We start from the raw sequence: 70,070 nt of genomic DNA, 5'->3' as shown, positions 1-70,070 counted from the left end.
GGCTGTGGGTTTCTAAGTAGATTAACAATAATATGCAGTATAGTATAAAGCTATGGGTCTGCATCAGAAGATACTGAAGAATCACATTAGGAAAAGATAGAAGAGTGCACGGAAATACACACCATCAACAACACACACCTTTTAGTAAGTAAGACTTGTCCAAATTTCCCTCAAGTGTGTGTGTGTATGCTTGAATGCCTGACTGTTATTGCTTTGCATTGCATCATATATCAAAGTCTAGATGTGTAATCTGATGTTGAATCTACAGTCTCTCACCATCTAGGCTTTGTTTGACAGAGACTGTGTTTGGAGTTTGACTGAAACTTTGTTTGAGTGAAACTTTGTCTACACACACACACACCCCCCCATGGGACACACAATGGTACGGCCGCATGACCCTGGCACCATCTGCTCATAATAGAGCCATGGCGCTCCCTACCACCGAGAAGGGAGATTAAAACAATGTCCGCACCCCTAATGGCCCCCTATTCACTACATAGTACACTACTTTGAACAGAGCCTCATGGGGCAATACAGGGAAGAGGGCATCATTTGGGATGCAGCCACTGTGCTGGAGAACTGAACAGATAGAAACACAGCTACATGTCAGCGTGAGAAGTAATTAACCCTTTCATTGCAAAACACATCTTCTCCCAGTTGCAATTAGATGAATGGGTTTTGTCAGCTCACGCAGTGATACTGCTGATGTGGGACATGGCCTTGCGGGACACAAAATGGCAGCCATGTATCACCCAGGTGGGCCATTGCGATGTTGAGCTTAATTCAGACTTAATCTCTGACTGGGTTAAAGTTAATTTTACAACAAACTTAGGATCAGCTCTCTGGACAAGCTTCTTTTTTTGGGTTCTGACTGAAGAACTAAGCTCATGAGGCATTTATAAGTTATATTCTTCAAGAATCAATGGGTACATATTAAAAATGTATAAATCCAAAGATGGATATCGCAACTGCAGATTGCCCTTTTAAGAGAATCAGCCATATAGTTAACATTTCTGAGTCTGTAAAGTGAAGAAATAGCCTAAGCACTGTAAAACATAGGAGAGTTCAGCACCATGGACAGTGGATGTAACTGTGAGTGTATAAAGGCCAGTCTACTACAGTGTAAAACATAGGAGAGTTCAGCACCATGGACAGTGGATGTAACTGTGAGTTTATAAAATGTCAGTCCACTACAGTGTAAAACATAGGAGAGTTCAGCACCATGGACAGTGGATGTAACTGTGAGTGTATAAAGGCCAGTCTACTGCAGTGTAAAACATAGGAGAGTTCAGCACCATGGACAGTGGATGTAACTGTGAGTTTATAAAAGGTCAGTCCACTACGACGTAAAACACACACACACAGATGGTCTCCAGATATAGACCTTTGACCTCTAGGTCTACTCAACCTCTCTGTCGCAACTGTTGTTTACCCACAATGCAAAGGGACAAGGACCCCTGAGGAATGTAACACTTTTCAAAAAGATTAACCATATCCCTCATCTCTCATCCTCCCTTGAGGCGTGTGTGTGTGTGCATGTTTACATGTGTTTGTGTGTGTGTGTGTGTGTGTACACACATTGTGCCAGACTGTTTCGGTTGTACTGTCTCCTATCAGTATACTGTATCTATACTGTACTGTTTCCTAGCAGTATACTGTATCTATACTCTACTGTTTCCTAGCAGTATACTGTATCTATACTGTACTGTCTCCTAGCAGTATACTGTATCTATACTGTACTGTTTCCTAGCAGTATACTGTATCTATACTGTACTGTCTCCTAGCAGTATACTGTATCTATACTCTACTGTTTCCTAGCAGTATACTGTATCTATACTGTACTGTTTCCTAGCAGTATACTGTATCTATACTCTACTGTTTCCTAGCAGTATATTGTATCTATAGTGTACTGTTTCCTAGCAGTATACTGTATCTATACCCTACAGTTTCCTAGCAGTATACTGTATCTATACTGTACAGTTTCCTAGCAGTATACTGTATCTATACTGTACTGTTTCCTAGCAGTATACTGTATCTATACCCTACAGTTTCCTAGCAGTATACTGTATCTATACCCTACAGTTTCCTAGCAGTATACTGTATCTATACTGTACAGTTTCCTAGCAGTATACTGTATCTATACCCTACAGTTTCCTAGCAGTATACTGTATCTATACCCTACAGCTTCCTAGCAGTATACTGTATCTATACTCTACTGTTTCCTAGCAGTATACTGTATCTATACCCTACAGTTTCCTAGCAGTATACTGTATCTATACCCTACAGCTTCCTAGCAGTATACTGTATCTATACTCTACTGTTTCCTAGCAGTATACTGTATCTATACTGTACTGTCTCCTAGCAGTATACTGTATCTATACTCTACTGTTTCCTAGCAGTATACTGTATCTATACCCTACAGCTTCCTAGCAGTATACTGTATCTATACTGTACAGTTTCCTAGCAGTATACTGTATCTATACTGCACTGTTTCCTAGCAGTATACTGTATCTATACTGTACTGTTTCCTAGCAGTATACTGTATCTATACTCTACTGTTTCCTAGCAGTATACTGTATCTATACTGTACTGTTTCCTAGCAGTATACTGTATCTATACTGTACAGTTTCCTAGCAGTATACTGTATCTATACTGTACTGTTTCCTAGCAGTATACTGTATCTATACTGTACTGTTTCCTAGCAGTATACTGTATCTATACTGTACTGTTTCCTAGCAGTATACTGTATCTATACTGTACTGTTTCCTATCAGTATACTGTATCTATACTGCACTGTTTCCTAGCAGTATACTGTATCTATACTGTACTGTCTCCTAGCAGTATACTGTATCTATACTCTACTGTTTCCTAGCAGTATACTGTATCTATACTGTACTGTTTCCTAGCAGTATACTGTATCTATACTGTACTGTTTCCTAGCAGTATACTGTATCTATACCCTACAGTTTCCTAGCAGTATACTGTATCTATACTGTACTGTTTCCTAGCAGTATACTGTATCTATACCCTACAGTTTCCTAGCAGTATACTGTATCTATACCCTACAGTTTCCTAGCAGTATACTGTATCTATACTCTACTGTTTCCTAGCAGTATACTGTATCTATACTGTACTGTTTCCTAGCAGTATACTGTATCTATACTGTACTGTTTCCTAGCAGTATACTGTATCTATACTGTACTGTCTCCTAGCAGTATACTGTATCTATACTGTACTGTCTCCTAGCAGTATACTGTATCTATACTCTACTGTTTCCTAGCAGTATACTGTATCTATACTGTACTGTTTCCTAGCAGTATACTGTATCTATACTGTACTGTTTCCTAGCAGTATACTGTATCTATACTGTACTGTTTCCTAGCAGTATACTGTATCTATACTGTACTGTCTCCTAGCAGTATACTGTATCTATACTGTACTGTCTCCTAGCAGTATACTGTATCTATACTCTACTGTTTCCTAGCAGTATACTGTATCTATACTGTACTGTTTCCTAGCAGTATACTGTATCTATACTGTACTGTTTCCTAGCAGTATACTGTATCTATACTGTACTGTTTCCTAGCAGTATACTGTATCTATACTGTACTGTTTCCTAGCAGTATACTGTATCTATACTGTACTGTTTCCTAGCAGTATACTGTATCTATACTGTACTGTTTCCTAGCAGTATTTCTATCTGTTACTGTGTGTTACAATATATCATATCCAATCTATCTGTTACTGTATGTTACAATATATCATATACCATCTATCTGTTACTGTGTGTAATACAGTCTACTACACTATAGAAGAACGATAGATAACACACACACAGATAACGCTGAGTGGACTGAATAGAGAAGTGAACTGAGCCCAACCCCTCCATATTGTCACATGGGCCTGATATAAACTATGCAGACAATGTGTAGCACTGTCTTTATGTAACGCATGGCTTGAGTCAAGCAACACAACAGTAGGTAGACTCATTTTTAACTTAGGATCGGCAATAGCTGTACGCTGCCTATTAATTGTTGATTTGTTAGTTTGTTATTGTTTTTGTTTTGTAATCAAGGGGGACGAGTCCTTCACTCGACCCAGGATGGCGCTACACACCCACCCGTTAAATAAATCATTTTCTGTAGCTTGTATAGCCTACATAACATTTGCTTCACTTGATCTAACGGATAAACCTAACGGTTTATTGGCACTGCATTGGTGGGAGAGAATGGGACGGTTCTGTCTAACGGTTCACGGTGTCCCGTTTGAAATCAAATCAATAAGGTCTATCTGATTGCAAAGTGGACACTGCCGGGTAGGCTACACGTCAAGCTGGCTATATAGAACAACAATCCATTCACATAGAAAAGGATTTCACTCAAACCGCTGTATATTAGGCCCTGCAGTTTCTGTAGCGTTGACTATGAAGCGCATCGTATCCCTTCTGCCTACCTTCAATAGTGGCGTCGCCGACCGACAACCACAACAGCCACAACACTGCAACCGCAAACTTCATGCTCCTTCTTCGCGCGGCTCCAGTTACACGTTCCCGTTCAGGTCGTCTTCAATGTGCGTTATATCATCTTCTGCGTACACAAATCCGTCCGTAGCACTTCGCAGGTGAACAATAATCAGTCGGTCGGTAGCCTAGACTGGTGTAACTACGGGACGCGCGTTGCCCGCTTCGGAACGATGTAACGACTAAATTATGAAGGAAGGACGGGAAGAAAACGACGCTATTGTTGATCCATTTTGTCCGACAACGACTGTTTTACCGGGGCAGGACTTCTTATTTGTGAGTTTCCCCTAAGGGTTTCCATTTGTGTCCCGGTGTGGATGCTCGAGCAAGCCGACCTAGTGCACGCGCTCAAAATTCGGTGTTCGGTAGGGGGGGCTGGCCAGCGGCGGATGAGGGAGGAGAGACGGCGGAATGTGATGGAGACAGGGGGAGCGGGTGGCGTATGTGTGTTCTATAATAACGGAGGAATATGGCGGTACCGGGGTAGAATGGAGATCTTACTCCTCCGGGGTAGACTATCACGCACTAGCCTACAATCTAAAAAGAAAAGGATCCTGGAGTATCATTTAAGGGTTCTTCAAATTGAAACTGTGGGGGAACCACTATAAGTTCTTTGAAGGACCCTTTACATTTACATTTACATTTTAGTCATTTAGCAGACGCTCTTATCCAGAGCGACTTACAGGAGCAATTAGGGTTAAGTGCCTTGATTAAGGGCACATCGACAGATTTTTTCACCTAGTCGGCTCGGGGATTAGAACCAGCGACCTTTCGGTTACTGGCACAATGCTCTTACCCACTAAGCTACCTTTAAAAAGGTTCTTCAAATAACCCCTTTCAATGGATCCCCGAAGAACCTTTTGAAGAACCTTTTGGGGTTCATTTTTGAACTACCCCCCTCCCCTGTTATTATTAGTATTAATAATAATAATAATAATAATAATAATAATAATAATAATAATAATAATAATAATACACATAACAATAACAACAATAACACAATATTTTAGTTCTCAGTGTTTCATATAATTTCAGTGACAAAGCAGAATAAAAAAATCCAAATATGAGGTAAACTCCCAGCAGAGCACCAAGTCCAATGGGTATATCCTCTGGCGTGTTGATGTTAATGTGTTGATGTTCTCCGTATTCATAGCCAGAATGATTTTTGCAGTGCATGGTGATCGAACAGGTTTCCTGTTATATTCATCAGAGGTGTAGGGAGGGTGAAGTCTGTGAATCAAAAAAAGAGTAATTATACAGATGATTAGCAAAACATGCACACAGCAGTATTCATACCGTGGTTTATGTGGTGAATGTGAATGAAACAAATTGTTTTCAGAAGGGTTTTCATACACATACCTTGTCCATAATGTAGAGGCCTATGGGATATTCATTGAAGAGGTAAGGGAGGAGGATGGTAAATGTGATCTGCATAACATACCAATACCAATTGACATACCTTTGTATGCCTCCTCGTCTGTATACCTACAGACACAAAAGTGAGCAGTTCATTCATCTGCACCCAACACAGCTAGCCTTCAACATATTCTTATAGCCTACATATTCTTACCTCTTTGTTGATTGATATCCATTGAATTGTGTCCATTTTCTGTTTTAGAAAGATTTGCACAAATATGAAAAGATAGATGTAATCATCATAAAACAATATCAATGTATCATATAAGGGACAAACCCTACCTTACATTGAGGAGATCTTTACATTGTTGAGTTAAGTGCCTGCAACTGCTGTGCTTTCAAATTAAAATCAAAATGTTTCAGTTGGGCAGTTAGGTTCCTGCAAGAACCCCTACCAACTAAGGAGGTTCCTCGATGAACCCCACCTCCTATGGGGTTCTTGGACAAACCATTTTGGGGCAATTTTCAGTGCCAAGAACCCTAAGGTTCTTCGAAGAACTTTGAGGATCGTAGAAGAACCCTTGTTGAACCCCTAATTTTTTGAGTGTACAATACAGTAGCCAACAAAAGTTGTAGAATTTGGTCAATGTCATCTTTCTAACTCATTAGTAGGCTATAGCCAAATGGTTCCTACGGACTAGTTATATTAGTCTACATTATAGCCTAATATTCCCAAGGTTGTTGCCTATTGATTGCCTATTAAGTACAATTATTGTAGGGTTAAATTAGTACCTGGATATCGCCTATTGTATTCACCCTTTCCTCACTTTACAGACCCCCGTTGACCTTATCATCCACTTATTGACCCAGACTAAAATATACTATGTAGGATTCATTTTTCATAGCCTAATTGTAGCCTACACATTTTACAAAACCATCCCTTCAGGAATCACCAGTCACATTTTAATGAGAAATGACCCAGGACCACCAGTGACCTAAAGGGGCCACTGACACACACCACACACCACACCCACACACACACACACACACACACACACGGTTTTACAAGCAGTGAGAATCCCTATGGCAGTAAATCCCCAGTCAGTGTAACTTCACACGTTATCCGATGTAACGAAGGACCCGTCTCTTAAATCATTAGCGTCATTTACAGGACCTTTCAAAGCGCCATTAGACTACAGTATAGACCATTTACAGGACCTTTTAAAGCACCATTAGACTACAGTATAGACCATTTACAGGACCTTTCAAAGCACCATTAGACTACAGTATAGACCATTTACAGGACCTTTCAAAGCACCATTAGACTACAGTATAAACCATTTACAGGACCTTTCAAAGCACCATTAGACTACAGTATAGACCATTTACAGGACCTTTCAAAGCGCCATTAGACTACAGTATAGACCATTTACAGGACCTTTCAAAGCGCCATTAGACTACAGTATAGACCATTTACAGGACCTTTCAAAGCGCCATTAGACTACAGTATTGACCATTTACAGGACCTTTCAAAGCGCCATTAGACTACAGTATAGACCATTTACAGGACCTTTCAAAGCACCATTAGACTACAGTATAAACCATTTACAGGACCTTTCAAAGCGCCATTAGACTACAGTATAGACCATTTACAGGACCTTTCAAAGCACCATTAGACTACAGCATAAACCATTTACAGGACCTTTCAAAGCACCATTAGACTACAGCATAAACCATTTACAGGACATTTTAAAGCACCATTAGACTACAGTATAGACCATTTACAGGACCTTTCAAAGCACCATTAGACTACAGTATAAACCATTTACAGGACCTTTTAAAGCACCATTAGACTACAGTATAAACCATTTACAGGACCTTTCAAAGCACCATTAGACTACAGCAGAGTCATATATTAATTCGTAATATATGTCTCTGGGATACAGTATAGATCTGTGGGTTGACAGGACTAACCCTAACCTACCTGTACGGCAGGTAGCCTAGTGGTTAGAGCATTGGGCCAGCAACCGAAAACTCGCTAGCTCAATTCCCCGAGCCGACAAGGTGACAAATCTGTCACTGTGCCCTTGAGCAAGGCACTTAATCCTAATTGCTCCAGGGTCGCCATTGATAATGGCTAACCCTGACCCCATTCTCCGAGGGTGTCACAGGGGGAGTTAGGATATGCACACAAAAAAAAATGTAATCAATTTCACACAGAAATACTTGTACATGTGTGAAACAGGACAAATATAAGCACCCACATTATTATCAACTTAACATCTGCTGAATGTTACCAGTAATATGGAGTATGGTCTGTGACAGACGGGAACACAGCTGGCCAGGGCCCAGGACTCAGCAAGATGTGGTTATGAGTGCTTAGATCTCATGGAGTATACCTCCGTATAGAACCGTGTTCTCATCTCAACTGGTTTTACTGGCACTCCTAAAGTACCATTAACTGTATAGACGGTCTAGCTACTCTAAACTGTATTGGACTGTACCTCTATTTAGATTAGTGCACATGTTCTGAGAATCCACAGCACACCGGACATGATGAGCAGATAATGTCCATGTACCGTACAGCACCTCCCTGGAAAGTGGATTAAGTACAGGAGATATCTATCCAGGGTGTTTACAGACAGACAGTGGAAAATGATGTTCTCATATTCTGTTCCCTCTCTTGTTGTATTCTCTTCTGTTCATGTATTGGTTGGTGGACTTCCAGACTTGTGGAATGTTAGTATGCTGTAAATGGAATGTTAGCAGTGAATAGAAGGTTGATGGTAAATATGATTGTGTGCAGTGGGTAGAATCACTCGAATGCATGCTGGATGTCAACAGCAACAGAATGTTCGTTTTGAGTAGAATGTTCAATGCTAACATTCCACAAGTCTGGAAGTCCACCAACCAATACATGAACAGAACAGAATGCAACAAGAGAGTGAACAGAATATGAGAACATCATTTTCCACTGTCTGTCTGTAAACACCCTGGATAGATATCTCCTGTACTTAATCCACTTTCCAGGGAGGTGCTGTACGGTACATGGACATTATCTGCTCATCATGTCCGGTGTGCTGTGGATTCTCAGAACATGTGCACTAATCTAAATAGAGGTACAGTGCAATACAGTTTAGAGTAGCTAGACCGTCTATACAGTTCATGGGAAATATAACCTTTGCTATGGATAAAATGCATGCTAGCCGCACCAACAACAGAATGTTAGATTTGACTAGAATTCTCATTGTAAATAGAATGTTGTGCTGTGGATAGAATGCATGCTGGATGTCAACAACAACACAATGTTAGCTCAACTGAAGTGAAAAATATATGTCTGGTACATTAACTACAGGGAGAGAGTTAACAGCATAGTGAATCAGTAGGCTACAGTGCATAGCTAAGAGGAGGAGGGAGTTATCCCCGCTTCATTTGGGCCATGTTTAATTCATTCTGGCTATTAAAGGGAGAAGTAGAGTCGTAAACAACGCATGCTGGGCCGACAAAGGAAATCTCTCTCTCTGTGTTTCTCTCTCTCTCTCTCTCTCTCTCTCTCTCTCTCTCTCTCTCTCTCTCTCTCTGAATTCAATTTAAATTCAAGGGGCTTTGTTGGCATGGGAAACATATGTTTACATTGCCAAAGCAAGTGAAATAGATAATAAACAAAAGTGAAATAAACAATAAAACATGAACAGTAAACATTACACTCACAAAAGTTCCAAAGGAATAAAGATGTGCAAATAGTTCAACTACAAAAGGGAAAATAAATCTCTCTCTCTCTCTCTCTCTCTCTCTCTCTCTCTCTCTCTCTCTCTCTCTCTCTCGGTTTCTCTCTCTCTCTTTCTCTCTCTCTCTTTCTCTCTCTCTATCTGCTAATTAAGAGTGGACTAACAACAGCTGGGGGTAACAGCAAGGGGTACCACTCTACACACACACACACATATACACACATACACACACTAATTAAATACAAACACTTTCGTGAGGACAATTTAACGCTTTGGATCGTCTCGGCACGGACGTTTCTATTGGACCACAGTTCTCATCAGTCATGTTGAAGCTGACAGACCCTGCCCTGAGGGAACCCAGCCCCAGCCCAACACACACAAACAACTCAGTTCATGTGTTTAAAAAAAAAACAATCGTACAAAATGATGGGCTGTTGTCAATTCAATAAATTATTTTGAATTAATCTCTGGAATGTAAATGTAAATGGCATTGACGAGCCCAGCCCTGGTTTGTCTTTCAGTATTAAATACTGTCTGGGATGGGCTGGAATGGGATGGGCTAGATTTATAGATAGCTGTAATCATATAAACTGTTGCTCTCTCACTGCTGTTAAGAGCCTGGCAGAGGGTAGCTTTAGCTGAGTCAGAACTCTCTCTCTCTCTCTCACACACACACACACACACTCTCTCTCTCTCTCTCTCTCAATGGGCACCTTATTCCCTATTGCAGGGTTCCCCAACTGGTGGCACCCCAGCAGAATTTGGCCCGCGGGTGATTTTATTTGGCCCGCCAAGTTTTCTGAGCAAAAAATATAAAAAATATGTTTTATTGTTGGACATAAAATACTTTAAAAACAGCAGCAAATCAGCTCCAAGTGATATACATTTTGGAAATCTGTTTCAAAATATTCCCACGGATAATAGAGATGTGTATGCGATAGAATAAAAATGTAAGCAAGGTTTGAAATTATTATGTTTTAGTCAATTTGCAGTCTGCAAATTATTTGTAATTATGTTCTGTCCCCCTGACCATCCGCTCAAGAGAATAATTGGCCTGCGGCTGAAACTAGTCGATGATCTCTGCCCTATGGAATGCCCTACTTTTGACCATGGCAATATTATAATGATATTATTATAATGTTATTATTACCATGCTATTATTACCATGTTATTATTATAATGTTATTACTATCATGTTATTATTATCATGTTATTATTATCATGTTATTACTATCATGTTATTATAACCATGTTATTATTATAATGTTATTACTATCATGTTATTATTACCGTGTTATTATTATAATGTTATTACTATCATCTTATTATTATCATGTTATTATTATCATGTTATTACTATCATGTTATTATTACCATGTTATTATTATAATGTTATTACTATCATGTTATTATTATAATGTTATTATTATAATGTTATTACTATCATGTTATTATTATCATGTTATTATTATCATGTTATTACTATCATGTTATTAATATCATGTTATTACTACCATGTTATTACTATCATGTTATTATTATGTTATTACTATCATGTTATTATTATCATGTTATTATTATAATGTTATTACTATCATGTTATTATTACCATGTTATTATTATGTTATTACTATCATGTTATTATTATAATGTTATTACTATCATGTTATTATTATCATGTTATTATTATCATGTTATTATTATCATGTTATTACTATCATGTTATTAATATCATGTTATTACTATCATGTTATTACTATCATGTTATTATTATCATGTTATTACTATCATGTTATTCTTATGAAGTTTTTCATCCTGCTGTACAGGTTTTATTTCTCTTCCTGTTGTTGGGAAAATGACTGACTTGTGACACACACACACACACACACACACACACACACACACACACACACACAGACACAGACACAGACACAGACACAGACACAGACACAGACACAGACACAGACACATACACATACACATACACACACACACACACACACACACACACACACACACACACACACACACACACACACACACACACACACACACTCACACACACACAGACACACACACAGACACACACACACACACACACACACACACACACACAATCCCCATAGAGCTTTCACATCTGCGTGATGTCCAGACTGATGTACAGAATGACAAGCTATCATTTCCTGTGATTTTTATCTCAACAGCCATGTTCAACTTCCATCTGGAAATAGACAATGATAATGTTGTTCTCTGACCCTCACTTCCAACCGGGGGTTCATCCTAAATGGCAACCAATTTCCTATTTAGTGCAATACAGTAGTGCTCTCGTCAAAAGTAGTGCACTATATAGGGAATAGGGTGGCATTTGGAATGCAGCCCTGGTGTTTCAGGAGGCCACATCTGAGTGCTGTTATCAGAAATGTATGTTGTTGTTTTATTGATTTATTGATATTTTATTTAGTTTGTTCGAATGACCAGATACTAGACTGGTATATTCTACCCAATGACCTGATAATAGAGTCTATATATTCTAACCAATGACCTGATAATAGACTGGTATATTCTACCCAATGACCTGATAATAGAGTCTATATATTCTAACCAATGACCTGATAATAGACTGGTATATTCTACCCAATGACCTGATAATAGAGTCTATATATTCTAACCAATGACCTGATAATAGAGTCTATATATTCTAACCAATGACCTGATAATATAGTCTATATATTCTAACCAATGACCTGATAATAGAGTATATATATTCTAACCAATGACCTGATAAAAGAGTCTATATATTCTAACCAATGACCTGATAATAGACTGTTATATTCTAACCAATGACCTGATAATAGACTGGTATATTCTAACCAATGACCTGATAATAGACTGGTATATTCTAACCAATGACCTGATAATAGAGTCTATATATTTTAACCAATGACCTGATAATAGACTGGTATATTCTATCCAATGACCTGATAATAGACTGGTATATTCTAACCAATGACCTGATAATAGAGTCTATATATTCTAGCCAATGACCTGATAATAGAGTCTATATATTCTAACCAATGACCTGATAATAGACTGGTATATTCTAACCAATGACCTGATAATAGAGTCTATATATTCTAACCAATGACCTGATAATATAGTCTATATATTCTAACCAATGAACTGATAATAGAGTATATATATTCTAACCAATGACCTGATAAAAGAGTCTATATATTCTAACCAATGACCTGATAATAGACTGTTATATTCTAACCAATGACCTGATAATAGACTGGTATATTCTAACCAATGACCTGATAATAGACTGGTATATTCTAACCAATGACCTGATAATAGAGTCTATATATTCTAACCAATGACCTGATAATAGACTGGTATATTCTATCCAATGACCTGATAATAGACTGGTATATTCTAACCAATGACCTGATAATAGAGTCTATATATTCTAGCCAATGACCTGATAATAGAGTCTATATATTCTAACCAATGACCTGATAATAGACTGGTATATTCTAACCAATGACCTGATAATAGAGTCTATATATTCTAACCAATGACCTGATAATATAGTCTATATATTCTAACCAATGACCTGATAATAGACTGGTATATTCTAACCAATGACCTGATAATAGAGTCTATATATTCTAACCAATGACCTGATAAAAGAGTCTATATATTCTAACCAATGACCTGATAATAGACTGTTATATTCTAACCAATGACCTGATAATAGACTGGTGTATTCTAACCAATGACCTGATAATAGACTGGTATATTCTAACCAATGACCTGATAATAGAGTCTATATATTCTAACCAATGACCTGATAATAGACTGGTATATTCTAACCAATGACCTGATAATAGACTGGTATATTCTAACCAATGACGTGATAATAGACTGGTATATTCTAACCAATGACCTGATAATAGACTGGTATATTCTAACCAATGACCTGATAATAGAGTCTATATATTCTAACCAATGACCTGATAATAGACTGGTATATTCTATCCAATGACCTGATAATAGACTGGTATATTCTAACCAATGACCTGATAATAGAGTCTATATATTCTAGCCAATGACCTGATAATAGAGTCTATATATTCTAACCAATGACCTGATAATAGACTGGTATATTCTAACCAATGACCTGATAATAGAGTCTATATATTTTAACCAATGACCTGATAATATAGTCTATATATTCTAACCAATGACCTGATAATAGAGTATATATATTCTAACCAATGACCTGATAAAAGAGTCTATATATTCTAACCAATGACCTGATAATAGACTGTTATATTCTAACCAATGACCTGATAATAGACTGGTATATTCTAACCAATGACCTGATAATAGACTGGTATATTCTAACCAATGACCTGATAATAGAGTCTATATATTCTAACCAATGACCTGATAATAGACTGGTATATTCTATCCAATGACCTGATAATAGACTGGTATATTCTAACCAATGACCTGATAATAGAGTCTATATATTCTAGCCAATGACCTGATAATAGAGTCTATATATTCTAACCAATGACCTGATAATAGACTGGTATATTCTAACCAATGACCTGATAATAGAGTCTATATATTCTAACCAATGACCTGATAATATAGTCTATATATTCTAACCAATGACCTGATAATAGACTGGTATATTCTTACCAATGACCTGATAATAGAGTCTATATATTCTAACCAATGACCTGATAAAAGAGTCTATATATTCTAACCAATGACCTGATAATAGACTGTTATATTCTAACCAATGACCTGATAATAGACTGGTGTATTCTAACCAATGACCTGATAATAGACTGGTATATTCTAACCAATGACCTGATAATAGAGTCTATATATTCTAACCAATGACCTGATAATAGACTGGTATATTCTAACCAATGACCTGATAATAGACTGGTATATTCTAACCAATGACCTGATAATAGACTGGTATATTCTAACCAATGACCTGATAATAGACTGGTATATTCTAACCAATGACCTGATAATAGAGTCTATATATTCTAACCAATGACCTGATAATAGACTGGTATATTCTAACCAATGACCTGATAATAGACTGGTATATTCTAACCAATGACCTGATAATAGAGTCTATATATTCTAGCCAATGACCTGATAATAGAGTCTATATATTCTAACCAATGACCTGATAATAGACTGGTATATTCTAACCAATGACCTGATAATAGAGTCTATATATTCTAACCAATGACCTGATAATATAGTCTATATATTCTAACCAATGACCTGATAATAGACTGGTATATTCTAACCAATGACCTGATAATAGAGTCTATATATTCTAACCAATGACCTGATAAAATAGTCTATATATTCTAACCAATGACCTGATAATAGACTGTTATATTCTAACCAATGACCTGATAATAGACTGGTATATTCTAACCAATGACCTGATAATAGACTGGTATATTCTAACCAATGACCTGATAATAGAGTCTATATATTCTAACCAATGACCTGATAATAGACTGGTATATTCTAACCAATGACCTGATAATAGACTAGTATATTCTAACCAATGACCTGATAATAGACTGGTATATTCTAACCAATGACCTGATAATAGAGTATATATATTCTAACCAATGACCTGATAATAGAGTCTATATATTCTAGCCAATGACCTGATAATATAGTTTATATATTCTAACCAATGACCTGATAATAGACTGGTATATTCTAACCAATGACCTGATAATAGAGTCTATATATTCTAACCAATGACCTGATAAAAGAGTCTATATATTCTAACCAATGACCTGATAATAGACTGTTATATTCTAACCAATGACCTGATAATAGACTGGTATATTCTAACCAATGACCTGATAATAGAGTCTATATATTCTAACCAATGACCTGATAAAAGAGTCTATATATTCTAACCAATGACCTGATAATAGACTGTTATATTCTAACCAATGACCTGATAATAGACTGGTGTATTCTAACCAATGACCTGATAATAGACTGGTATATTCTAACCAATGACCTGATAATAGAGTCTATATATTCTAACCAATGACCTGATAATAGACTGGTATATTCTAACCAATGACCTGATAATAGACTGGTATATTCTAACCAATGACCTGATAATAGACTGGTATATTCTAACCAATGACCTGATAATAGACTGGTATATTCTAACCAATGACCTGATAATAGAGTCTATATATTCTAACCAATGACCTGATAATAGACTGGTATATTCTAACCAATGACCTGATAATAGACTGGTATATTCTAACCAATGACCTGATAATAGAGTCTATATATTCTAGCCAATGACCTGATAATAGAGTCTATATATTCTAACCAATGACCTGATAATATAGTCTATATATTCTAACCAATGACCTGATAATAGACTGGTATATTCTAACCAATGACCTGATAATAGAGTCTATATATTCTAACCAATGACCTGATAAAAGAGTCTATATATTCTAACCAATGACCTGATAATAAACTGTTATATTCTAACCAATGACCTGATAATAGACTGGTATATTCTAACCAATGACCTGATAATAGACTGGTATATTCTAACCAATGACCTGATAATAGAGTCTATATATTCTAACCAATGACCTGATAATAGACTGGTATATTCTAACCAATGACCTGATAATAGACTAGTATATTCTAACCAATGACCTGATAATAGACTGGTATATTCTAACCAATGACCTGATAATAGAGTATATATATTCTAACCAATGACCTGATAATAGAGTCTATATATTCTAACCAATCACCTGATAATAGACTGGTATATTCTAACCAATGACCTGATAATAGAGTCTATATATTCTAACCAATGACCTGATAAAAGAGTCTATATATTCTAACCAATGACCTGATAATAGACTGGTATATTCTAACCAATGACCTGATAATAGACTGGTATATTCTAACCAATGACCTGATAATAGACTGGTATATTCCAACCAATGACCTGATAATAGAGTCTATATATTCTAACCAATTACCTGATAATAGACTGGTATATTCCAACCAATGACCTGATAATAGACTGGTATATTCTAACCAATGACCTGATAATAGAGTCTATATATTCTAACCAATGACCTGATAAAAGAGTCTATGTATTCTAACCAATGACCTGATAATAGACTGGTATATTCTAACCAATGACCTGATAATAGACTGGTATATTCTAACCAATGACCTGATAATAGAGTCTATATATTCTAACCAATGACCTGATAATAGAGTCTATATATTCTAACCAATGACCTGATAATAGAGTCTATATATTCTAACCAATGACCTGATAATAGACTGGTATATTCTAACCAATGACCTGATAATAGAGTCTATATATTCTAACCAATGACCTGATAATAGACTGGTATATTCTAACCAATGACCTGATAATAGACTGGTATATTCTAACCAATGACCTGATAATAGAGTCTATATATTCTAACCAATGACTTGATACTAGAGTCTATATATTCTAACCAATAACCTGATAATAGACTGGTATATTCTAACCAATGACCTGATATAGACTGGTATATTCTAACCAATGACCTGATAATAGTCTATATATTCTAACCAATGACCTGATACTAGACTGGTATATTCTAACCAATGACCTGATAATAGAGTCTATATATTCTAACCAATGACCTGATAATAGACTGGTATATTCTAACCAATGACCTGATAATAGACTGGTATATTCTAACCAATGACCTGATAATAGTCTATATATTCTAACCAATGACCTGATACTAGACTGGTATATTCTAACCAATGACCTGATAATATAGTCTATATATTCTAACCAATGTCCTGATAATAGAGTCTATATATTCTAACCAATGACCTGATAATAGACTGGTATATTCTAACCAATGACCTGATAATAGACTGGTATATTCTAACCAATGACCTGATAATAGACTGGTATATTCTAACCAATGACCTGATAATAGAGTCTATATATTCTAACCAATGACCTGATAAAAGAGTCTATGTATTCTAACCAATGACCTGATAATAGACTGGTATATTCTAACCAATGACCTGATAATAGACTGGTATATTCTAACCAATGACCTGATAATAGAGTCTATATATTCTAACCAATGACCTGATAATAGAGTCTATATATTCTAACCAATGACCTGATAATAGAGTCTATATATTCTAACCAATGACCTGATAATAGACTGGTATATTCTAACCAATGACCTGATAATAGAGTCTATATATTCTAACCAATGACCTGATAATAGACTGGTATATTCTAACCAATGACCTGATAATAGACTGGTATATTCTAACCAATGACCTGATAATAGAGTCTATATATTCTAACCAATGACTTGATACTAGAGTCTATATATTCTAACCAATAACCTGATAATAGACTGGTATATTCTAACCAATGACCTGATATAGACTGGTATATTCTAACCAATGACCTGATAATAGTCTATATATTCTAACCAATGACCTGATACTAGACTGGTATATTCTAACCAATGACCTGATAATAGAGTCTATATATTCTAACCAATGACCTGATAATAGACTGGTATATTCTAACCAATGACCTGATAATAGACTGGTATATTCTAACCAATGACCTGATAATAGTCTATATATTCTAACCAATGACCTGATACTAGACTGGTATATTCTAACCAATGACCTGATAATATAGTCTATATATTCTAACCAATGTCCTGATAATAGAGTCTATATATTCTAACCAATGACCTGATAATAGACTGGTATATTCTAACCAATGACCTGATAATAGACTGGTATATTCTAACCAATGACCTGATAATAGACTGGTATATTCTAACCAATGACCTGATAATAGACTGGCATATTCTAACCAATGACCTGATAATAGAGTCTATATATTCTAACCAATGACCTGATAATAGAGTCTATATATTCTAACCAATGACCTGATAATAGACTGGTATATTCTAACCAATGACCTGACAATAGACTGGTATATTCTAACCAATGACCTGATAATAGAGTCTATATATTCTAACCAATGACCTGATAATAGACTGGTATATTCTAACCAATGACCTGATAATAGACTGGTATATTCTAACCAATGACCTGATAATAGACTGGTATATTCTAACCAATGACCTGATAATAGACTGGTATGTGCTAACCAATGACCTGATAATAGACTGGTATATTCTAACCAATGACTTGATAATATAGTCTATATATTCTAACCAATGACCTGATAATAGAGTCTATATATTCTAACCAATGACCTGATAATAGACTGGCATAGGGTGACCTTCTGGATCAAACAGTGAGAGGAAAACTAAACCAACTGAATTGAAATGAAAGCAATCGCACAACGCGAAGTAACAAACATTGTGTGTGTGTGTGTGTGTGTGTGTGTGCGCGTTTCGATGCAAGCATCTGCCCTGTCACCAGGGGGTTGTATTTACTTCTGGGTGACACGCAGACACACACACACTGGTGACACACACACTCAAACACACAGTGTGTGTGTGTGTGTGCTTGTGTGTGTGTGTGAGTTTGTGAGTGTTTTGTGTGTGTGTGAGTGTGTGAGTGTGTGAGTGTGTGTGTGTGTGTGAGTGTGTGAGTGTGTTAGTGCTGTGTGTGTGTGAGTGTGTTCTTGTGTGTGTGTGTGAGTGTGTGTGTGCGTGTGTGAGTGTGGTGTGTGTGTGAGAGGGTGTGAGTGCTGTGTGTGTGTGAGTGTGTGCTTGTGTGTGTGTGAGTGTGTGAGTGCGGTGTGTGTGTGAGAATGTGTGAGTGCTGTGTGTGTGTGTTTCATGGGTTAATGCTGGAGGATTTAGAGGCTACACTAAAACACTTCATCACTCTCAGGCCATTTGATAATTAGCAAGTGTCCAAGCAACTGCAATACTGTCAACGCTCCAGATTTACACACTGTGTCAGTACACTGTGTGTGTGTGTGCTGTGTAAGGTGCACTGCATTCATTATCAGTATGAAACAGTGTAAATCACATCTTCAGTGAATACCCCTTTAAAGCGATGGTCTGCGATTTTTACAACACATTGGAACTTTTCAATGAATGATACATAGCCATTGATTCTTGAAGAATTTAATGTAACAAAACAACTGACAGGGCGGCTTTAAAGGGACTTATTAGACAAAGTTGTTATGTAATTGTTTAAGATAGATACTGCATGGTCGGTCAGTGGGTAGAGCTGATGAGAGGTACATCCTGTGCCCGTTCAGAGAAAAAGACACACGCATCATCAAACAGGTAAAGCGTCAATAACTGACTAAGATTGTATCCTACTACACCGGCTCTGACACTCATCGGATGTGGCAGGGCTTGCAAACTATCACGGATTACAAGGGAAACCCAGCCGCAAGCTGCCCAGTGATGCGAGCCTACCAGATGAGGTAAATGCCTTCTATGCTCGCTTCGAGGCAAGCAACACTGAACCATGCGTGAGAGCACCAGCTGTTCAGGACGACTGAATGATCACGCTCTCCGTAGCCAATGTGAGTAAGAGTTAACATTCACAAGGCCGTAGGGCCAGAGGGATTACCAGGACGCGTACTCAGAGCATGCGCTGACCAGCTGGAAAATGTACTCATATACCTACATGTTTCAAGAAGACCACCCTAGTCCCTTTGCCCAAGAACGTCAAGGTAACCTATCTAAATGACTATTGCCCCGTAGCACTCAAATCTGTAGCAATTAAATGCTTTGAAAGGCTGGTCATGGCTCACATCAATACCATCATCCCATACACCCTGGACCCACTCCAATTCGCATACAGCCCCAACAGATCCACAGATGACGCAATCTCTATTGTACTCCACACTGCACTTTCCCACCTGGACCAAGAGGAACACCTATGTGAGAATGCTGTTCATTGACTACAGCTCAGTGTTCAACACCAAAGTGCCTGCCCTCCAAGCTCATCACAAAGCTAAGGACCCTGGGACTGAACACCTCCCTCTACAACTGAATCCTGGACTTCCTGGCTGGGCGCCCCCAGGTGGTGAGGGTAGGCAACAACACGCACCACGTTGACCCTCAACATGGAGGCCCCTCAGGGATGCGTGCTTAGTCCCCTCCTGTACACCCTGAGTGGCCGCGCACGAATCCAACACCATCATTAAGTTTGCCGATGACACAACAACGATGAGACAGCCTACAGGGAGGAGGTCAGAGACCTGGTAGCATGGCACCAGGACAACAACCTCTTCCTCAACGTCACCAAGACAAAGGAGCTGATCGTGGACTGCTGGAAATGGAGGGCCGAGCACACCCCCATTCACATTGATGGTGCTGTGGTGGAGCGGGTCGAGAGCTTCAAGTTCCTCGGTGTCCACATCAATAAGGATTTATCATGGTCTACACACACCAACACAGTCGTGAAGAGGGCATGACAACACCTCTTACCCCTCAGGAGGCTGAACATATTTCACAAGGGCCCTCAGATCCTCAAAAAGCTATACAGCTGCACCATCGAGAGCATCTTGACTGGCTGCATCACCGCTTGGTATGGCAACTGCTTGGCATCCGACCGCAAGGCGCTACAGAGGGTAGTGCGTACGGCCCAGTACATCACTGGGGCTGAGCTCCCTGCCATCTAGGATCTCTATACCAGGCGCTGTCAGAGGAAGGCCCTAAAAATTTTCATTGACACCAGCCACCCAAGTCATAGACTGTTTTCTCTGCTACAGCATGGAGAGCAGTACCGATGCACCAATTCTGGAACCAACAGGACCCTGAACAGCTTCTATCCCCAAACTATAAGACTGCTAAACAGTCTTCATTGACTCTTTTTGCGCTCACTTTTTTGACTCATCACATACGCTGCAGCTACTGTTGACCATCTGTCACTTTATTCCTCATTTTATGTACATATCTACCTCAATTACCTCGTACCCCTGCACATCAACTCGGTACTGGTACCCCGTGTATATAGCCAAGTTATCATTACTCATTATGTATCTATTATTACTTTGATTATTACATGTTTTACTTTTCTATTATTTCAAAAAAAAAATCTCTCTGCATTGTTGGGAACGGCCCGTCAGTAAACATTTCACTGTTAGTCTACACCTGTTGTTTACCAAGCATGTGACTAATAACATCTTGATTTGATTTGACACAAACATACATACAAATGTCTGCATGTGAACTGCACACACACATACATTTACATTTTAGTCATTTAGCAGACACTCTTATCCAGAGCGACTTACAGTTAGTGAATACATATATATTATTTTTTATACTGGCCCCCCGTGGGAATCGAACCCACAACCCTGGCGTTGCAAACGCCATGCTCTATCAACTGAGCTACATCCCTGCCGGCCATTCCCTGCCCTACCCTGGACGACGCTGGGCCAATTGTGCGCCGCCCATGAGTCTCCCGGTCGCGGCCGGCTGCGACAGAGCCTGGATTCGAACCAGGATCTCTAGTGGCACAGTGCCTTAGACCACTGCGCCACTCAGGAGACACATGCATGTAGACACACACGCACACAAAGGCACACAAACACACCTCCCTGTGGAGGACAGAACAGTAGCAGGTGCTAGAGAGTCAGTGTGACTGAATGACCGGCATCTCTAACACGAACACACACAAACACACACACACACACACTAGCTAACTGGACAACAGATGGGAGTCTGGCAACAGATGAGTCTCTAGGCCCGTTTGGACAAATTCCTCCTATTCACTGGTCCAGAGTCAGATTGCATCCCTAATGGGACTGGGATTAAGAGTAGGGTGTTCTGATCCTAGATCTGTGGTTAGGTAGCACTCTCTACTTCAGTGGTAGTAGACAACAACAGAATATATAATTCAACAACAACAACTTTTCTAATCCATATAAGATTGTGTGGGTTAATTTTTTTATTAAAACCTGTGGACTGTTTAAGACTGAATTAACTAATGACATGATTTAAAAGTGTAATTAGGAATAAGAACGTTAGGGTCTTGGAGGGCTGTGGGATTCACCTGGGCTGCGTCTCAAATGGCACTCTATTCCATTCCCTATTTAGTACACTACTTTAGACCAGGGCCCACAGGGAATAGGGGGTACAGTGTATATAGGGAACAGGGTGTGATTTAGACGTGGCCCTGGGTTCTGTTTGTCCTGTCTGGCTCTCTGTAGGGCCCTGCAGCTGTGACTGCATTGGGAGGGCTGGGGGAGGCATCAACTGAAAGGCTCTACTGTACACAAGCACACATCTGCATGAGAGCGAACTAGCATTCACACCCACATGAATGCACACACACATTTACAGAGACAAACACGTGTTCACTAGCATGGTCATCAACACAGACACACACAACACACCATCTCAGACTTCTACACTGTCTCTGCCAATGGCAGTGGGGAGTTGGAGAGACGAGAGAGACGAGAGAGAGAGAGAGAGAGAGAGAAGAGAGAGAGAGAGAGAAGAAAGAGAGCGAGAGAGAGAGAGCGAGAGAGACAGAGAGAGCGAGAGCGAGAGAGACAGAGAGAGAGAGAGAGAGAGAGAGAGAGAGAAAGAGACAGTGATCCGTGATTATGACTGTGATGATCATGATTTTCTGCCCCAGTTGCCGTTGGATCCCGGGAGCAGCTGCGTGCGCTCCGACGATCCCGGCTTTCCGATGGACGTTCCGACTGGAACCGGTTGATTCCTAATGATTCGGAAGGGAAGGAATACTGGCAGGCCTGCTGACCAGCACATGCTGAGGGGCAAGAGGGACAGACAGAGAGAGAGAGAGAGAGAGAGAGAGAGAGAGAGAGAGAGAGAGAGAGAGAGAGAGAGAGAGAGAGAGAGAGAGAGAGAGAGAGAGAGAGAGAGAGAGAGAGAGAGAGAGAGAGAGAGAGAGAGAGAGGTAGACGAGGGAAGGAATGGATGGAAAGGAGGGAGGGAGAGAGAGAGAAAGGGAGGGAAAGAGAGAGAGAGGGATATGGAGAGGTGGTAGAGGGAGGGAGAAGGAGGAGAGTGGGCTGTCCCCATAACACAATGAGATTAACACAGAAACATCCTCATATTGTCAGTATCAAACACGTCTGTCAGTTTGTCGTGACCACACAGTGTCGTTTGAAACCATACTGTGTGTGTGATAGCGATCACCTAGGTAACGTAGCTGTCAATCCATAAGCATCATTCTATATGTGTACATCACGTGTAGCTCATGACAATTACCAACAGATGAAAAATAGACACTCTCTCATACTGTCAACGTGGTTGTCATTAGGTTTTCATGGCATGCAGCTGTTATATGGGGACTGTTTGAATTGACAACTAAACTACTGATATCAGCAAGGCTTCAATGAACATAATAGATCTTTATTATATATTTGTGCTTTAATCCTTCTACAACAGTACAATACAACGGTAGGGTTACAGCGGTGATGTTTGCTGCAAGGTGGGCACTATGCGAGGTCTGGAGTCTGTGACTGTTCCTGCTGTTATGTAAGTTGGTCTCTTTGAGCCTTCTCTTCCACTCTTCTTCTCTCATTGAAGCTGTCACAAAGAAACGATCTGGATTTAGATAGGGCCTGAATCACAAAGACAAGTTCCCTGCACCTCTCACATACTCACACGCACACACACTCACGTACAGAAGAACACACACACACGCTGTACACTCCGTTTAACACACCCACACAGAGAGCGAGATGGACACACACACACACACACACACACACACACGTCTCTATTTCCAACCAGGAAGGGGTGTGTAGGGGTTTGAGAGTGGAGGTGGTAGTGTTTGATGCAGCTCTACTATCCTCAGGCTGGTAGAGCCGTGAAGCTGTAGAATACTGTTGATAGGAGCTCTTAACATACTGAAGGTATACAACTATCACTCCTCCACACATGCTACACTGCAGGGCTGGAGCTACTCGTTGAGCAGGCTTTTGCTCCAGCCGTGCTCTAACACACATGATTCAGCTACACAAGGTTCTGCCAACCCTCCTCCTAGAGTGCTATTGGGTGAATCAGGCTTTTGCTTTAACACAATTGGGTTTGTGATGTAAGCACTGCAGCCATTTTGTGTCAAAACAGTCCCCAGTCACCTCTAATGCTTTGAGCCAGTACAGTAAAGCAGTTTCATTCACAATACCACTGTCACGTCTATTCCCTCTCCCCCTCTCCGGCGCTCGACGTCGCCGGTTTACTAACCACCGGTCCTGGCAACCTTCATTACGCACACCTGCGTGTCATCATTAGGCACACCTGGACTTCACCACTTCCCTGATTGCTTCCCCTTTATTTAGCCCTCTGTTGTCATCAGTCCTTAGGTGTTGTTGGTTCTTCTCTCACGTTACAGTACGCGGCCCATGTTTGTTCCTTTGTATCTGTTCAGTATTAGAACTCACCTTCTGTACCTGCGTTCTGACTCCCGGCGTAAATGTTACAAACACAAATGGCCATAAGCGAGTGGGAAACTGATAGTGTACAGATGGGGAGGAGTAAAGCAAAACCCTGCTGTGCCAACAATGGTTACTAATCATCACCGCCCACTCCTTCTCTCTCTGGCGCTCGCTCTTAATGAGGGTTCTAACGAAAGTTCAAACGAGGGGGGGATTAATGGGACAAGTGTTCCCGAGAGGTTCCAGGAAGTTAGTCATCATTAAATATTAGAGCGATTAATATTTAATCGCTGGGCGATATAATTAATGGGGTAGAGCTCAGATGGATGTCCACAGTGCTCTATCCTTTTGATCTGGAAGGGTAAATATTAAAACTGTTACGACAAAATCAATGTGTTACGAATTATGGACGGCAAACTCTCATGTTAACCTTTTATAATGGGTGGAAATACAGTGTGATGGCTTATTGTGAGTCATTGTGGGTTACTTTTATCATATGTCTGAGTCGTTCTTTTTAGATGTTATGTAACAGAGTTAAGAATGTACAGTAAGCTCACTCCACAACTAGCTTGAAATTTCGCGGATGGAGCTATGGAATTAGATGTTTTTCGGTAGCTCAAACAGTTGGTACTCTGTGTAGTCAAGGAGTTTGAGCAGAGGATGACAGGTTCGAGTCCGGTATGGGGACAGGGACAGTGGAGGAAGCGGAAATACTAGCAGCACACTGACATCCATTTCAGTTAGAGTGATCACATTTCAGTAGTAGTTTTTATACGGTACCCAAGACAGAAAGTCTGTGATATTATTTGACCAAAAGAGAAATAGCTAAATGTGTAAATGTGATGTAGCAGACTTGATAGAATTTAGCCTTAAATCAACACTTAGTATCTGAAAGAAAACCAAGGTCTTCTCTCTTCACACTTTACAAGGTCAAACCTTACCATATGGAAACATACTGAACATGCATTTTGTTGTCTTCTTATGACCTATTCACTGCACTGTGTTGGAAGAAAGTCAACTGGGCCAAGTAGTTGTAGTGGTACCGTAGTGTCTTAAAAAAACACTATCTATTATATAGAGGCTCCTCCTGGTTAGTAACGCTTGACTGGGCTGTAGTGTTAGCATTTTTAATTCTCTATCACACACACACGCATGTGGGCATACACATACTCCTTAGTGTGTGTTCATAGACATACAAGTCCATTCTTAGAACATACTCCCAGGTGGACAAGAGACGAAGGAACAGATGGGGTAGGTTTTGTACTGGGGTGCTAAAGGGGAACGCACTCTCTAACCTCACAGACAAACACACGGATCACCGTCTCTCTCTCTCTCTCTCTCTCTCTCTCTCTCTCTCTCTCTCTCTCTTTCTCTCTCAGGAAAAGTCTGAAATCCCCAGAAAGTCTTGGAGAGAATATGGGGATTTGAGATGTCAGGATACCACACAGGAAGTCTGTTTCTGATGCTTTCCTCGTGTGTGTGTGTGTGTGTGTGTGTGTGTGTGTGTGTGTGTGTGTGTGTGTGTGTGTGGCACAGCCAGACAAGTGGACTGGGAACACAGTAAAAGATTCAGTGTTGAATAATGTATGGGTCCATTTGACTGTAGCTTCACTTCTGTATCCTGTTCAGGAAGTCAAGGTCACCGCTACAGAGCAGAGACAAAGAACAACTACAGGCCTCAAGTCAAACACTGCACTTGGTAAATATTAGGGGAAGTTATTTAGAAGAATCCACATCAGCAACCAGACGTCACATGGAAGCATAACACACACACACACACACACACACACACACACACACACACACACACACACACACACACACACACACACACACCAACACACAACACACACACACAACACACACACACACACACACACCGCCCAAGAGAAATGTTCCAACGTAGGGAAGAAGAGACTAGAGAAGAGAGACCTGGGGAGTGATTTGACATTCCTCTGAAGAAGAGAAGGAGAGATTAGTTCTAATATTTACCTTATTTTATCCCTCTCTCCTCTCTAATCTGTTTTTCTCTCTCCACAGGGTGCATGTGTGTGTGTTGTGTGTGTGTGTGTGTGTGTGTGTGTGTGTTGTGTGTGTTGTGTGTGTGTGTTGTGTGTTGTGTGTGTTGGTGTGTGCGTGTGTGTCTTCCACACAACCAACAGTGTCCTTCTCCTTCCCTTCTCAGACACTTTATTCATTGCATTTTAACTCCTCCCATCTATTTAACAGATAGAATTCTGCCTCAACATTCTCTTCCCTTCAGGAGCCAACAAACGTTCCACCGCAAAGTTATTATATATCACTAGAAATCAGTGGGGGCTCCTCAGAGGAGAAAGGGGAGGACCACCCTCCTCAGTGAATTTCAACAAACAAAAAAAATAGTGCAACATTTAGATACGACTATACTAAATATAGTCTCGTCACCAAATAATTGATTAAAGCACACTGTTTTGCAATGAAGGTCTGCAGCAGCCTCAGCAGCACTCTGTAGGGTAGCACCATGGTGTAGCCGGAGGACAGCTAGCTTCCGTCCTCCTCTGGGTACATTGACTTCAATACAAAACCTAGGAGGCTCACCCCCTTCCATAGACTTACACAGTAATTATGAAAACTTCTGGAGGACGTCCTCCAACCTATCAGAGCTCTTGCAGCATGAACTAACATGTTGTCCACCCAATCAAAGGATCAGAGAATTAATCTAGTACTGAAAGCATAAGCTACAGCTAGCTAGCACTGCAGTGTATAAAATGTGGTGAGTAGTTGACTCAAAGAGAGAGAAAGACAATAGTTTAACAGTTTTGATCAAATTAATTTTTGCCAAAATTAAGGAGAAGCAAGAGAGAGAGAGAGAGAGAGAGCTATATTTCGTAGTATATGTATACTTAGCTAGCTAGTTTAGCCTACTCAAACAACTGGCTCAAACAAAGGGGGATGCTATGTTAGCTAGCTAGCTAGTTTAGCCTACTCAAACAACTGGCTCAAACAAAGGGGGATGCTATGTTAGCTAGCTGGCTATGGCTATCCAACACTGGATCTCTTCCAAGTCATGGTTTCATTAATTTATTGCCACCGGGGCCCGCAGGAGTAACTGCTAAACTGCTTTCTGACTGTACACCGTACTGCATGATTGTAGCGTTTTTACTAACGCGTTAGTTCTAGTAGCTATGTTGACTATGACGTGTCAACGATGTAGGCTGTGTGCAGCGGATAGAGGTCGTCATGATATGAAGGTTTGGCTTGGAAAAGTTTTTTCGTCTGGTCACAGACAGCTGATGTGTTGTGCACTGAAGTCCACAAGAAGAAGGGGAAAGGTGAGAGAAGGGTAAAGGTGAGAGGAGGAGAGAATGTAAGTAGATGTGAGCTGTTTGTGTGTGGCTGCTATGAAAGAAAACTGTTTTGCTATACCCGCAATAACGTCTGCTAAATATGTGTATGTGACCAATACCATCTGATTTGATTGGATTTACTTGGAAAGGTCTTTTTTCGCCTGGTCACAGACAGCTGATGTGTTGTGAACTGAAGTCCACAAGTGAAAGTAAGAGGAGGAGGGTGCGTGAAGATGATGCTACCTCCTCTCTTTCCTTCATAGTCTACTTGAGCCCCTCCCCCCTCTGAAGCATAGTCTACTGTAGCCCCCCCCCCCCTCCCTCTGAAGTGTAGTCTACTTTAGCCCCTCCCCCCTCTGAAGCATAGTCTACTGTAGCCCCCCCCCCCCCTCTGAAGTGTAGTCTACTTTGGCCCCTCCCCCCTCTGAAGCATAGTCTACTGTAGCCCCCCCCCCCCCCCCCCTGAAGTGTAGTCTACTTTAGCCCCTCCCCCCTCTGAAGCATAGTCTACTGTAGCCTACTGATGTTACAAGCGTGATTCAGAAATTGAGGAGAGAGATTTTTTATTAGAGAAGAATGGATTAACTTTTTCAATGTTAAGGATACTGTAGTTACCACATTTCAAATTGGATTTATTAACTACAAAAAGGTAAGACGTGTTTTAAATGTAATTCTGGTGCCTCTCTGCACACAAAAGCTTGTTATCTAGCTGTCTCTGGTCCAACGTTAAGCCAACTCTCTGAAGTTCAAAGACATTCAAAGTTCCGTAGGCATACTTCTGTGGGCCAAATTCAGATACTCTCTCTCTCTCTCTCTCTCTCTCTCTCTCTCTCTCTCTCTCTCTCTCTCCCTCCCTCTCTTCACAAGCCCTTAAACCAAATACTACTTCCATAACAGCTCTATGTGTGTGTGTGTGGTGTGTGTGTGTGTGTGGTGTGTGTGTGAGTGCGCAAAGTGGACCGTGACCATAGCAGTTCTGTCCACCCAGTCAAGCCTATCGTCTCCACTTGCCTTTTATTAGGCCCTTATTAACTGTGTCCATGTAGCACTAGGCTACACGCGCGCACACACACACACACACACACACACACACACACACACACACACACACACACACACACACACACAGAGCTGTAATGGAAGTGAGAGAGAGAAAGTGAAAGAGAGAGAGAGAGACTTGGTCATTTCACACACTTCCCTGTCTTCCTCAGTGTCTCTGTCCTCTGGGCTAAAACCTTAATGGCACAATGAGCTGGCCTAGAAGATTACATTACCAAGTGAGTCAAACTGACTCTGATCTTCTGGGTCTCACGGTGTGTGTGTTTGTACGTACGTGCGTGTACCCAACAGACCGTGACCAGACAGGGACATGGGGAGGACGGAGTGGTAACGATGAGCTCTGACTGTAGACCGTGACCAGACAGGGACATGGGGAGGACGGAGTGGTAACGATGAGCTCTGACTGTAGACCGTGACCAGACAGGGACATGGGGAGGACGGAGTGGTAACGATGAGCTCTGACTGTAGACCGTGACCAGACAGGGACATGGGGAGGACGGAGTGGTAACGATGAGCTCTGACTGTAGACCGTGACCATACAGGGACATGGGGAGGACGGAGTGGTAACGATGAGCTCTGACTGTAGACCGTGACCAGACAGGGACATGGGGAGGACGGAGTGGTAACGATGAGCTCTGACTGTAGACCGTGACCATACAGGGACATGGGGAGGACGGAGTGGTAACGATGAGCTCTGACTGTAGACCGTGACCAGACAGGGACATGGGGAGGACGGAGTGGTAACGATGAGCTCTGACTGTAGACCGTGACCAGACAGGGACATGGGGAGGACGGAGTGGTAACGATGAGCTCTGACTGTAGACCGTGACCAGACAGGGACATGGGGAGGACGGAGTGGTAAAGATGAGCTCTGACTGTAGACCGTGACCAGACAGGGACATGGGGAGGACGGAGTGGTAACGATGAGCTCTGACTGTAGACCGTGACCAGACAGGGACATGGGGAGGACGGAGTGGTAAAGATGAGCTCTGACTGTAGACCGTGACCAGACAGGGACATGGGGAGGACGGAGTGGTAAAGATGAGCTCTGACTGTAGACCGTGACCAGACAGGGACATGGGGAGGACGGAGTGGTAACGATGAGCTCTGACTGTAGACCGTGACCATACAGGGACATGGGGAGGACGGAGTGGTAACGATGAGCTCTGACTGTAGACCGTGACCAGACAGGGACATGGGGAGGACGGAGTGGTAACGATGAGCTCTGACTGTAGACCGTGACCAGACAGGGACATGGGGAGAACGGAGTGGTAACGATGAGCTCTGACTGTAGACCGTGACCAGACAGGGACATGGGGAGGACGGAGTGGTAACGATGAGCTCTGACTGTAGACCGTGACCAGACAGGGACATGGGGAGGACGGAGTGGTAACGATGAGCTCTGACTGTAGACCGTGACCAGACAGGGACATGGGGAGTACGGAGTGGTAACAATGAGCTCTGACTGTAGACCGTGACCAGACAGGGACATGGGGAGGACGGAGTGGTAACGATGAGCTCTGACTGTAGACCGTGACCAGACAGGGACATGGGGAGTACGGAGTGGTAACGATGAGCTCTGACTGTAGACCGTGACCAGACAGGGACATGGGGAGGACGGAGTGGTAACGATGAGCTCTGACTGTAGACCGTGACCAGACAGGGACATGGGGAGGACGGAGTGGTAACGATGAGCTCTGACTGTAGACCGTGACCAGACAGGGACATGGGGAGGACGGAGTGGCAACGATGAGCTCTGACTGTAGACCGTGACCAGACAGGGACATGGGGAGGACGGAGTGGTAAAATGAGCTCTGACTGTAGACCGTGACCAGACAGGGACATGGGGAGGACAGATTGGTAAAGATGAGCTCTGACTGTAGACCGTGACCAGACAGGGACATGGGGAGGACGGAGTGGTAACGATGAGCTCTGACTGTAGACCGTGACCAGACAGGGACATGGGGAGGACGGAGTGGTAACGATGAGCTCTGACTGTAGACCGTGACCAGACAGGGACATGGGGAGGACGGAGTGGTAACGATGAGCTCTGACTGTAGACCGTGACCAGACAGAGACATGGGGAGGACAGAGGAAAGGGATGAAATAGAGGAGGACTCCACCATTTCTCATCAGCCTTCCCCACAAGGCATGGATCGTGGTGGATGCACATCTCATATCAACCCTGTCCCTTTACCCCATGACATGTGCATAGTGGATACATAGACCTTGATCTGAAAGAAATGAGTGTAAGCAATACGTTAGTAGCCTGGTCCAATATCTTTTTGTGCTGTTTGGCCAACACAAACAGATATGGAACCAGGCTTTAAATAAATGTGTGGACCTCTGCCAAAGAGGCCATATTGGTGTCAGCGGTAGGGGTTGATTTAGAGATATTCTCAAGATTATTCATTTATTATTTGTGTGTGTAGGAGTGTGTCGGTGCCAATTACCCCTCAAGGGGCTGGTGTCATGCATGGTTGGCCACCGCTTTAGCTTGATACGTTTTGTTTACTCCTACAGGCTAAGGTTTCCATTATGTGGCCTGGGATCACTGGTGTGGGTTCTGTTTCCATTATGTGGCCTGGGATCACTGGTGTGGGTTCTGTTTCCATTATGTGGCCTGGGATCACTGGTGTGGGTTCTGTTTCCATTATGTGGCCTGGGATCACTGGTGTGGGTTCTGTTTCCATTATGTGGCCTGGGATCACTGGTGTGGGTTCTGTTTCCATTATGTGGCCTGGGATCACTGGTGTGGGTTCTGTTTCCATTATGTGGCCTGGGATCACTGGTGTGGGTTCTGTTTCCATTATGTGGCCTGGGATCACTGGTGTGGGTTCTGTTTCCATTATGTGGCCTAGGATCACTGGTGTGGGTTCTGTTTCCATTATGTGGCCTGGGATCACTGGTGTGGGTTCTGTTTTCATTATGTGGCCTTGGTAACCATCACAATGATCAAACACTGCAGGTCCTGTCTTATTTTGGGAGAAATAGTGCATTGATTCCAAATACTTTTAACTATTGTTTCATTTAATTACAATTACTACTCTATTTGTATATTAATATTTCAAAGGGGGAACAGCCACGTAGGTAGTTTAACCTCTTCTGAACATGTACATTTATTTGGTCTTTTAATTCTCATCATCTTATTGTTTTGACTCTTCTAATGTCTGTAAGGGACATTCCTCTACCTACCCAGAGACACCATACTGCTACAGTCTAGAAACAGACACCATACTGCTACAGTCTAGCTACAGACACCATACAGCTACAGTCTAGATACAGACACCATACTGCTCCAGTCTAGATACAGACACCATACTGCTCCAGTCTAGATACAGACACCATACAGCTACAGTCTAGATACAGACACCATACTGCTCCAGTCTAGATACAGACACCATACTGCTCCAGTCTAGATACAGACACCATACAGCTACAGTCTAGATACAGACACCATACAGCTACAGTCTAGATGCAGACACCATACTGCTCCAGTCTAGATACAGACACCATACTGCTCCAGTCTAGATACAGACACCATACAGCTACAGTCTAGATACAGACACCATACAGCTACAGTCTAGATACAGACACCATACTGCTACAGTCTAGATACAGACACCACACTGCTACAGTCTAGAAACAGATACCATACTGCTCCAGTCTAGATACAGACAGCATACTGCTAGTCTACAAACAGACATCCTACTGCTCCAGTCTAGATACAGACACCATACTGCTCCAGTCTACTGCTTCATCTTATTGTTTTGCCTCTTCTGATGTCTGTAAGGGACATTCCTCTACCTACCCAGAGACACCATACTGCTACAGTCTAGAAACAGACACCATACTGCTCCAGTCTAGATACAGACACCATACTGCTCCAGTCTAGAACAGACACCATACTGCTCCAGTCTAGATACAGACACCATACTGCTACAGTCTAGATACAGACACCATACTGCTACAGTCTTGCTACACTCTATAAACACACACCATACTGCTACAGTCTAGATACAGACACCATACTGCTACAGTCTAGATACAGACACCATACTGCTACAGTCTAGATACAGACACCATACTGCTCCAGTCTAGATACAGACACCATACAGCTACAGTCTAGATACAGACACCATACTGCTACAGTCTAGATACAGACACCATACAGCTACAGTCTAGAAACAGACACCATACTGCTCCAGTCTAGATACAGACACCATACTGCTACAGTCTAGAAACAGACACCATACTGCTCCAGTCTAGATACAGACACCATACTGCTACAGTCTAGATACAGACACCATACTGCTACAGTCTATAAACAGACACCATACTGCTCCAGTCTAGATACAGACACCATACTGCTCCAGTCTAGATACAGACACCATACTGCTCCAGTCTAGATACAGACACCATACTGCTACAGTCTAGAAACAGACACCATACAGCTACAGTCTAGATACAGACACCATACTGCTCCAGTCTAGAAACAGACACCATACTGCTACAGTCTAGAAACAGACACCATACAGCTACAGTCTAGATACAGACACCATACTGCTACAGTCTATAAACAGACACCATACTGCTCCAGTCTAGATACAGACACCATACTGCTACAGTCTAGATACAGACACCACACTGCTACAGTCTAGAAACAGACACCATACTGCTACAGTCTAGAAACAGACACCATACAGCTACAGTCTAGATACAGACACCATACTGCTCCAGTCTAGAAACAGACACCATACTGCTACAGTCTAGAAACAGACACCATACAGCTACAGTCTAGATACAGACACCATACAGCTACAGTCTAGAAACAGACACCATACTGCTCCAGTCTAGATACAGACACCATACAGCTCCAGTCTAGATACAGACACCATACTGCTCCAGTCTAGAAACAGACACCATACTGCTCCAGTCTAGATACAGACACCATACTGCTACAGTCTAGATACAGACACCATACTGCTCCAGTCTATAAACAGACACCATACAGCTACAGTCTAGATACAGACACCATACTGCTCCAGTCTATAAACAGACACCATACTGCTCCAGTCTAGAAACAGACACCATACTGCTCCAGTCTATAAACAGACACCATACTGCTCCAGTCTAGAAACAGACACCATACTGCTCCAGTCTATAAACAGACACCATACAGCTACAGTCTAGATACAGACACCATACTGCTCCAGTCTATAAACAGACACCATACTGCTACAGTCTAGATACAGACACCATACTGCTACAGTCTAGATACAGACACCATACTGCTACAGTCTATAAACAGTACAGATCAGTGAGATGCGTTTTATATTTTTGGAGAAATATTGCATTTATTCCAAATCCATAAAGTAGTATATCCATACTATACAGAAAGCAGGAAACATCGGTACAAAAGTGACAGTCACTTGAGTGCGAGGTGTGCATTGTTAATTAAACAAACAACAAAAAGCCTTAATGCATTGGATTAATGACAATAACCAATAAATAAAAAAAAACTGTTATTCTATAAACTGATGGTACCGTATAGTAATGTAAACATATTTGCATAATAATGATATAATTCTAATTATTATAGAATTTTCTTATAGTAATTATATATAGATGCAGAGGCCCTGGTCAAGCATTGGCTGCGGCCCAAATGGCACCTTATTCACTATATAGTGCACTATTTGTGAGCAGGGCCCATAGGGCTGCCCACAGGGCTCTGTCAAAAGCAGTGCACTATGTAGGGAATAGGGTGCCAATTGGGACGCACCAATTCTAAATCCATCATGCGTTATCTATGTATTGTATTTCAGGAGATCGTTGAATCGGGAAAGTTAATAAAACATGATGAATAAAAAACACAAATGAATAGCCATGGAATCGGCTGATAGAGATCCCTTTAGATGAATTCATATCTGAAGAGGAAGCTGCTATTTCTGTATGGAAACCGTTCAGGCTAATTTCATCCGGTATGTATTTACAGAGGCCTTGCCAATTATACCTACTAGAACATTGATAAGAACAATGTGGTTGTCGTGTTCTAAATCACATGGATGGATTATAATCGCCTCACCAGGCAAGAACGGGATCTCTGATTGGTTGGTTGTTGTTTTCTTGGACAAGAAGGCTCTGTGTCATGGCAATCTGATTGGTTGAGACACAATAGCACAATAACCGGGATTGGTTATGACAGGAACCTGATTTATGTGATTGGTAATTGGTTGTGACTCACACCCGGCGACTCTGATTAGTTCTTGGTTCTGACTCACACCCGGCGACTCCGATTGGTGACTGTTGATTGGTTGTTGGTGTCTACAGTATATACAGTATGATTGTGTAATTGATTTATTTCGAATTTTCAACACAAAGCCAACGAGTCCTTTTGGTGGTGATGGACTGACAACACTGATTGGTGATTGGTCGAGAGGTGGTGGCAGCCGGCGGCGTCTGCGAGCCCTGATTGGTTTTGGGTTATGACAGGAAGCCAATGACGGGCTGCAGGAAGAGGCCGAGGGTTCCGAGGATGCACACCGTCACAAACACCCACAGGAAGATCCTGTCTATCACCATGGCAACATACTTCCAATCATCCTCCACCTGAGAGGGAGGGAGGGAGGGAGGGAGAGAGGGAGGGAGGGAGGGAGGGAGGGAAGGAGAGAGGGAGAGAGGGAGGGAGGGAGGGAGGGAGGGAGGGAGGGAGGGAGGGAGGGAGGGAGGGAATGATACAGCGATGAAAATAAGAAAAAAGAAGTGGAGACAGAAAAGAGAGAAGTCATGTGTAAATGGAGGGGGGGAGGGATAGATGAACAGATAGGGGGAGGAGAGTAGGAGAACAGATAGGGGGAGGGGAGAAGGAGAACAGATAGGGGGAGGGATAGATGAACAGATAGGGGGAGGAGAGAAGGAGAACAGATAGGGGGAGGAGAGAAGGAGAACAGATAGGGGGAGGAGAGAAGGAGAACAGATAGGGGGAGGAGAGAAGGAGAACATATAGGGGGAGGAGAGAAGGAGAACAGATAGGGGGAGGAGAGAAGGAGAACAGATAGGGGGAGGAGAGAAGGAGAACAGATAGGGGGAGGAGAGAAGGAGAACAGATAGGGGGAGGAGAGAAGGAGAACAGATAGGGGGAGGAGAGAAGGAGAACAGATAGGGGGAGGAGAGAAGGAGAACAGATAGGGGGAGGAGAGAAGGAGAACAGATAGGGGAGGAGAGAAGGAGAAAAAACCAGTTTGATGGAAGGTGGGATGTAGTTTGGGGGGGACATGATGTTGGACCATGAAGGAAGGAGGAGGGTAAAAAGTGAGGAAGAGAAATAGAGGATGAGAAGAAAAAAAGAGAAAACAGAGTTGACTACTTGTGGAAGCGTTCCCGTACTATAACTGACTGATAGAACATTACTATGGTAATGGTATTCATCAGTGTCAGAATCAAACACACACACACCAGAGTGTCAGAAGCAGACAGGCAGCCTGACAAAGCTGATTGAGAAGAGAAGTACTTTACATATCAAAGACATCTTTCCCCCCCAAGGGGAGAGTTCAACCTCTGTGTTTACAGAAGACAACACAAAGAACAAGGGACTTATTTTTTCGCTAAAGTCTTGTAACTATTTTCTCTTGTATCGTACAGCGAGATAACTTTTTAAAATTCATTACGGATGTGAAACAGTGTTCCACCCAACAATGCTCCACTTGGTTGATATTATAAACAAGGGAGTATCAACTAACATTGGGCGAGTTTCCCGAAAAGCAGAGTAGTGAACACGGTGTTTGTTATGATGACTCAGGACGAGATAAAACTATTCCTTCAATGTACGCTAACAGAGCTTTGTATAGGCTAACGGTACACACCTTCTTGGCCTTGGTTAAAGCTAAAGCTATTTATTGTTAGCCGAAGCTAATGCTATTTGTTGTTTGCCTAAGTTAAATCTATTTCTATATTATGCGCTAACATATGCTGTACGCTAATGCTTGCCCACCCAGTCACATCATTGTCCTTGCGTGACCTTGTCATTAGCGGAAGCTGAAGATATTTGTTGTTAGCCGAAGTTAAACCTATTTCTCCATTGTACGCTAACAAAGCTAATGCTAGCAGCTAATGGTAGCCCGCCCACTCACCCCTGGCATTTTTGAAGCAAAAGCGATTTGTTTTTAGTCAAAGCTGAACCTATATCCCCATTGTGCGCTAACAAAGCTAACATATACACCAACTCTAGCCCACCCTATAACCTATTTGGCCTTGTTCTTTTGCTGTATTGTAAGTCACTCTGAATAAAAGCATTTGCTAAATGACCGACAAAATTGCACTCACCTCTTTGGCCTGATAAAGCTAAAGCTAGTTGGTGTTAACCCAAAGTTAAACCTACTGTATTTCTCCATTGAACTCCAACAAAGGTAACTTACAGGCCCACCCACTCACCTCTTTGGCCTCGTTGAAGCTAAAGCTATTTATTGTTAATTAAGCTAAAACTAATGTATTTCTAAAATTGCACGCTAACACTAGCTTGCCACTCACCTCTTTGGCCTTGTTGCGGCTCCTCATATTCTCGGCGATGTACTTGACGCTCTCGATGGCCTGTTTAATTTCCGGGGACAGGACGGAGTAGGCCACCACCGTGTTGATGCTCTGAGGACTTAGCTGGTGGCTCAGTTTCCCCGGATCCGCTGTCTCTGGGGTCTCCTTCCCATGTTGGCAGGGGCAAGGGCACTTCTTACCCCCTCTTTCTCCACATCCTCTGTCAGTCAGTTTGTTGTCTGCGAACTCCAGGCAGTTCCCGCCCTGCTGGGAATTGAAGAAAATGGAATGGAATAGAATAGAATGCAATGGAATAGAGTAGGAGAGATTAGAATAGAATATAATGGAATGGAATAGAGTAGAATAGAAAGGAATGGAATGGAATGGAATAGAGTAGAATAGAATGGAGTAGGATGGAATTGAATGGAATGGAAGAAAAATATCATAGAATGGAATAGAATGGAATAGAATAGAATAGAGTATAATATCATAGAATGGAATAGAATGGAATAGAGTAGAATAGAATGGAATAGAATGGAGTAGAATAGAATGGAATAGAGTGTAATAGAATAGAATGGAATAGAGTATAATAGAATAGAATGGAATAGAGTAGAACAGAATGGAATAGAATAGAATAGAACAGAACAGAATAGAGCATGATAGAGTATAATGGAATAGAGTATAATAGAACAGAGTATAATAGAGTATAATATAATATAATATAGTAGAGTATAATATAATATAATATAATGGAATAGAATATAATAGAATAGAATGGACTATAGTATAATATTGTATCATGGAATAGCGTATAACAGAGTATAATGGAATAGAGTATAATAGAGTATAATAGAATATAGTAGAATAGAGTAGAATATAATAGAATGGAATATAGTATAATAGAATAGAGTATAACAGAATAGAATATAACAGAATAGAATAGAATAGAGTATAATAGACTATAATAGAGTATAATAGAGTATAATAGAGTATAATAGAATAGAATGGCATGAGGATGATAAACATTCAGCTCCAAACAGTCTTTTTCAGAGTAAGGATGCAAAATTATGGTAACTTTCCCCAAATTCCCAAGGATTCCAGAAATCCCAGTTGAAGGATTCCTGGATTTCCTGTTTATTTGATCCTGATTCCAGGAAAGTCACCAGATTTTTCCAACCTTAAACCAGAGTCCAAAGTCTTACTCAGTTTTTTTAATCTCCCCCACATGTTAACCTCTACCATTATGAGAATACATGTTAACCTCTATCTACCATTATGAGAATACATTTTAACCTCAACCGTTATGGGAATACATGTTAACCTCTACCACTATGAGAATACATGTTAACCTCTACCATTATGGGAATACATGTTAACCTCTACCATTGTGAGAATACATGTTAACCTCTACCATTATGGGAATACATGTTAACCTCTAGCTGCCATTACGAGAATACATGTTAACCTCTACCATTATGGGAATAGATGTTAACCTCTACCACTATGAGAATACATGTTAACCTCTACCATTGTGAGAATACATGTTAACTTCTACCGTTGTGAGGATACATCTTAACCTCTACCACTATGAGAATACATGTAAAGCTCTACCATTATGGGAATACATGTTAACCTCTATCTACCATTATGGGAATACATGTTAACCTCTATCTACCATTATGGGAATACATTTGAACCTCTAGCTACCATTATGGGAGTGCATGTAAAGATCTACCATTATGGGAATACATGTTAACCTCTACCACTACAAGAATACATGTTAACCTCTAACACAATGAGAATACATGTTAACCTCTACCATTGTGAGAATACATGTTAACCTCTAGCTGCCATTACGAGAATACATGTTAACCTCTACCATTATGGGAATACATGTTAACCTCTACCACTATGAGAATACATGTAAAGCTCTATCACTATGATAATACATGTATAGCTGGCCTTAGATCAGGGACTACGTGGAGCAACAGAAAGGAACATTGATAATTGAATGAATTAACCTGTTCAGTCATATATTGATCAATTAATCAATCCCTCCCTCCCTCCCACCAATCAATCCAACCCACACATCAACCCACCCACCCACCAACCCAACCAACCACCCAATCGACCCACCGTCAGACTATTCTTCCTCTTCTTTCCTCCTTTCCCTCCTCCTCCTGCTCCTCCTCCTCCTCCTCCTCCTCCTCCTCCTCCTCCTGCTCCTCTCTCCTCCCCGCTGTCTGAACAGAGGGCCTTGCCGTCCTGGTCTATGGGCCGTCTCATCAGCATGATTCTGGGTAGCACCCTGATGGACACAGAACACTTAACAATAATTCAGTGCATTATAAATATAATAAATTAGTAGTATTGTATGGGTATTGGTATTGTATTGCATTGTATTGTATAGTATAGGCAGTACCCCGAGGAACAACAAATACAGAAAACAAAAGAAATAAGTACTTAAATGTATCGTAAATAGAATATACACTGAGTACAAAACAGTAAGAACACCTTCCTAATATTAAGTTGGTCTAAGAGTTGGGATAAGAGTTGGGCTAAGAGTTGGGCTAAGAGTTGGTCTAAGAGTTGGTCTAAGAGTTGGGCTAAGAGTTGAGCTTAGAGTAGGTCTAAGAGTTGGTCTAAGAGTTGGGCTAAGAGTTGGGCTAGGAGTTGGTCTAAGAGTTGGTCTAAGAGTTGGTCTAAGAGTTGGGCTAAGAGTTGGGCTAAGAGTTGAGCCTATACTCTCTCTTTACCTGAGGAAGACGGACCTGACCCAGCCTGGCATGGTGTGGGTCATTGGTGTACGGTAGTGGACGTTCAGGACGAACACGGTGATGACGATGGAGAGGGTGACGAAGATCATAGTGAAGAGGAGGTACTCCCCGATGAGGGGGATGACCAGGGACGTGGACGGGATGGTCTCAGTGATCACCAGGAGGAACACAGTGAGGGAGAGGAGGACCGAGATACAGAGGGTCACCTGTTGGGAAAGGAGAGAGAGAGAGAGAGAGAGAGAGAGAGAGAGAGAGAGAGAGAGAGAGAGAGAGAGAGAGAGAGAGAGAGAGAGAGAGAGAGAGAGAGAGAGAGAGAGAGAGAGAGAGAGAGAGAGAGAGAGAGATAGAGACAGAGACAGAGACAGAGACAGAGACAGAGACAGAGACAGAGAGAGAGAGAGAGAGAGAGAGAGAGAGAGAGAGAGAGAGAGAGAGAGAGAGAGAGAGAGAGAGAGAGAGAGAGAGAGAGACAGAGACAGAGACAGAGACAGAGACAGAGACAGAGACAGAGACAGAGAGACAGAGAGAGAGAGAGAGAGAGAGAGAGAGAGAGAGAGAGAGAGAGAGAGAGAGACAGAGACAGAGACAGAGACAGAGACAGAGACAGAGACAGAGAGAGAGAGAGAGAGAGAGAGAGAGAGAGAGAGAGAGAGAGAGAGAGAGAGAGAGAGAGACAGAGACAGAGACAGAGACAGAGACAGAGACAGAGACAGAGACAGAGACAGAGAGAGAGAGAGAGAGAGAGAGAGAGAGAGAGAGAGACAGAGAGACAGAGAGACAGATGAACGCTGTAAGAGACTCAGCATGTGTTGTTATTGTCCTAGGAGGAAGCAATTGTTTCATTCCATTGCATGTACATTACAGACACATAAGCCAACAACACCATCATCACCCAGAAAGAACGTTGGTTGGTTCAGTCCGAGCTTTCACACCAATCACATCGTAGCTAACATTGTCAAACATTTCACATGGTGGCTCATTCTGAACACACAACAAATTGACTGCAGTGCCCAATTATGGTACACACCCCTTATTTACTGGGTGCTGGGCAGATTTAAAAAAGATATATTGTAATTATAATATAATAATATATATAATAAAACTAGTATAATTATATAATATATAATATGTCTCATTTAGCAGACACTTTTATCCATAGCAATTTACAGTAGTGCATATGAAGTAGGGTCTGCACACTCAGTTTCTCCAACACATGCCTTTGTGTCGGTGGAATTGAGTTGGCGGACCCTACTTCATTACTATAGCAACATGTTATAACATTATTACAGTGCCTATAGGAAGTATTCATCCCCCTTGGACTTTTTCCACATTTTGTTGTGTTTCAACCTGGAATTCAAATGCATTTCATTGGGATTTTTTTGTCACTGACTGACAGGAAGTACTTTCTATTGTCAAAATCAAAAGAGAATTCTACAAATGTTAATGATCAATGAAAAATGGAAAAATTATATTCAAATAAGTAGAACAATTTGTAATTTTGGAAAATTACATAATTATTCTGACAATTTCTAGAACTTCTTCATTTTATAATGTTTTGCAATCAATAATTTGTATTTTGTTTAATTTCTTTGACTGCAGAATGTATAAAATATAAAATGTCCGTTTCCACAACTATATCCTGTAGATGCTGGTTTGATGCTGGTGATAATGGATAACAGATTGTAACACACCAACATGACAACGTTCACCACCACAAAGATGTTCAACACAGTCAACACAACAAGATGTGGCAAAGTCCAAGGGGTGTGGACACTTCCTGAAAGGCACCGCACCTTCTCTCCGCAGTCGGAGGGCAGGTAGAAGACCAGGACTGTTAAAAAAGAGATGAGGAGACATGGGATGATGAGGTTGATGGTGTAGAAGAGAGGCAGGCGTCTGATGTAGAAGGAGTAGGTGATGTCTGGGTAGATCTCCTCGCAACAGTTGTACTTGATGTCGTGCTTGTAGCCCGGAGCGTCAATGATCTCCCACTCGCCGCTCTCCCAGAAGTCTTTGAGGTTGACCTGAGGTAGGCGATATCGGGTTTATTGAGGGCTTGATTCTGGGTAGTTATTTCATAAACATGCATTAATCTTGGTTGGATTACACAATTTTGGACTACGGAGTCAGTAACTGAGACTCTTAGATTAAAGGTTTTACCATAGTCAAGAATTGAACCCCGCCCATAATTCCTTTCTAGCTCTATACCACAAAATGGTGTATCAGGAAAATGGACTTGATGTGCAAATATTCTTCTAACCTTTGACCCAATGAGCACCAGGTCGATCTTGGCCTTGTCGTAGGTCCAGGAGCCGAACTTCATGGAGCAGTTCTGGTAGTCGAAGGGGAAGTAGGTGATGTCCATTGGGCAGGAGGACTTAAAGATGGCGGGGGGAACCCAGGTGACTGTACCGTCAAACTTCAACAGAGCTTTGGTCTTATCTTCAACCAGGAAGTCTCCCACCGCACTGTCAGGGGTCGGGGGGGGGGGGGGGGGGGACAGGAAAGGGCAGGTATGGGGAAGGTGAGAGGGTAAGAAAGAGAGAAGTAAACAAGGGAAGAGAGGAGGATAGTATCCTGACACTATGAGAAGAGAAAGCTGTCTTTTGTGATGAGGGTATTTTCATTTTGTTGCTTTGCAATGTATATTGGAATAAAAACAAAAGAAATTAAAAGGATATGATATTAATAGAAAATTAAATCCATAGAAAATGGAAATTGTTCATATAAATGTCAGTAAAATGTATCTTCAAACACATAGTTTAGCTCTTAGCACCTACTTTAGTACCAGGTCCTGTGTGGCTCAGTAGGTACGAGTCTCTTCACACACATAGTTTAGGTCTAAGCACCTACTTTAGTACCGGGTCCTGTGTGGCTCAGTTGGTACGAGCATGGCACTCACAACACCAATTTTGTCGGTTCAATATCAACATTGATCTGATACACATACTAAAAATCTCTGCATTTCCCGAATAAAGTTTCTGCTAAGTGACATGGCAAAATCACTTGTTATAGAGCACTATGTCATGACTCACTTGTTATACAGCACTATGTCAGGTCTCCAGATCTTGTTGGATGGAACTCTGATGAACTCAATCCCATCAAACTCTACTGGGGCCCAGCTCAGTTTGTAGTCGTTCCAGATCTGAAACACAAACACAGCATGAATGAGTGTGTGTGTGTGTGTTTGTGTGTGTCTGTGTGTGTTAGCCATGTAGTTTCATGCTAGGCTAGCTTTCCCATTTGTTCCCTATGAGAGAGCTAACTTTTGTTAGCCATGCAGCTTCATGCTAGGCTAGCTTTCCCATTTGTTCCCTATGAGAGCGCTAACTTTTGTTAGCCATGCAGTTTCATGCTAGGCTAGCTTTCCTATTTGTTCCCTATGAGAGCGCTAACTTTTGTTAGCCATGCAGCTTCATGCTAGGCTAGCTTCCCCATTTGGTTCCTATGAGAGCTTTAGTTGTTAGTTTGCCTTTCTCTTTCAACTCATTTACATTTACATTTACGTCATTTACTTTACAATGTTTTTTGTTGTTGTTTTTTTTGTTTTTTTTTGGGGGGGGGTGGGGGGGGGGGTAAGGGGGGAGTAGAAGGATTACTTTATCCTATCCCAGGTATTCCTTAAAGAGGTGGGGTTTCAAGTGTCTCCGGAAGGTGGTGAGTGACTCCGCTGTCCTGGCATCATGAGGGAGCTTGTTCCACCATTGGGGTGCCAGAGCAGCGAACAGTTTTGACTGGGCTGAGCGGGAACTGTGCTTCCGCAGAGGGAGGGGGGCCAGCAGGCCAGAGGTGGATGAACGCAATGCCCTCGTTTGGGTGTAGGGACTGATCAGAGCCTGAAGGTACGGAGGTGCCGTTCCCCTCACAGCTCCGTAGGCAAGCACCATGGTCTTGTAGCAGATGCGAGCTTCAACTGGAAGCCAGTGGAGTGTGCGGAGGAGCTGGGTGACGTGAGAGAACTTGGGAAGGTTGAACACCAGACGGGCTGCGGCATTCTGGATGAGTTACTCATGATAATATTATCATAAAAGAAACAGAACTCCTTTCACATTTCTACATTTAACATTTACATCAAATGAGTCCTGTCAGTAAATAATTGTGTTACTTCATTAATAATTAATGTATACACTGAGTGTACAAAACATTAGGAACACATTCCTAATATTGAGTTGCCCTTAGAACAGCCTTAATTTGTCAGAGCATGCACTCCACAGGGATGCTGGCCCATGTTGACTCCAATGCTTCCCACAGTTGTGTCAAGTTGGCTGGATGTCCTTTGGGTGGTGGACCATTCTTGATTCACACACGAGAAACTGCTGAGCGTGAAAAAACCCCAGTAGTGTTGCAATTCTTGACACAAACCGGTGAGCCTGGCACCTACTACCATACTCCGTTTGAAGACACTTAAATCTTTTGTCTTGCCCATTCACCCTCTGAATGGCACACACACGATCCATGTCTCAATTGTATCAAAGGCTTAAAAATCTCCTCCGCTTCATCTACACTGATTGAAGTGGATTTAACAAACAACATCAATAAGGGATCATAGCTTTCACCTGGATTCACCTGTTCAGTCTATGTCATGGAAATAGCAGGTGTTCCTAATGTTTGGTACACTCAGTGTATGTCTGACAGAGAGTTCAATATTGAAATGATACCTAAAATGCAAACTTACAAAATTAGGAGTTTTGGACAGGTAGAGACACAGTTTTAAATTGTTGACATGTAAGTGTACTGAAGGACTGGGAGTGTATGTTACTCTCTGTAAGAGTTTAAACATGTTAACTCTAACATGCATGCTTGGCTGATCACATTGACATGAGAGAGAGAGAGAGAGCAAGACAGAGATAGAGAGAGAGAGAGAGAGAGAGAGAGAGAGAGAGAGAGGTACCGAGAGAGATCTTTTTATTATATTTTTTTAGCCCAGTAGCGGTATACTCAAGGTTAAAATGTGTATATCACCCTCCTGTTCTACAGAGACAGATGGAAAGAGGTAGAAAGAGGTAGAGAGGCATAAGCTGGCACTCTTCACACATCCACTTAAAAAGAGAGGGATGATTTCTCTGAAATATTCTCTAATCCCCATCACATGAGTTTCAGCTGGAGAGAGAGAGAGAAAAAGAGAGAGAACGTCTCAGCAGTTATGACTGCCAAGAAAAAGGGAGAGAGGGATAAGGAGAGAGAGAGATGGAGGGAGATAAAGAGGGAGAATGAAGGTGGAGATGGAAGACAGAGAAGACAGTGAAGATGGAGATGGAAGACAGAGAAAACAGTGAAGGTGGAGATGGAAGACAGAGAAGACAGTGAAGGTGGAGATGGAAGACAGAGAAGACAGTGAAGGTGGATATGGAAGACAGAGAAGACAGTGAAGGTGGAGATGGAAGACAGAGAAGACAGTGAAGATAGAGATGGAAGACAGAGAAGACATTGAAGGTGGAGATGGAAGACAGAGAAGACAGTGAAGGTAGAGATGGAAGACAGAGAAGAGAGGGAAAATGGAGATGGAAGACAGTGTAGGTGGAGATGGAAGACAGAGAAGACAGTGAAGGTGGAGATGGAAGACAGAGAAGACAGTGAAGGTGGATATGGAAGACAGAGAAGACAGTGAAGGTGGAGATGGAAGACAGAGAAGATAGTGAAGGTAAAGATGGAAGACAGAGAAGACAGTGAAGGTAAAGATGGATGACAGAGGAGACAGTGAAGGTAGAGATGGAAGACAGAGAAGACAGTGAAGGTAGAGATGGAAGACAGAGAAGACAGTGAAGGTGGAGATGGAAGACAGAGAAGACAGTGAAGGTAAAGATGGAAGACAGAGAAGACAGTGAAGGTAAAGATGGAAGACAGAGAAGACAGTGAAGGTGGAGATGGAAGACAGAGAAGACAGTGAAGGTGGAGATGGAAGACAGAGAAGACAGTGAAGGTGGAGATGGAAGACAGAGAAGACAGTGAAGGTGGAGATGGAAGACAGAGAAGACAGTGAAGGTGGAGATGGAAGACAGAGAAGACATTGAAGGTGGAGATGGAAGACAGAGAAGACAGTGAAGGTAAAGATGGAAGACAGAGAAGACAGTGAAGGTAAAGATGGAAGACAGAGAAGACAGTGAAGGTAGAGATGGAAGACAGAGAAGACAGTGAAGTTAGAGATGGAAGACAGAGAAGACAGTGAAGGTAGAGATGGAAGACAGAGAAGACAGTGAAGGTAGAGATGGAAGACAGAGAAGACAGTGAAGGTGGAGATGGAAGACAGAGAAGACAGTGAAGGTAAAGATGGAAGACAGAGAAGACAGTGAAGGTAAAGATGGAAGACAGAGAAGACAGTGAAGGTGGAGATGGAAGACAGAGAAGACAGTGAAGGTGGAGATGGAAGACAGAGAAGACAGTGAAGGTGGAGATGGAAGACAGAGAAGACAGTGAAGGTAAAGATGGAAGACAGAGAAGACAGTGAAGGTAAAGATGGAAGACAGAGAAGACAGTGAAGGTAGAGATGGAAGACATAGAAGACAGTGAAGGTAGAGATGGAAGACAGAGAAGACAGTGAAGGTGGAGATGGAAGACAGAGAAGACAGTGAAGGTAAAGATGGAAGACAGAGAAGACAGTGAAGGTAAAGATGGAAGACAGAGAAGACAGTGTAGGTGGAGATGGAAGACAGAGAAGACAGTGTAGGTGGAGATGGAAAGAGAGAGCATGAAACAGAGAGAGAGATAGCGAGAGAGACAGTGTCAACGATGTAGTGATGGTGTGGTGGGGAATCAGGCGCAGAAGCAGAGGTACAGTCCAACAAGACTTTACTATGCAAAATAATCCACAAACGGCAGGAGGCCAAACAGACGCGCACAGGCGTCAACACACGATCGCACGAAAACACAGTGCGCAAAACTCTCCTCAACAGAGGAGGACAACTACTAATACTGGCGTACTGGAAAAATAACACAGCTACGCAACCATCTGACAAGCGACAATTACACACAACACTATACACACAAACAGGGAACTAAATAGGGTGCATAATGATACCTAACACAAAACAGGTGTGGCTAACAGACAAAACTAATCAAACAGGAAACACAGAACATAGAACGGAAAAGGGGTTAGTTGGGTGGAGGAGTGGCGGAGAGAGTTCTGTGCCATCTCGGCCCAGGGCACATATCTCGCCCACTCCTCCGGCCGGTCCCGGCAGTATGTTCTGAGAAACCTGCCCACATCCTGGTTTACGCGATCCACCTGCCCATTACTCTCCGGGTGGTAACCCGAGGTGAGACTCACCGAGACCCCCAACCGCTCCATAAAAGCTCTCCAGACTCTGGAGGTGAATTGGGGACCCCGGTCAGCCACAATGTCCTCGGGCACCCCGTAGTGCCGGAACACATGAGTGAATAGTGCTTCGGCGGTCTGTAGGGCAGTAGGAAGACCCGGCATGGGGAGCAAACGACAGGCCTTAGAGAACCGGTCCACAACGACCAGGAGTGTAGTATTCCCTTGAGAGAGGGGAAGGTCAGTTATAAAATCCACCGAGAGGTGGGACCATGGTCGTTGTGGAACGGGCAGGGGCAGTAACTTACCCCTAGGCAGATGTCTAGGCGCCTTACACTGGGCGCACACCGAGCAGGAGGAAACATAAACCCTCACATCCCTGGCCAACGTGGGCCACCAATATTTGGCACTAAGACAGTGCACTGTCCGGCCGATACCCGGATGTCCAGAGGAGGGTGACGTGTGAGCCCAATAGATCAATCGATCCCGACACTCGAGCGGAACATACTTCCGACCCTCCGGGCATTGTGGTGGACTAGGGTCGGTGCGTAATGCCCGCTCGAGCTCAGAATCGAGCTCCCACACCACCGGTGCCACTAGACACGACTCCGGCAGTATGGGAGTGGGCTCCACGGACCTCTCCTCCCCGTCATACCGCCGAGACAGCGCATCTGCCTTACCGTTTTGTGACCCAGGGATGTAGGTGATCTTAAAAGAGAAACGGGTCAAAAACATACTCCATCTAGCCTGTCGAGGGTTCAGCCTCCTCGCTGCCCGGATGTACTCCAGGTTACGGTGGTCCGTCAAAATGAGGAAAGGGTGTTGAGCCCCCTCAAGCCAGTGCCTCCACACCTTAAGGGCCTGTACCACAGCTAACAGCTCCCTGTCCCCTACGTCATAATTTCGCTCCGCCGGGCTGAGCTTCTTGGAATAGAAGGCACAGGGGCGGAGTTTAGGTGGCGCGCCTGACCGTTGTGAAAGCACGGCGCCAATACCGGCTTCAGACGCGTCCACCTCTACCTGAAATGGTAAAGAGGGATCCGGATGCGCCAGCACCGGAGCCGAGGTGAACAGGTCCTTCAGCTTCTCAAACGCCCTGTCCGCCTCGACTGACCACTGCAGACGCACCGGGCCCCCCTTTAAGAGAGACGTGATGGGAGCTGCCACTTGCCCAAAACCCCGGATAAACCTCCGGTAGTAATTCGCAAACCCCAAAAACTGCTGCACCTCTTTCACAGTGGTTGGTGTTTGCCAATTACGCACGGCTGACACTCGGTCTACCTCCATCTTCACCCCTGACGCAGACAACTGATACCCCAAAAAGGAAATCGACTCCTGGAAAAACAGACACTTCTCTGCCTTCACATACAGGTCGTGCTCCACCAGCCTCCGCAACACCCTGCGCACCAGGGCCACATGCTCGACACGGGTAGGTGAGTACACGAGAATGTCATCTATGTACACCACGACTCCCTGTCCCTGCATGTCCCTGAAGATCTCATCCACGAATGATTGGAAAACTGACGGAGCATTCATCAACCCGTATGGCATGACTAGATACTCGTAATGGCCCGAGGTGGTACTAAAGGCTGTTTTCCATTCATCATCCTTCCTGATGCGCACCAAGTTGTACGCGCTCCTGAGATCTAATTTCGTGAAGAAACGCGCCCCATGCAACGACTCAGTCATGGTCGCAATCAGCGGGAGTGGATAACTATACTTCACCGTAATCTGATTGAGACCACGGTAATCGATGCACGGACGCAAACCCCCATCCTTCTTCTTCACGAAAAAGAAACTCGAGGACGCGGGGGAAGTGGACGGCCGTATGTATCCTTGTCTCAGTGATTCGTCTATGTAAACCTCCATAGCTTTCTTCTCCTCCTGAGACAGAGGATACACATGACTCCGTGGGAGCGCAGCTCCTGCCTGAAGGTCTATCGCACAATCCCCCTGCCTATGGGGTGGCAACCGCGTCGCCCTCGCCTTACTAAACGCGATAGCCAAATCCCCATACTCAGGTGGAATGTGCAATGCGGGCACCTGGTTTGGACTCTCCACCGAGGTAGCCCCTATGGAAACGCCCAAACATCTACCCACACACTGAGCAGACCACTCCATCAGAGCCCTCTCCTGCCACGAAATAACGGGGTTATGGGTACTTAACCAGGGCATGCCCAGCACCACCGGATACGCAGGAGAGTCAATCAGAAACAGTTGAATTATCTCCTGATGATTCCCCTGCGCACACATCCTAAGTGGCGCCGTGACCTCCCTGATTAAGCCCGTACCCAACGGACGACTATCTAGGGCGTGAACGGGAAAAGGAACATCAACAGGGAGAAGGGGAAACCCTAACTCTAAACAAAACTTCTTATCAATGAAATTCCCAGCCGCGCCTGAATCTACCAGCGCCTTATACTGGGAATGAGGTGCCACCTGCGGGAAACGCACAGGCATACAAAAATGGGCAACAGTGAGCTCTGGGTGAGTGGGGCGCCTACTCACCTGGAGGGAATCCCCAGTGCGGGACCTGTCGTCATCTCCCCGAGGAGGCCATCCCCAGCACCTAGCCGCGGTGTGTCCTCCCCGACCACAGTTGGTGCAGTGGATGGACCCCCTCACCTGCCGACTCCTCCTATCTCTAGCGCCAGCGCCCCCGAGCTCCATAGGACACGGCTCGGATGCGCTGGAGGGTGAAATGGACGGACCCCCCTCAGGACGTCCGCGGGTGGCCAATAGGTTATCTAACCTGATTGACATGTCGACCAGCTGGTCGAAAGAGAGACTGGTGTCCCTACAGGCCAGCTCCCTACGGACGTCCTCCCTTAGGCTACATCGATATATATCGACGAGGGCCCGCTCATTCCACCCCGCGTCAGCCGCTAGAGTACGGAATTCAAGCGCGAATTCCTGAGCACTCCTCCTCCCCTGCCGGAGGAAGACCAGACGCTCCCCCGCCGCTTTCCCCTCCGGGGGATGGTCGAACACCGCCCTAAAGCGACGGGAGAACTCGTCGTAGGTGATACTCGCGGCGTCGATCTTCCTCCACTCCGCGTTGGCCCATTCCAACGCCTTCCCGGACAGGCAGGATATCAGGGCAGACACGCTCTCATGCCCCGAGGGGGCCGGGTGTACGGTGGCCAGGTACAACTCCACCTGGAGGAGGAATCCCTGACACCCAGCCGCGGTTCCGTCGTAGGCCCTCGGGAGAGCGAGTCGGATACCTCGGTGTTCTGGCGCTGGAATGGGCAGGCTGGCCGATGGTGCTGGCTGGGCTGGCGGTGAGGAAGGTGGTGGAGGTGCGCCCCAGCCTCGGAGCGTGGTGATTACCTCCTGCAGGGCGGTTCCCATCTGGAGGATCTGTTCCTGTTGCTCCCGAACCTGGACCTCCAGTCTCGTCGGCGCTGCTTCGGCTCCCGCTGATTCCATGCTTAAGGTGTGTAATTCTGTCAACGATGTAGTGATGGTGTGGTGGGGAATCAGGCGCAGAAGCAGAGGTACAGTCCAACAAGACTTTACTATGCAAAATAATCCACAAACGGCAGGAGGCCAAACAGACGCGCACAGGCGTCAACACACGATCGCACGAAAACACAGTGCGCAAAACTCTCCTCAACAGAGGAGGACAACTACTAATACTGGCGTACTGGAAAAATAACACAGCTACGCAACCATCTGACAAGCGACAATTACACACAACACTATACACACAAACAGGGAACTAAATAGGGTGCATAATGATACCTAACACAAAACAGGTGTGGCTAACAGACAAAACTAATCAAACAGGAAACACAGAACATAGAACGGTGGCAGCTAGAATTCCGGAGACGACGAACGCCGAAGCCTGCCCGAACAAGGGAGAGAGGCCGCCTCGGCCGAAACCGTGACAGACAGAGAGAGAGAGCAAGAGAGAGAGAGAGAGATTTTACACTTTTAAATAATTACAGAGGAATTTGCGTCAACAGCAACTTGGGGAAAATTCTCTGCAGTATCATAAACAGCAGACTACATAATTTCCTTGATGACTACAACGTCCTAAGCAGAAGCCTGATTGGATTTTTTTTATTATTATCGTACAACAGACCACATTTACACCCTCCACACTCTAATGGACAAACAAGTTAACCAAAACAAAGGCAAAATCTACTCGTGTTCTGTAGACTTCAATAAAGCATTTAATTCAATTTGTCACAAAATATCTTTTTTACAAAGTAATAGAAAGTGGTATTGGAGGGAAAACATTATGTTATTAAATCAATGTACACTAAAAACAAATGTGCAGTTAAAATCGGCAACAAGCAAACAGACTTCTTCTCTCAGGGATGTGGAGTGAAACAGGGCTGCCCAATAAGTCCAACACTATTTAACATCTACATTAATGAATTGGCAAAAACATTAGAAGAATCAACAGCACCTGGTCCCACCCTACACAACACTGAAATCAAGTGTCTGCTGTACGCAGATGACCTGGTGCTACTGTCTCCCACTAAGGAGGGGTTACAGCAGCATCTAGATCATCAGCACAGGTTCTGTCAGACCTGGGCTCTGAACGTTAATCTAAAAAAAACGAATATAATGATATTCCAAAAAAGGTCAGGAAATCAGGATGACAAATATAAATTCTATTTGGACACAGTTCTATTAGAACACACCAAAAATTACACATATCTAGGACTAAATATCAGCAACACAGGTAGCTTTCACATGGCTGTGAATGAGCTAAGAGACAAAGCAAGAAGAGCATTCTATGCCATTAAAAGGAATATTAAAATCAAAATTCCAATTAGAATCTGGCTCAACATTTTCAACCAATTGCTCTATGTGGCAGCGAAGTATGGGGTCCGCTCTCTAATACTGAATTTACCAAATGGACAAACTGTCACGGTTTCGGCCGAGGCTGCCTCTCTCCCTTGTTCGGGCAGGTTTCGCCGTTCGTCGTCTCCGGAATTCTAGCTGCCACCGCTATATGTTTCATGTTCGTTTGCTTTTGTCTGTTTGTTTCCACACCTGTTTCTGTTTTGGCGTAATTAGTGTCCTATAAGTTTCTCGTTGTGTTTGTCTAGGGTTGTGTGTAATTATTTCCGTCAGTATTGTGTTTTGCTCGGTTGAGCTTATTCTCCACTGTGCTGGAGCATTTTCGCACCTGTGTGTGCACAGTTACATTTTGTCGCACCTGTTTGTGCGCAATTGCCTTTCGCCTTCGTGCGTGTTTTTTCGCTTTCGGGCTAAGTTGTCCTGTTGCCTTAGTTTGGCCAGTAATACAGCCTTTGGAACATTCAGTCTGAGTCCTGCGTTTGATTCCTACATTACACCTACAACACGCCCTGACAGAATTACACACCATCAATGGAATCAGCAGGAGCCGAAGCAGCCCAGACGAGACTGGAGGCCCAGGTTCGGGACCAACAAGAGCAGCTCCTGCAGATGGGGACCGCCCTGCAGGAGGTGATTTCCACCCTCCGAGGCTGGGGTACGCCTCCACCGCCTCCCGCCCTGCCAGCACCATCGGCCAGCCCGCCCATTCCAGCGCCGGAACCTCGAGGAGTCCGACTATCTCTCCCGAGGGCCTACGACGGAACCGCGGCTGGGTGTCAGGGATTCCTACTCCAGGTGGAGCTATACCTGGCCACAGTGCACCCGGCACCTTCAGGGCATGAGAGCGTGTCCGCCCTGATCTCCTGCCTGGCCGGAAAAGCGTTGGAGTGGGCCAACGCGGAGTGGAGGAAGATCGACGCCACGACGATTACTTACAACGAGTTCTCCCGCCGCTTCAGGGCGGTGTTTGACCATCCCCCGGAGGGGAAAGCGGCGGGGGAGCGTCTGGTCTTCCTCCGGCAGGGGAGGAGAAGTGCCCAGGAATTCGCGCTCGAATTCCGTACTCTAGCGGCAGATGCAGGGTGGAATGATCGGGCCCTCATCGATCTATACAGATGTAGCCTACGAGAGGACGTCCGTCGGGAGCTGGCTTGTAGGGACACCAGCCTCTCTTTCGACCAGCTGGTTGACATGTCCATCAGGCTGGATAACCTACTGGCTACCCGCGGACGTCCTGCGGAGGGTCCGTCCATTTCACCCTCCAGCGCCTCCGAGCCGTGTCCTATGGAGCTCGGGGGCGCTGGCGCTAGAGAGAGGAGGAGTCGGCAGGCTAGGGGGTCCATCCACTGCACCAACTGTGGTCGGGGAGGACACACCGCGGCTAGGTGCTGGGGATGGCCTCCTAGGGGAGATGACGACAGGTCCCGCACTGGGGATTCCCTCCAGGTGAGTAGGCGCCCCACTCACCCAGAGCTCACTGTTGCCCATTTTTGTATGCCTGTACGTTTTCCACAGGTAGCACCTCATTCCCAGCATAAGGCGCTGGTAGATTCAGGCGCGGCTGGGAATTTTATTGATAAAAAGTTTTGTTTAGCGTTAGGGATTCCCCGCATTCCTGTTGATGTTCCTTTTCCCGTTCACGCCCTAGATAGTCGTCCGTTGGGTACGGGCTTAATCAGGGAGGTCACGGCGCCACTTAGGATGTGTGCGCAGGGGGATCATCAGGAGATGATTCAGCTGTTCCTGATTGACTCTCCTGCGTATCCGGTGGTGCTGGGCATGCCCTGGTTGAGTACCCATAACCCAGCGATTTCGTGGCAGGAGAGGGCTCTGATGGAGTGGTCTGCTCAGTGTGTGGGTAGATGTTTGGGCGTTTCCGTAGGGGCTACCTCGGTGGAGAGTCCAAACCAGGTGCCCGCATTGCACGTTCCACCTGAGTATGGGGATTTGGCTATTGCGTTTAGTAAGGCGAGGGCGACGCGGTTGCCACCCCATAGGCAGGGGGATTGTGCGATAGACCTCCAGGCAGGAGCTGCGCTCCCACGGAGCCATGTGTATCCTCTGTCTCAGGAGGAGAAGAAAGCTATGGAGATTTACATAGACGAATCGCTGAGACAAGGATACATACGGCCTTCCACTTCCCCCGCGTCCTCGAGTTTCTTTTTCGTGAAGAAAAAGGATGGTGGTTTGCGCCCGTGCATCGATTACCGTGGTCTCAATCAGATTACGGTGAAGTATAGTTATCCACTCCCGCTGATTGCAACCATGACTGAGTCGTTGCATGGGGCGCGTTTCTTCACGAAATTAGATCTCAGGAGCGCGTACAACTTGGTGCGCATCAGGGAGGGTGATGAATGGAAAACAGCCTTTAGTACCACCTCGGGCCATTACGAGTATCTGGTCATGCCATACGGGTTGATGAACGCTCCGTCAGTTTTCCAATCATTTGTGGATGAGATCTTCAGGGACATGCAGGGGCAGGGGGTGGTGGTGTACATTGATGACATTCTCGTGTACTCACCTACCCGTGTCGAGCATGTGGCCCTGGTGCGCAGAGTGTTGCGGAGGCTGGTGGAGCACGACCTGTATGTGAAGGCAGAGAAGTGTCTGTTTTTCCAGGAGTCGGTCTCCTTTTTGGGTTATCAGTTGTCTGCGTCAGGGGTGAAGATGGAGGTAGACCGGGTGTCGGCCGTGCGTAATTGGCAAACACCAACCACTGTGAAGGAGGTGCAGCAGTTTTTGGGGTTTGCAAATTACTACAGGAGGTTTATCCGGGGTTTTGGACAGGTGGCAGCTCCCATCACGTCTCTGTTGAAGGGGGGTCCGGTGCGTCTGCAGTGGTCGGCCGAGGCGGACAGGGCGTTTGGGAGGCTGAAGGACCTGTTTACCTCGGCCCCGGTGCTGGCGCATCCGGATCCCTCTTTGCCGTTCCAGGTAGAGGTGGACGCGTCGGAGGCCGGTTTAGGAGCCGTGCTTTCACAACGGTCTGGCGCGCCACCTAAACTCCGCCCCTGTGCTTTTTATTCTAAGAAGCTCAGTCCGGCGGAGCGGAACTATGACGTAGGGGACAGGGAGCTGTTAGCCGTGGTACAGGCTCTAAAGGTGTGGAGGCACTGGCTTGAGGGGGCTCAACACCCTTTCCTCATTTTGACGGACCACCGTAACCTGGAGTACATCCGGGCGGCGAGGAGGCTGAACCCTCGCCAGGCAAGATGGAGTATGTTCTTGACCAGGTTTACTTTTAAGATCACGTACATCCCTGGGTCACAGAATGGCAAGGCAGATGCGCTGTCTCGGCGGTATGACACGGAGGAGAGGTCCGTGGAGCCCACTCCCATACTGCCTGAGTCGTGTCTGGTGGCACCGGTAGTGTGGGAGGTCGATGCTGAACTCGAGCGGGCGTTACGCACCGACCCTAGTCCACCACAGTGCCCGGAGGGTCGGAAGTACGTTCCGCTCGAGGTTCGGGATCGATTGATCTATTGGGCTCACACGTCACCCTCCTCTGGACATCCGGGTATCGGCCGGACAGTGCACTGTCTTAGTGCCAAGTACTGGTGGCCCACGTTGGCAAGGGATGTGAGGGTTTATGTTTCCTCCTGCTCGGTGTGCGCCCAGTGTAAGGCGCCTAGACATCTACCTAGGGGTAAGTTGCTACCCCTGCCCGTTCCACAACGACCATGGTCCCACCTCTCAGTGGACTTTATAACAGACCTTCCCCTCTCCCAAGGGAATACTACCATCCTGGTCGTTGTGGACCGGTTCTCTAAGGCCTGTCGTTTGCTCCCCATGCCGGGTCTTCCTACTGCCCTGCAAACTGCCGAGGCACTGTTTACCCATGTGTTCCGGCACTACGGGGTACCCGAGGACATTGTGGCTGATCGGGGTCCCCAATTCACCTCCAGAGTCTGGAGAGCGTTTATGGAGCGGTTGGGGGTCTCGGTGAGCCTCACCTCGGGTTACCACCCGGAGAGTAATGGGCAGGTGGAACGCGTAAACCAGGATGTGGGTAGGTTTCTCAGAACATACTGCCAGGACCGGCCGGAGGAGTGGTCAAGGTACGTTCCCTGGGCCGAGATGGCCCAGAATTCCCTACGCCATTCCTCCACTAACCTAACTCCATTTCAATGTGTGTTAGGTTACCAGCCGGTTCTGGCACCCTGGCAGCAGAGCCAGATCGAGGCTCCTGCGGTGGATGAGTGGGCGCGGCGCTCGGAGGAGACTTGGAACGCTGCACACGTCCACCTGCAGCGGGCCCTCCGACGTCAGAAGGCGAGCGCTGATCTCCACCGCAGTGAGGCACCGGTGTACGCACCTGGTGATCGAGTCTGGCTCTCTACCAGAAACCTGCCCCTCCGCCTGCCCTGTCGGAAACTGGGTCGGCGGTTTGTAGGGCCATTTAAAGTCCTGAGAAGGTTGAACGAGGTATGTTATAGATTACAGCTACCTGTGGAGTATAAGTGTATTAACCCCTCGTTCCATGTGTCCCTTCTCAGGCCGGTGGTAGCGGGCCCACTCCAAGAAAATGAGATCTTGGAGACTCCTCCGCCCCCGTTGGACATCGAGGGGGCACCGGCGTACTCCGTGAGATCCATCTTGGATTCGAGACGTCGGATGGGGGGTCTCCAGTATCTAGTGGAGTGGGAGGGGTACGGTCCGGAGGAGCGGTGCTGGGTGCCGAGGAGAGACGTTTTGGACCCGTCGCTCCTGACGGAATTCCATCGGGGGCATCCGACGCGCCCTGCTCCGCGTCCTCCTGGTCGTCCCCGAGGCCGGAGTCGGCGCACGTCTGGAGCCGCGCGTCAAGGGGGGGGTACTGTCACGGTTTCGGCCGAGGCTGCCTCTCTCCCTTGTTCGGGCAGGTTTCGCCGTTCGTCGTCTCCGGAATTCTAGCTGCCACCGCTATATGTTTCATGTTCGTTTGCTTTTGTCTGTTTGTTTCCACACCTGTTTCTGTTTTGGCGTAATTAGTGTCCTATAAGTTTCTCGTTGTGTTTGTCTAGGGTTGTGTGTAATTATTTCCGTCAGTATTGTGTTTTGCTCGGTTGAGCTTATTCTCCACTGTGCTGGAGCATTTTCGCACCTGTGTGTGCACAGTTACATTTTGTCGCACCTGTTTGTGCGCAATTGCCTTTCGCCTTCGTGCGTGTTTTTTCGCTTTCGGGCTAAGTTGTCCTGTTGCCTTAGTTTGGCCAGTAATACAGCCTTTGGAACATTCAGTCTGAGTCCTGCGTTTGATTCCTACATTACACCTACAACACGCCCTGACACAAACATCCAATCGAAATACTGCATGCAGAGTTTTGCAAGACTGTATTGCAAGTGCAAAGAAAAACTCCAAATATCGCATGTAGAGCAGAATTGGGCCAATACCCCCTCCTTATTCGAATAGAAAAAAGAGCCATCAAATTTTACAACCATCTAAAAACAAGTGATCCCAAAACATTCCATCACACAGCTCTACTATGTCAAGAGATGAAAGATAAGAGTCCCCTCAGCCAGCTGGTTCTGAGGCTCAGTTCACTAACCCAAACCAACCTCATAGAGCCTCAGGACAGCACTCAGAAAATCTGGCCCAACCAAATCATCACAAAGCAAAAATAAAAATATATCACCTATTGGAAAGACACCACAAAAAATCAAAGTAAACTTCAATGCTATTTGGCTCTAAACAGACAGTACATGGTGGCAGACTATCTGAACACTGTGACTGATAGAAAACTGAGGAAAACAATGACTAGGTACAGACTCAGTGAGCACAGTCTGGCTGTAGAGACCGGTCGTCACAGGCAAACCTGGCTGCCCAGAGAGGACAGGCTGTGCTCACTCTGCCTCCGGGGAGAGGTAGGGACAGAGATGCATTTCTTATTACACTGTGACAAATACTCAGACCTAAGATAATCTTTCTTTCCCAAAAGTATCATTCAGTACAAAGAATTAGAAACTATAAAAGAGGAAGAAAAAATCTAATATTTATTGGGTGAAATGCCTAAATGTGCAAATGTGCACTGGACAGCCAGTGAAAAGTGTAATGTAATGTCAATAATATTTCCTGTTTTGTTTTGGTTTTCATAGCATGTAATGTGTCTTCTCAGTCATGTTGAGATTGGTCGACTACTATTGCTTTAATGTATTGTTATTCTCATTAATATTGTTGTTGTAGTTGCTGTTAATGGTAATCCCATTTCCACTACTACTATTATTATTGCTGTTGGTCCCACCATTTTTGTTATATGTATACTTTGACAATGTAAGTAATTTAACTTGCCATGTCAATAAAGTCTATTGAATTGAATTGAAGTGAGAGAGAGAGAGAGAAAGAGAGAGAGAGAAAGAAACAGAGAGAGAAAGAGAGAAGACTTATTCACTGCTCAGTCAAGTATGCAATAGTTCCAGAGAAACCACCTAGCTATCTAGAGGTCAATAGTTAATGTAGTTTCAGAGAAACCACCTAGCTATCTAGAGGTCAATAGTTCATGTAGTTTCAGAGAAACCACCTAGCTATCTAGAGGTCAATAGTTCATGTAGTTCCAGAGAAACCACCTAGCTATCTAGAGGTCAATAGTTCATGTAGTTCCAGAGAATCCACCTAGCTATCTAGAGGTCAATAGTTCATGTAGTTCCAGAGAAACCACCTAGCTATCTAGAGGACAATAGTTCATGTAGTTCCAGAGAAACCACCTAGCTATCTAGAGGTCAATAGTTCATGTAGTTCCAGAGAAACCACCTAGCTATCTAGAGGTCAATAGTTCATGTAGTTCCAGAGAAACCACCTAGCTATCTAGAGGTCAATAGTTCATGTAGTTCCAGAGAAACCACCTAGCTATCTAGAGGTCAATAGTTCATGTAGTTCCAGAGAAACCACCTAGCTATCTAGAGGTCAATAGTTCATGTAGTTCCAGAGAAACCACCTAGCTATCTAGAGGTCAATAGTTCATGTAGTTTCAGAGAAACCACCTAGCTATCTAGAGGTCAATAGTTCATGTAGTTCCAGAGAAACCACCTAGCTATCTAGAGGTCAATAGTTCATGTAGTTCCAGAGAAACCACCTAGCTATCTAGAGGTCAATAGTTCATGTAGTTCCAGAGAAACCACCTAGCTATCTAGAGGTCAATAGTTCATGTAGTTCCAGAGAAACCACATAGCTATCTAGAGGTCAATAGTTCATGTAGTTCCAGAGAAACCAGCTAGCTATCTAGAGGTCAATAGTTCATGTAGTTCCAGAGAAACCACCTAGCTATCTAGAGGTCAATAGTTAATGACAGCGGGCCATAGAGACGCCAGAGGCTCTGTTCATTGTAGCATGGCCACAGTGAAGCATATTGATTAAGGACTGGATGAATGTCTCTACACAGATGGACACACACACACAGAGGGACACACACACACACGGAGGCACACACACACACAGAGGGACACACACACACACGGAGGCACACACACACACACACACAGAGGGACACACACACACACGGAGGCACACACACACACACACACAGAGGGACACACACACACACGGAGGCACACACACAAACACAAAGGCACACACACACACACACACACAAAGGGACACACACACACACACTCATATGCATGGAGGCACTCGTGCACACATGTAGACACACACACACACACGTATGAAAGCGTGCACGCACGCACACACACACACAATGAAAGCAAGGGTCCCACATTTATATTGATGCTTGACATTAACAAAATCAGACAGCTCCCTCCCTCCCTGCCTCACCCCATCCCCTAGTACGCCTCTGAGGGAACATATTAGTCATCAATAAGAACATTGTTGTTTGTGTGTGTGTGTACTTACGTGTCTCAGCCACAGATTTGTCTCCATGATCTGATTCACTTCATCCTACAGACAAGAAACAGATCATAGGTTAGCCTGCAGCAGTGTGTGTCTGTGTGTGTGTGTGTGTGTGTGTGTGTGTGTGAGCTTGTGTGTGTGTTTGTGCAATGACCGTGTGTGTGTGTGTTGGTCCTATTTGTGCCGTACACAGCCGCCGCAGTCAGAAAACCAGTCAAAACAAACTGAGTACCCTTATTAAATGTCACCTCTAACAAGAAAAAGAAACAGGGAGGAGAAGGGGATTGTGTCCCAAATAGCACCCTATTCCCTACATAGTGCACTACTTAACTACTACCCATAGCGCTCTGGTCAAAAGTAGTGCACTATGTAGGGAATAGGGTGCCATTTGGGACACAATCCCCTTCTCCACCCTGTTTCTTTCTCCCCGTTGATCATTGATCGGCCATTTTGAATATGGACATAAACCACACGCCAGTTTTTAAACTTGGGGAAGCTTTTTAAAGGTCAGTTGAGAGAAATAGAATGTGCTTCATAAAAAGGCTAGTGACTGTGATGACGTCACGTTGTGTAACACTGATAACCGGTTTCTCGTCGTCACCAAACGGCTCACGTTGTGTTGCATTGTGTTCACGTCTATTGACTGAAGAAGAATTACTCCCTTTTCTACTCAACAGCATCTTGAACCAACAATCAAACAATGATTATCACCAAATCCACGGATTTTGGCTTAACATTGCTCTCTACTAACCTGGGTGTCAGTCTGTTTGTGATACCATTCTGCTCCTTGCCACTCCATGTGTTTGTGTGATGTGATGAACATGCCAAGAGTGGTATGAAGGCTCAAACTGATCTGGGACCAGGCTAGCTCTCTACAAGAGTCAAGGTCAATTCCATCCAGTTTAGGATTTGACCTGCACTTTTTATGTAACCTTTATTGAACCAGGTCAAAATACCTCTTTACCAAGGGAGACCTGGCTGCTGGAACTGGGATATAATTAGAATTGGAACTGGGATATAATTAGAATTGGAACTGGGATATAATTAGAATTGTAACCGGGGTAGAATTAGAATTGTAACTGGGGTACAATTAAAATGTAACTGGCGTAGAATTTGAATTGGAACTGGGGTAGGATAAGAATTGGAACTAGGGTAGGATTAGAATTGGAACTGGGGTAGGATTAGAATTGGAACTGGGGTAGGATTAGAATTGGAACTGGGGTAGAATTGGAATTGGAACTGGGGCAGATTAGAAATGCATAGAATTGGAATTGAAGTGAGTGAGAATTGGAATGGAATTGAGCTTCTCCTTTCCCTCCCATTCTTAAGGCTTAGTTTGACTGACAGGCCTGAATGATTGAAAGCTGCAGTAATAGTATTCAGGTGGAGGTCAGTGACCCTGTTCCCCTCAATACACTGACTAATCTGACCTCACACACACACACAGGCACACACACGCACACACACACACACACACACGGACCTAAGATCACCTGCTGACAGTGCTGATGGGTCACTCATTCATAATCAGCATAGCAGTAAACTGCTCGCCTGCATATTTTCCTTAATCCAAGCGTTACCTTGACAATAGGTTTATAACCTGACTGTCTCATTCACTTTGGACCTTTGTTATCTTTCCAAGGTGGAATTATTTCTCTATTCTGTTCTTTCTTTATGTGGAAGAAATCTAATCTGACTAAAGCAGGGGCATTATCCACAGAGCAGATGAGTGCACGTACGTACGCACGCGCACACACACACACTCACTCAGCTGAGTGGGCACTTTTAGTGAGATTAGATTCTGACCACATTACTCTCGCTCATCAGAGAAAAGCTAATGGAATTTGTCTGTGTGTGTTTGTGTGTGTGTGTGTGTGTATCTGTGCTCGGTTCATGGTGTGTTTCTGTGTGTGTATGCTCAGGTACGTGTGTGTGCATTCACGCTTGTTGGTGTGTATTTGTGTGTGCGTGCGTGCCTGTGTGTGTGTGTGTGTGCATGCCTGTGTGTGTGTGTGTCTGTGTGTGCGTGTGTGCGTGTGTGTGTGTGCGTGCCTGTGTGTGTGTGTGTGTGCGTGCGTGCCTGTGTGTGTGTGTGCGTGCCTGTGTGTGTGTGTGTGTGTGTGTGTGTGTGTGTGTGTGCGTGCGTGTGTGTGTGTGTGCGTGCCTTTGTGTGTGTGTGTGTGTGCGTGCGTGCCTGTGTGTGTGTGTGTGCGTGCGTGCCTGTGTGTGTGTGTGTGTGTGCGTACGTGCCTGTGTGTGTGTGTGTGTGTGCGTGCCTGTGTGTGTGTGTGTGTGTGTGTGTGTGTGTGCGCGTGTGTGTGTGTGTGTGTGTGTGTGTGTGCGTGCCTTTGTGTGTGTGTGTGTGTGTGCGTGCGTGCGTGCCTGTGTGTGTGTGTGCGTGCGTGCGTGCCTGTGTGTGTGCGTGCCTGTGTGTGTGTACGTGTGCGTGCATGCCTCTGTGTGTGTGTGCGTGCCTGTGTGTGTGTGTGTGTGTGCGTGCCTGTGTGTGTACGTGTGTGTGTGTGTATGCGTGCCTGTGTGTGTACGTGTGTGTGTGTGCGTGCGTGCCTGTGTGTGTGTGTGTGCGTGCCTGTGTGTGTGTGTGTGACTTTTACCACTTTGACGAGCTGTGACATGGAAACCTCAAACTCCACGGTGACGGGGTCTGAGACGTTCTCCACCGGCCTGATAAACTGGTTGTACCTCCGGAACAGCCTCCTGAACAACCTGTCCTCCCCCTTAGATGAGAAGCAGTCTGGAGGGAGGATGGGGGGAGTAGGAAAGAAAATGAGGAGGAGAGGGGGAGGGGAGAGGGGGAGAGGAGAGGGGGAGGGGTTGAGGAGAGAGAAGAAAAACAGAATCAGTATCCAGACCCTTTTCTATCTCTATGACCTGGTGTCACCTGCTGTTAGCAAACTGAAATATTACAATTCACATGAGTAATTGTTGTTCCTTTGATTGTACTTAGGTTACCAACACAGCAGCTGAATCCAGAATCAGACTGTGTCACCAACGACTGGGCAGCCCTCGGCTTGGTTTCCCTTCGTAATCCGTGACAGTTTGCAAGCCCTGCCACATCCGACGAGTGTCAGAGCCGGCGTAGTAGGATTCGATCTTAGTCCTGTATTGACGTTTTCTCTGTTTGATGGCTCATTGGAGGTCGTAGCAGGATTTCTTATAAGCGTCCAGATTAGTGTCCCGCTTCTTGAAAGCGGCGGCTCTAGCCTTTAGTTCAGTGCGGATGTTGCCTGTAATCCATAGTTTCTGGTTGGGCTTTGTACGTACGGTCACTGTAGGGATGACATCATCAATACACTTATTAAACGTATTAATGAAGCCGGTTACTGATGTGGTAAACTCCTCAATAACATCGGATGAATCCTGGAACATATTCCAGTCTGTGCTAGCGAAACAGTCCTGTAGCTTAGCATCCACTTCATCGGACCACTTCCTTATTGAGCGCATCACTGGTACTTTTTGTTTGAGTTTTTGCTTGTATGCAGGTTGGAGTTATGGTCAGATTTGCCAAATGGAGAGCGAGTGAGAGCTTTGTATGCATCACTGTGAGTGGAGTAAAGGTGATCTAGAGTTTTGTCTCCTCTAGTTGCACAGGTGACATGCTGGTAAAATTGGGTAGGACAGATTTCAGTTTCCCATTTTCATGTTTGCTTATGGCCATATACAGCTCGTTGAGTACGGTCTTGGTGCCAGCATCGGTTTGTGGTGTTATACAGGGTCTGAATACTTATGTAAATAAGGTATTTCTGTTTTTTATTTTCAGTAGATTTGCTAAAATTTCTAAAAACCTGTTTTTGCTTTGTCGTTACGGGGTACTGTGTGTAGATTGATGAGGAAAAAAATTAATTTGATAATTTTTTTAATAAGGCTGTAACGTAACAAAATGTGGAAAAGGTCAAGGGGTCTGAATACTTTCCCAATGCACTGTATATTATCCATGTCCTTGTTCAGCCATGACTCAGAGAAACATAGGATACTGCAGTTTCTGCAGGTCCCGTTGACAGGATAGTCTCAAACTGAGCTCGTCCAGTTTGTTCTCCAGGGATTGTTTGTTGGCCAATAGAACGGAGGGTAAAGGTTTATTTACTCACAGCGAGTCTCAGGGATCAGGGCCTGGTCCGGGGTGAGCAGTTTGTCTTGCTCCTCCGACTCGTTGAAGTAGAAATCTTCATTCAAATTGAGGTTAGTGATCGCTGATCTGATGTCCGGAAGCTCTTCTCTGTCATAGGAAATGATGGCGGAAACATTATGTACAAAAAACTGTAAGATCAGCACAAAAAAAAACAAAAAAATTGCAGATAAAACGGCAGCTATCCAATGCAGCGCCATCCTACATCAATCTATGACGTGGGTGTGTAAAAGAGACAGGGGGAGAGACGGATTGAGAGTTCGAGACAGAGAGAGCAAAAGAGAGATGGACAGAGAGACGGAAAGAGAGAGAGAGAGAGAGAGAGAAAGAGAGAGAGAGAGAGAAAGAGAGATTGAGAGAGTGGTTGCTAAAGCTTTTAGCGTGTTCCTCTGGGTCCCAGCACCAATATAACATGGGGTCGCGGCAGACATTTTAAGTGTTCCAAACATAGATGGGGCCAGTTCAAAGGTCATTGATAGTAACCTCTCTCTCTCCCTACCATCGTCACGGCAGCTCCACATATCGAGCCAGACAGAAAATGGACTGGGCCACAGACACACAAGCTCAGAAAGACACACGCACACTATTTAAGAAGACGGCCGCCAGTCTCTAGCATTCCTCTGGAGGGCTGCACACACATACACACACAAAAACACACATACAAACACACACGTCTCATGGGGAGCAGAAGGGTTGAGAGAAGCGGAAGGGGAAACACTCCTAGACAGTACAGCATGTGCTGTCCTCTTCTCTAGCCTCTAACTCTGTGTATCTCTCTCTCTCTCTCTCTCTCTCTCTCTCTCGCTCTCTCTCTCTCTCTCTCTCTCTCTCTCTCTCTCGCTCTCTCTCTCTCTCTCTCTCTCTCTCTCTCTGTGTGTGTGTGTGTGTCTGCATCTGTGCCTCTCTCTCGCTCTCTCTCTCTCTCTGTGTGTGTGTGTCTCTCTCTCTGTGTGTGTGCGTGTCTCTCTCTCTCTCTCTCTCTCTCTCTCTCTGTGACAGACTGGCCATTCTCTACCTGACTGCAGCCTTACTCACAGGAACAGGATATATAGTTGTTCCAAAGTTCAGATTTGTTTAAGGTTAAGTGTAGGTATTAACTCCAAATGGTTAAGGTAAGTGTTAAAACTAAACTATCGAAAACAACTTTTTATCGTTGGATTCAAACTTGCAACCTTTAGATTCAGAGGCAGATGCTTACACCCACCCACCATCCATGTCCACAATGCCCTATCAAAACCAAAAATAATTTGTGTCTTTTACATAGAATAAATTAAATTTGAGTCTTGTCAAATGCGAGTATGAATGAAATAATGGATGTTGTAAACGAGAGAATGCTACAAAAGTTGTTGTTTTTTCCTCCACACTACGCTTCACTCACACTGCTGTCCTTTGATATATATATATATAACAATAATATTATTTAAAATACCGGGCCCTACTTCAGGTCAGAGAGATATATATACAGAACTAAGAACCGATATAGCCCCTGGTTCTCCTCAGACTTGACTGCCCTTGACCTGCACAAAAACATCCTGTGGCGTACAGCATTAGCATCAAATAGCCCCCGCGATATGCAACTTTTCAGGGAAGTTAGGAACCAATATACACAAGCAGTCAGGAAAGCAAAGGCTAACTTTTTCAAACAGAAATTTGCATCCTGTAGCACTAACTCCAAAAAGTTTTGGGACACTGTAAAGTCCATGGAGAATAAGAGCACTTCCTCCCAGCTGCCCACTGCACTGAGGCTAGGAAACACTATCACCACCGATAAATCTACAATAATCGAGAATTTCAACAAGCATTTTGCTACAGCTGGCCATGCTTTCCATCTGGCTACCACTAACCCGGCCACCAACTCTGCACCCTCTGCTGCAACTTGCCCATGCCCCCCCGCTTCTCCTTCACACAAATTCAGACAGCTGATGTTTTGAAAGCGCTGCAAAATCTGGACCCCTACAAATCAGCTGGGCTAGACAATCTGGACCCTTTCTTTCTAAAACTAGCCGCCGAAACTGTCGCAACCCCTATTACTAGTCTGTTCAACCTCTCTTTCATAACGTCTGAGATCCCCAGAGATTGGAAAGCTGCCGCGGTCATCCCCCTCTTCAAAGGGGGTGACACTCTAGATCCAAACTGCTACAGACCTATATCCATCCTGCCCTGCCTTTCGAAAGTATTCGAAAGCCAAGTTAACAAACAGATCATCGACCATTTCGAATACCACCGTACCTTCTCCGCTATGCAATCCGGTTTCCGAGCTGGTCACGGGTGCACTTCAGCCACGCTCAAGGTCCTAAACGATATTATAACCGCGATTGATAATAGACAGTACTGTGCAGCCGTCTTCATCGACCTGGCCAAGGCTTTCGACTCTGTCAACCACCGCATTCTTCTTGGCAGACTAAATAGCCTTGGTTTCTCAAATGACTGCCTCGCCTGGTTCACCAACTACTTCTCAGATAGAGTTCAGTGTGTCAAATCGGAGGGCCTGTTGTCTGGACCTATGGCAGTCTCTATGGGGGTGCCACAGGGTTCAATTCTTGGGCCGACACTTTTCTCTGTGTATATCAATGATGTCGCTCTTGCTGCTGGTGACTCTCAGATCCACCTCTACGCAGACGACACCATTTTGTATACATCTGGCCCTTCATTGGACACTGTGTTAACAAACCTCCAAACGAGCTTCAATGCCATACAACAATCCTTCAGTAGCCTTCAACTGCTCTTAAACACTAGTAAAACTAAATGCATGCTTTTCAATCGAACGCTGCTAGCACCCGCCCACCCGACTAGAATCACCACTCTCGACGGGTCTGACCTAGAGTATGTGGACAACTACAAATATCTAGGTGTCTGGTTAGACTGTAAACTCAACTTCCAGACTCACATAAAGAATCTCCAATCCAAAGTTAAATCTAGAATCGGCTTCCTATTTCGCAACAAAGCCTCCTTCACTCATGCTGCCAAACATGCCCTCGTAAAACTGACTATCCTACTGATCCTTGACTTCGGCGATGTCATTTACAAAATAGCCTCCAACACTCTACTCAGCAAATTGGATGTAGTCTATCACAGTGCCATCCGTTTTGTCTCCAAAGCCCCATACACTACCCACCACTGTGACCTGTACGCTCTTGTTGGCTGGTCCTCACTACATGTTCGTCGTCAAACCCACTGGCTCCAGGCCATCTATAAATCACTGCTAGGCAAATCCCCGCCTTATCTTAGCTCATTGGTCACCATAGCAGCACCCACCCATAGTCTGCGCTCCAGCAGGTATATCTCACTGGTCATTCCCAAAGCCAACACCTCCTTTGGCCGCCATTCCTTCCAGTTCTCTGCTGCCAATGACTGGAACGAATTGCAAAAATCTCTGAAGCTGGAGACTCTTATCTCCCTCAATAACTTTAAGCATCAGTTGTCAGAGCACCTTACCGATCACTGCACCTGTACACAGCCCATCTGAAATTAGCCCACCCAACTACCTCATCCCTATATTGTTATTTATTTTGCTCTTTTGCACCCCAGTATTTCTATTTGCACATAATCTCTTGCACATCTAGCATTCCAGTGTTAATACTATTGTAATTATTCTGCACTATAGCCTATTTATTGCCTTACCTCCATAACTTGCTACATTTGCACACACTGTATATATATATTCTTGTATTTCTGACTTTATGTTATTTTTACCCCATATGTAACTCTGTGTTGTTTTTATTGCACTACTTTGCTTTATTTTGGCCAGGTCGCAGTTGTAAATGAGAACCTGTTCTCAACTGGCTTACCTGGTTAAATAAAAAAAATAAAAAAAGAGAGAGGGGGAGAGGGGGGGGGGGGGGAGTAGAGTGGGCAGAGAGAGAGGAAACTCAGAAAGAGATAGATGACTAGGGAGAGAGAGAGAGAGAGAGAGAGAGAGAGAGAGAGAGAGAGAGAGAGAGAGAGAGAGAGAGAGAGAGAGAGAGAGAAAGAGAGAGAGACAACTTCTCTTCTCTCTCCTCTTCTGTTCTCTTCTCTCTCTTCTCTAGGGCTCAAACCAAGTCCTTTGTTTTAACTACCCTCCTTTAAACATAAAGACACAGTATTACTATGTACCCTAGATACTACTTCTCCATTGTATCCTTTTATCTGGTGTTTAATGAGGACACTGTAAATTGGGTTTAGATGAGGAGAACTCATGAAATGATAAAATAATACCACCAGTTATAATACAGTAATGATGTGTGATGATATAATATAAGAAGTAGGATATTTCTCTTAAAGCCTGACGATAACCCTTAAAATGACAATGAGACATGAAACACAGCGGGTGATGCTGAATTAGTGTGTGTGTGGAGACTTGAGAGGAACGCTAGAGACTGGCGACAGATTAAGTTTTAAAGCACAGACGTCACACTCTTCAGAGTTGGGCTGAGTTGCATGTGACTTCATCCTACCACACTAGCTGTATATGTCACTTAGGAGACTCACACACACACACACACACACAAACACACACACACTCCATATCCTCGTTAGCTTAATTACTTTGAGCGTTCTGCTCTGCACGACTCACATCAGAACGGTGACTAAACCACTGCTTTGATTAAAATAGCACTGTCTCGCTCTGTTATGTCTGCCGTTTGAACACACACACATGAATACGAACACACAAACAAACAGGAATATGAACAAACACACAAACACAGGAAAATGAACAGTCGCTCGCACGCACACACACACACACAGGCACATTTGATGTGGTCAGATGGATTTCACGTCATGTCAGAACATTTACAGCAGGTTCTATCGCTGGTTCAGCTGTTTCATCCCTTTTCAGCTCCCTACCCGTCCGTCTCTCTCTGTCACTGACTACTCTCTTTCTCTCTACCTCCCCCTCCCTTATTCTCTCTCTTCCTCCAAAGATCACGGGTGGGCGATAATTGTCACTCGAGGGCCACGTCGGGATTTCAAAATTCAGCGGAGGGCTGCACAGATTTTCTTCCTGAATTATTTGTTAATCAAAAGCAATTTGTGGGGCAGAAAAGGGCAGTTACTTGAAAAAGTTTAGGTTCATTATAATTTCTACTTACTTTCTATCTATCTAGTTTTTTATGTTCAAGAGCGGCCTGGAGTGTTTTGTAAGACAAAATAATATCCCCCCCCCGCCCCCAACCTCCGCGGGTCACATTGAATGGCCTGTATGTTGCCCACCCCTGCACTAGAGGAAAGAAGAGAGTCTTCTTAAAATGTCATCCTGCATATTAAGTTTTAAAGCACTGCCTTCATCCT

At 44.0% G+C, this 70,070-nt stretch overlaps 1 protein-coding gene across 1 annotated transcript; it reads right to left on the bottom strand.

Moving 5' to 3' along the window:
• Positions 1-35,937: 35,937 nt before the first annotated feature.
• On the bottom strand, positions 35,938-63,407 carry LOC311122079 (neuronal acetylcholine receptor subunit alpha-3-like; the record flags this gene model as incomplete). Its single annotated transcript, XM_084196491.1, has 9 exons — positions 35,938-36,063; positions 37,981-38,247; positions 40,117-40,288; positions 40,737-40,963; positions 42,551-42,781; positions 43,018-43,225; positions 43,793-43,902; positions 60,656-60,700; positions 63,268-63,407. Coding segments are annotated over 9 exons (1,526 nt in total), but the record flags the coding sequence as incomplete, so codon positions are not given.
• Between the last annotated feature and the right edge of the window lie 6,663 nt (positions 63,408-70,070).

This window comes from Coregonus lavaretus (genome assembly GCF_964263955.1).
Source record: "Coregonus lavaretus genome assembly, contig: HAP1_SCAFFOLD_3000, whole genome shotgun sequence".
Lineage (NCBI taxonomy): Eukaryota > Metazoa > Chordata > Actinopteri > Salmoniformes > Salmonidae > Coregonus > Coregonus lavaretus.
The sequence above is the reverse complement of the archived record's forward strand: the minus strand, read 5'-3'. Positions and strand labels throughout refer to the sequence as shown.